This window comes from Nicotiana sylvestris, chromosome 11, assembly GCF_000393655.2.
Source record: "Nicotiana sylvestris chromosome 11, ASM39365v2, whole genome shotgun sequence".
Classification (NCBI taxonomy): Eukaryota; Viridiplantae; Streptophyta; class Magnoliopsida; order Solanales; family Solanaceae; genus Nicotiana; species Nicotiana sylvestris.
The window spans coordinates 7,999,295-8,071,383 of record NC_091067.1 but is presented as its reverse complement, the minus strand read 5'-3'; the positions used below and the strand labels follow the sequence as shown (position 1 = coordinate 8,071,383).

The 72,089-nt window shown below is 39.8% G+C and overlaps 2 protein-coding genes and 1 pseudogene across 2 annotated transcripts; all 3 read right to left on the bottom strand.

Moving 5' to 3' along the window:
* Positions 1-24,261: 24,261 nt before the first annotated feature.
* On the bottom strand, positions 24,262-29,073 carry LOC104229951 (putative late blight resistance protein homolog R1A-10). The gene is made up of 4 exons (XM_009782683.2): positions 28,802-29,073; positions 25,785-28,198; positions 25,228-25,461; positions 24,262-24,584 (listed from the first exon to the last, which is right to left on the bottom strand). The coding sequence occupies exons 2-4, from the start codon at positions 28,139-28,141 to the stop codon at positions 24,530-24,532; spliced, it is 2,646 nt and encodes an 881-aa protein (XP_009780985.1). The 5' UTR covers positions 28,142-28,198; positions 28,802-29,073; the 3' UTR covers positions 24,262-24,529.
* Positions 29,074-38,328: 9,255 nt separating this feature from the next.
* Positions 38,329-39,701, bottom strand: LOC138880708 (uncharacterized; annotated as a pseudogene).
* Positions 39,702-40,466: 765 nt separating this feature from the next.
* Positions 40,467-41,342, bottom strand: LOC138880707 (uncharacterized). The gene has a single exon (XM_070160881.1). The coding sequence runs from the start codon at positions 41,340-41,342 to the stop codon at positions 40,467-40,469; it is 876 nt and encodes a 291-aa protein (XP_070016982.1).
* Between the last annotated feature and the right edge of the window lie 30,747 nt (positions 41,343-72,089).

Sequence of the window (72,089 nt, the reverse complement as noted above, 5' to 3'; positions counted from 1 at the left end):
CAACATACAACAGCAGAAAGCCCAACACAGTAGCTTCAACACCTCAATCCAGAAATCCCAGCAACACGGAGAAAACTAGTAAAAATGGAGAAGAAAAATAGTGCGGAAATCTCTCTTTGTTTTTTCTTTCTAGATTTGAACTCTCTATGGTGTTCTTCCGCTCTCAATATTTCAGAAAATTTGGTTCTATCTTTTTTACTCTCTCCAAAATGAATTCTATCCCTATATATTCTGTGTATCCAGAATGTATATCGGGTGTATACTTCTCACTCCGCCCCCTCTTTTTTTCTTCTCTCTATCTAGTTTTTCCTCTCTTTTTTTCCACCCTTCTTCCTAAATTTTCTCTTCTATTTATAGCAAAATTTTCGAAATTTTCAGATTTGTTTTTTATTATTTTATTATTTTTTTAATTAAAAGAAATCCCACTTACAAATTGCTTTTATTTTTTTAGAAAAAGAAATCCCACCTTTATTTACTTTTATTTTTAAAATTCCAACTTTAATTACTTTATCTTATTTAAAATCCCACTTTTTATTTTTTTAAAAGAGAATCTCACTTTATTTAACTTTTCTTTAAAAAAACAAACCACTATCTTTTCTTTTTCTTTCAAAAATGCTACTTTCAATTAATTTAAATTTTTAAAATTTTTAGATACCTTTATATTTATTTTTTAATTCCAACCTTCTTTTACTTTTTAATTTTTTAAAAATTTCCACAAAACTTTTTATTTTTTTAAATTTTCTACATTCTTTTACTTTAAAAAAAAAAAAAGAGAATTCCACCTATTTTTTATATATTTTTTATTCAATACTTTCCTTTTTCTTATTTTTTTAAATCATTCTCGAAATTATTATTTTTGTTTTAAAAAAAATATTTTCGGATTTTTTTATATAAAAAAAACAAAAAATAATAATAAAAATATTAATAGTGATAATTCAGCTTTTAATTTTTTGGTATTTTTATCCTATAATAAAAAGTGTAATAAAGCTAAAATAATAGTAGGTTAAAACCCCCTAAAATATTTACATAAAAGAAGTGATAAAAAAAATTAAATGTTGTCAAAAATTAGGTGTTCACGCTAAGTGGACAAGGCACTAGCTGAAAGGCTTATTTAAGATAACTGAAAATCTGATTTGAAATCTGGAAAAAATCAGACAGAGATTTTAGAAGAAGAGGCAGACTAAAAAAGAGAGAAAATTGGAAAGAATTTTTCGAAAAAGAGTGACATTAGACTGCATTTCTTAACCTAAAAGACCATTGTATTTTCAAGAGGGATAAGGCTGGGGTTTATTTCAATAGTATCAGTTTGTTTCGTCTGAGTGTTCAAAGAAGGCAACTATTGTTGCTTTGCATCTATTTCTCTTCTGCTTTGACTGTGGCTGCATTTTGGTATTACTGGGATTCGTTTGGCGTTGCTGTTAATTTTGCCTGAAGCTACTATTGGATATTCTTAAGTTTGCTGTTGGTTTTTCAATCTGCTACTGGTTTATCTGTTATTGGTTTTACTGGTTGTATTGCTGGATACTGCTGAACCTACTATTGCTGTTGCTGTTGTTACTGCTGCTTTCTGCACTGATCCTCCTCTTCTTCTCTTTGCTTTTCAAATACCAGGTACACAAATTGATACACTGGTTCTTGTAGGTTAAAACTTGAAGCATGAATATAAAGAAGTGAAGAGTTGAAGTTTTAAGTTCATTATAGTTGTTTATTTACTTATATACGTATTAGAATACCTTTTTCATTAGAATCATGTAAGTGTTTACTTATGTATAACTGGACATTTTTTTTTTGCAATAGTTTAGTAAGAAACTACCCATGTATGTTTAGTTAAAAAGGATTGATATAGTAACTCTTGCTCTGTTAGCTTCAGTATTATTTGTTAAATTGCATATATCAAGAGCATGTTAGGCCATTTAGATTATTATCAAGCATTCAATAGTTATCTCATTGAATAAATGGCCTATTTCGGAAACTAACAGGAACATGGTTTAATTAGATGCAAGTAGTTGATTTAATGCATATAAATAGTTTTTTTTTTTTTAAAAAAAGAAAAAAATTTAATTAGATTTCCAAGTTCTTACATTACAATAGAACACCATTTTAAATTTGAAGGAATTTGTTAATAAGATGATACCATTTTTACAAGCTATGAATGTGTAGAAATCATTAATTAGCCCTATTGGATTAAGGATGGTCCGGGTCCAATTTTACCTCACATACGTTGGACTTGGGTCCAATAAATGGTAAACAGATCGCCCTTATTGCACCATTTTCAGAATTAACAAACCGTACATGGATCTTAACCAATAACCCGCATGCATGTAAATGAATTAGGTACCCTTTCTTATTTTATTTTAGAGACGGACGGAAATAGAAAAACATAGTTACTATAGGATGATTCTTTTAAAATAAAAATGGAGGTGTGCCTCGCCATAGGAAATCATAAATTGCGGGGCCCTCGGTAAATATTTTTTAAAATTACTTAGACTTCGGGATGAGCCGCTTTTAGCAAAACTCCACGGCCTTACCCAAAATAGTAATACGCTAATTGCTGTAGGCGCACATTTTAGTAATCTTACCCTCTTAAACTCGGGTGTGCATTTCATGCGACCCAAATCCAAATCCCAAAACATTGAATAAAATGTGTTCCGGATTGCGGGTGCATTTCATGTGACACAATCCAAAGACATATTTTTATACGATGTTCACATTCTTTTAAAATATAATAATAAAAGGGGTAAAGGGATAAAATTTGCACAGGAACTCATAATTGTATAAAATCAAATAATCAAGACAAATATAACAGTTGAGAGACCGTGCTAGAACCACAGAACTCGGGAATGCCTAACACCTTCTCCCGGGTTAACATAATTCCTTATCCGGATTTTTGATTCGTGGACTGTTAAACAGAGTCATTCTTTTCCTCGGTTCGGGATTCAATCGATGACTTGGGACATTATAAATCTCCCAAGTGGCGACTCTGAATAAATAAATAAATCCCATCTCGATTGTCCTTTAATTGGAAAAAACTCCTTCACCCCTCGCGGGTGTAGTGAAAAAGGAGGTGTGACAGCTATGGCGACTCTGCTGGGGATATCAGACCCAAAACCACTGGTTCAGGGTTAGAAATTCGAGCTTATATAAATTGTTATATTTGGTTTTATCTGATTTTGTTACATGTTTTGGCTCAATGTGCTAATTGGTTGCCTTTTACCGCTTTGATATTACGTGAACTGTATATAAACTGTGCCGAAACCCATCTTCTCTCTGAGTCTTCTGAATCATGAAGAAGGGTGCACTTCGTGTGACTTCTTTTCTGTATAGTGTCTAATTCCCAATTTAGAACGAGGTTGGATAAGTTGCAAAGCCAGTGAAGCTTCTGTATTCCTGGTACGCTGCCTCCCCCTCGGCTCGAGCTGTCCGCTCGGGTAAGCCAGGTCTAGAACAAACATCCAGGTTCTGAACCTAGAATAACTCAGCCTCATGCATGATCCCTAATAGGAACGCTTATTTGCATCATGTGCATTTTGACTTAGGGGACTCAACACAGGGGTTGGGTCCGTCTAGGGCTAGCAACCTGAAATAAAGACCGTCCTGATGCATCTTATTTGTTTTATGTGCATTTATTTGCTCGGTCTTGCATGTTGAACGGCTTCTGAATCTCGGGAATGTTAAAAAAAAGAAGAAGTTAGAATTCAAAAATATTTCTTTAGACGTCTTACTTTTCAAAAAAAAAAAAAAAAATCTTCGTCCTCAAGGGCCGTATTTGAAAGCCGAGTCATTTGGAATATAGATAGTTTTGAGTCAAATAAAAGTTTTTCCTTCTTTAAATAACCATAATAAATGTGCAGGATGAGCACAAGTCAAAATGAACCGTTCTAAGTCTGTAGCGAGGTCCCTTTGCAACTCCACATGTGGTGGAACGATATGGAAAATGATAGTAAAAAGATAGTGGAAAGAGTTTTGGGAGGTTTTGTCGATCTGTTGAATATCAAGCCAAGAACAGATATCATCGAGGCTCTAATACCGTTCTGGGACCCAACCCGCAATGTATTCTGTTTTGTCGACTTTGAACTTTCACCTACGCTAGAAGAAATCGCAGGATACGCGGGAATGAATGGAAAATTAAGGGGGCAATATTTGCTTTCACCAAGACCGGTATCTTCGCATGGGTTTTTGGATTTGCTAAATATTAGTCGGAAGGTGCAAAATGATGACTTGTCGAAAGGGTGTTGTGCTCTCCAATTCTTATATCAACGGTACGGTGTTCCTCAGGGTTTTGAAGAGCCGAATCTCGGGTTAACTCATGCTGGAAACAGGAACAAGTGGGAGGCAAGACGTACTTTGGCATTTATAACAGCATTTCTGGGGGTCGTGGTTTGTCCTCGCAAAGATAAGAAAATAGAGATAGGCCTGGTAGGGATGGCTGATGTTGCAATCAAGAAAACTAACAGTACTGTGGTCCCTTTGGTTTTATCCGAAATCTACCGAGCCTTAACTATATGTCGAGAAGGAGGCAATTTCTTCCAAGGATGCAATCTCTTACTCCAGCTGTGGATGCAAGAACACCTTTGTCACCGAGTAGGATACATGAATCACGGGTTGACCGAACAAAATTATATTAGTGGTTTTGAGAAACGGATGACGGGCGTTGTATTCCCTGAAGGTGTCGAAGCGTGGCTTGCACGATTAAGAACAACAACAGCAGACCAAATTGAATGGGCTTTTGGGTGGTTACCTGATATTGAGGTAATATACATGGCGGCCGAGGAATGTCATATTCTTTTGATGGGAGTTCGCAGTATCCAACCATATGCTCCTCATCGGGGTACTGCGCCAACTAGGAAGATTTCAGGTAATTCCCACTGATGAGGATCTAAGCAAGCATGCCATTGAGTTGAGTCCAGGAGTCGTGTTTCCCGAAGAAAAAATTAGAAAGCTGTGGCACGAATGTAGATTCCTTGAGCCCAAGACTATGGTTCGAGAACTGGCTAAGGGTGAGGTAGACCCAAAGTACGATGTTTGGTTCGGGAAAAGGTTCCAGATTCGTCAGAGACCTGCTAAAAGAGCTCACGTCCAACAATTTACGGATGATTCGCAGGAACAGTGGGGCTGGTTAGTGAGAGAGGAAGGCTACCGGGCTGAAATCGGAAAGCTAAAGCGACAAATTGAAAGGCTTATGTTTGAAAACAACGTGCAAGTAGCCTCGGAGCAGGGTGAAAAGAACAAATTAGCCAAAGAAAACCAGGCACTGAAAGCCTGAATTCGCCAAGTCGGTAAGAGTGATAGCGACCGACAGAAACATCGCTCTGATGAAAGGTTGATAGCAGAATTGAGAAATCAAGTCAGCAAAAGCCGAGAAGACTTGGAGAGATCCAAGGTTTGTATAGCAAGAATGCGGGTCAGGTGGGCCAAAGTTACAGCAGCACGGAGAGAGCACCTATGGCAAGTGAAAAGGGACTACGAAATGAGTGTTACGACATTGAGAGAAATAAACTCCATTCTCAATAATCGGGTCCTTAAACAAGCCCGGTATGTTAGAACAGATAAGGAACGCTGCTATGAGTCAATAGCCCGAATGGAAGAACAAATGGAGAGGTTTCAAGATCAGCTCATTGACAATACTCGAATATTGGGACTAAAGAATCAACGGATAGAACAGCTGTGCATAGAGAGGGATAGAATCAGGGGTAGGATCAATGAGATAGGGCGCTACATCACCACGAAGTGCCTAACATGTGAAGAGATGCCCCGTGATATCCTTTTTTCCTCAGTCATGGATTATGTCCACCGGATCATGGAGGAACTAAAAAGCTTGAAAAGAAGCCTGGCACCAAAGCCTGCGGAAAGGCCGAACGATGCCTCGCGGGCACCAAAATTCAAGGCTTTAATGTATCCCTAGTTCAATCTTGCACTTGTTTGTTTTTCAGCGTCTGTTGTCTACCCTTATGTTCTCTTCAAACATTCTTAAAAAGAAAAAAAGTATGGAGTCTGTATTTTCGTTTTTTTTTCAAATTATGGCTTGTAATAGCATATTTGAATAATAAAAGGTAAAATTGGGTCTTTATTTTACTTATGACACGAACTACGCTTGGTCTGATTCGTGCGGGGTCACGATACGTAGGCAATCTCTATAGGATTCGACCGTAATTATGAAAAAAATGGAAAAAATATATATATCTGTCAGAGAAAGAATAAGCCGGGATGATGCATGCGGTCAGAGCAAAAACATGTTAGAAATGATTAACTGCCTAAGAACATTGCATCCCCAACGTGCAATTACAATATCTGTTAAGACTCTAACACTGACAAGTTTGTTATTTTTCCAATCAATACCAGTTAGTTGTTAGAGCGTACTGGCATCGTACCATTATCAAACAAGATCGAATGGTCCTATACTAGAAAGCATGACTGGATCAGACAACAGTGTTGAGTCGGAAAAAATGGCAAATCAGATGTTGAAGGAAGCCATGGAAAAAATGGAAAAGATGAGGCTGGAAATGAATGAAATGCAGATAGCCTTGGCTAGAGCCCAAAAGGGGCAGGAACTACCTGTTACTCCTACTCTCCAACCAGGACACACGTCAGAATACCCCTCTCCCGGTCCTTCAACAAGTTTCCCAAGCCATCACTATTATCAGGGAAGAGAGGCTTATGATCCCCAAGCTCTACCACCCAGTCAAAACCCTCCTCCACCAAATGTTCCCGTCTTTGTGGCACCTCCCCCAGCCCCATTGCACAGATCATCTAGTGAGCTGCTGTTTCAGGCTCACGACACACAATATTACCCCCCTGAACTCACATTCAAAGCACCTGAGCCACATACCTATAATCCCCACTTTGAGGTCCCGACGGAGATTGAAAAGCCGGCTAAGAGCCCAGAGCAGGATGAGGTGATGCGGAAATTTAAAAGCCTGGAGCAGTCCTTCAGAAACATACACGGGTTAGGCAACCAGGTCAGCGTGGCCTACAAGGATCTATGCCCTTTCCCTGACGTTCAATTACCAGCAGGGTTCAAAATGCCCAAGTTCGATTTGTACGAAGGGCATGGCGATCCTATGGCACATCTACGGGGTTTTTGCAGCAAAATGAGGGGAGCAGGGGGAAAAGATGAGCTACTGATAGCTTACTTTGGCCAGAGTTTGAGCGGGTCGGCACTGGAGTGGTATACAAGACAAGATCCGAGCAGGTGGTACACCTGGGATGACTTGGCACAGGCTTTCGCATGACACTTACGATACAATCTTGAGATAGTCCCAGACCGTCTCACATTGCTAAAGCTTGAGAAGAAACCCGGAGAGAGCTTCAGGGAATTTGGGTTCCGATGGAGAGAACAGGCAGCCAGAGTTGATCCTCCAATGAGAGAGGGAGAAATGGTAGATTACTTTCTGCAAACTCTAGAGCCGACTTACTTCGGTCACTTGGTGACGTCAGTTGGCAAATCCTTCAATGAAGTGGTGAAAATGGGAAGTATGATAGAAGAGGGACTTAAGTCTAATAAGATCCTGAGTTACTCGGCAATTAAGGCAACAACTCAGGCCATTCAGAGCGGCACGGGAGGTGCGCTCGGAAAGGAAAAGAGAGAGGAGGTCACAACAATAGAGACGGGCAATTGGTCCAGATCTAAAGGCCCTTCCCCTTATTGCCAACCCAGACCCCATCATCTAAACTACCCACACAATCCATACAACCCTCTACAACCCTACTACCCACCACAAGAACAATATTTTTCCGTACATCACGCCCAAACTTACACCCAGCCTCCGGCTCGTCCGCAATGGCGTGTACCGGCTCCCCAACATACATATCTACCTCCACAAAACACATATCCACCACCGAGGGCCTACAGGAATCCTTCAGGGCCAAACTTCCGCGGAAATCAGGCTTTCAGGAACGAAAGGATGCAGAAGCCAAGAACATTCACTCCGTTGGGAGAAACCTATACTACTCTGTTTCACAAGTTGAAGCAGATAGGCCTACTAAGTCCTGTTGAAACCAAATTGCCAAATCCCCTTCCCAGAAATCTGGACCATTCAGTAAGCTGCGAATATTCTTCGGGTGCTCCCGGGCACGACACTGAGAAATGTTGGAAGTTGAAGACTGCCATACAAGATCTTATTGACACAAATTGGATCGAGGTTCAGGCACCAGGGGCACCCAACATCAATGAAAATCCGTTACCGGTGCACCATGAAGCCCACATGATCGAATTAGTGCACGAGGGAGGAAACCAAAAACACCCTCACAAACGGTAATGATGATTCGCGCCAGTACTAACGAAGAGTCGACCAGTGGAAAGGCAGTGGTACAGTCGGGAAAGGTATATGACAAGCCCTTTGTGATAGCAGGGAAATGATCATCTATTACTGCGAAGAGGCCAGAGTCAGTCAGAGCAGTGTTGCAGAGAGTAGCAAACAAACCAAGGTTGGTAGTAAAAGGGGTCCACGTGGGACCAGTTGTTATCAAGCCGGTCATACAGTTGCCGATAACAAGTGAGAAAGCTGTGCCATGGAGCTACAGTCAAGTGACAGTGATGCATAAGGGGAAGGAGGTTGTGGAAGACGTATGCGAGGCACAAGGGTTAACTCGATCGGGAAGGTGTTTTGCTCCCGCAGAGTTGAGAAGGGTCAATCCTGAAACAATAAAGAAACCTGTAACAGATGAAGAAGCAGAGGAATTTTTGAAGAAGATGAAGGCGCAAGATTACTCAATTATAAAGCAATTGAGAAAGACCCCAGCCCAGATTTCGTTGCTATCCTTGTTAATCCATTCAAACGATCACTGTCAGGCCTTAATGAAGATTCTGAACGAGGCCTATGTACCGGACAAACTCTCAGTGAACCATTTGGAGAAAGTAGCGCACAAGATCTTTGAAGTAAACCGAGTGACATTCTCTGACGATGAGTTACCGGTAGAGGGTACTGAACACAACAGAGCACTCTATCTGACGGTAAAATGCAAAGAATCGGTGGTCACTCGAGCATTAATTGATAACGGGTCAAGTGCCAATATCTGTCCTTTGGCCACTCTCAACAAGCTAAAGGTTGCTGATGACAGGATCCACCAGAACAGTGTCTGCGTTCGAGGTTTTGATGGGGGCGGCATTAACACAGTAGGTGATATCGTACTGGAACTAACCATTGGCCCAGTCGAGTTCACCATGGAATTTCAAGTAATAGATGTGGCAGTGTCGTACAATCTTTTGTTGGGGCGACCATGGATCCATGCAGCTAAGGCAGTGCCTTCTACACTGCATCAAGTGGTCAAATTTGAATGGGATAGACAAGAGATTGTGATACACGGGGATGACGGCACATACGCTGTCAGTGATGCTATTGCGCCCTTCATAGAAACCGACGATGATAAGGGCCCATGGGTTTATCAGGTTTTTGATACAGTCTTAGTAGACAAAATTCCTGAGGGAGAGGGCCTTCCACTTCCCAGAATCACAGCTGCAACCTTCATGATAGCATCAGAAATGTTGAATAACGGGTTTGTACCAGGGAAAGGTCTGGGGGTTGATCTGCAGGGAATGATCCAGCCAGTTTCTTTGCCCAAGAACCTAGAAACTTTTGGGTTGGGATTCAAGCCTACCGCAGCGGATGTGAAGCGAGCCCGCAAATTGAAGAAAAGAGTTTGGGTCCTTCCTAAACCAGTCCCACGCCTGTCCAGATCATTTGTCAAAGCAGGGTGCAGAAAGTTGCCAGTCCCAGAAGTTCTTGGACTTATGATGGGGTCAAACGGGGATTTGAATGAAATCTTTGGAAGAGTGTTTGCCGAAGTCAACATGATAGAAGCTGGAGAGGGTTCTAGTAAGGCAGACATACAGTTTGTGGGTCCCAAGGTCAAGGTCAACAATTGGATGGCTACTCCTCTTCCTACTTGGAGGGAGTCCTGGTAGTTGGCTCTGATTTTCCTTTTTTGTTTTCTGGATTATTCCAAGGTTGTAATCCAGATTTCTTTTTATTGTATTCAATACAGTGTGAAACCTTGTTAGCCCATAATTCAATAAAACGAAAAGTTTCTTCTTTATTTCTTATTTTATTGTTTTAATTTTATTTCTTTCATTTCTTTTTTTGAACAGTTCTTTTCATACTGGTTCTAATGACATGGCATGCACAACGGATCTTCAACATAGTCTAAAAGATCAATCTGATTCCGAGCTAACCATACAAGAGGTCGATTATGATAATAAATCGGAATACGATGAGGATGAAGCATTCGAGGAGATAAATAGGGAGTTGAGCCAGTTTGAACAAAAATACAAACCCAACTTAAATGACACAGAAGCCATCAATTTAGGGGATGCCGGCGATATCAGAGAAACTAAAATAAACATCCACATTGCACCAAATATCAGGGAGGATTTGATCAAAACACTTATTGAGTTCAAAGATATTTTTGCATGGTCATATGATGACATGCCAGGGTTAAGCACAGATTTAGTGGTTCAGAAATTGCCCACTTACCCGGCATGCCCTCCCGTCAAGCAAAAATTAAGGAAGTTCAAAACGGATATGAGTGTGAAGATTAAAGAAGAAGTAGCCAAGCAGCTGCAAGCAAAGGTTATTCGTGTCACTCGATATCCTGATTGGTTGGATAATGTGGTGCCGGTACCAAAGAAAGATGGAAAGATCAGGGTGTGTGTCGATTACCGCAATCTGAATAGGGCAAGCCCTAAAGACAACTTTCCTTTACCCAACATCCATATCTTGATCGACAATTGTGCCGGATGTGAGATCGGATCTTTTGTGGATTGCTATGCTGGGTATCATCAGATTCTGATGGATGAGGAAGATGCGGAAAAGACAGCCTTCATTACGCCATGGGGAACTTATTGCTACCGGGTAATGCCATTTGGTTTAAAGAATGTTGGGGCAACGTACATGAGATCAATGACCACTATGTTTCATGACATGATCCACAAAGAAATTGAAGTGTACGTAGACGATGTAATCATAAAGTCCAAGCATCAGGAGACCACGTAGCAGACCTAAGGAAGTTCTTTCAAAGACTTCGAAGGTATGATATTAAGCTCAACCCGGCCAAATGCGCATTTGGTGTTCCATCTGGGAAGCTTTTGGGATTCATTGTCAGTCGGCGAGGTATTGAACTGGATCCATCAAAAATCAAATCTATCCAAGAGTTGCCACCGCCGAAGAACAAGACAGAAGTAATGAGTCTGTTGGGAAGGTTGAATTACATCAGCAGATTTATTGCTCAACTCACAGCAACATGTGAACCCATTTTTCGGCTGTTGAAGAAGGATGCTACAATAGGATGGATGACGGAATGCCAGGAGGCACTCGACCAGATCAAAGAATATTTATCAAATCCACCTGTATTGGTTCCCCCTGAGCCGGGAAGACCATTAATTCTTTATCTCATTTTCCGTTTGGATCCGTTAAAGTATATTTTCCAGAAGCCTATGTCCATAGGAAGGTTAGCAAAATGGCAAATATTACTCACGGAGTTTGACATCGTCTATGTGACGAGGACAGCCATGAAGGCCCAAGCGTTGGCAAATCACTTGGCTGAGAATCCTGTTGATGAAGAATACGAGCCGTTGAAGACGTATTTTCCTGACGAGGAAGTAATGCATATAGATGAATTGGACTTACCTGAGGAACCAGGTTGGAAGCTTTTCTTTGATGGAGCCTCGAATGCGAAGGGAGTTGGAATAGGAGCAGTGCTTATTTCTAAAACAAGACATCATTATCCTGTTACAGCTCAATTGTGTTTCTATTGTACCAATAACATGTCTGAGTATGAGGCATGTATTTTGGGTTTGCGATTAGCAGCAGACATGGATGTCCAGGACGTCTTGGTCTTGGGGGACTCGGACCTCCTGGTGCATCAAATTCAGGGTGAATGGGAAACACGGGATTTGAAGCTCATATCATATCAACAATGTTTGCACGATCTGAGCAAGCGATTTCGATCAGTGGAGTTCAGACACATCCCAAGAGTTCACAATGAGGTTGCCGATGCATTGGCCACTTTAGCATCAATGTTGCATCACCCAGACAAAATTCATGTTGACCCGTTGCACATCCAGGTTCGTGATCAGCATGCCTATTGCAACATGATAGAGGAAGAAGTGGATGGCGAGCCATGGTTTTATGACGTCAAAGAGTACCTCAGGATGGGGATATACCCGGAGCAGGCCACCGGAGATCAAAAAAGAGCCATTCGGCGATTGTCAAATGGTTTCTTCCTCAGTGGGGGAGTGTTATACAAAAGAACCTCAGATTTGGGATTGCTGAGATGTATAGATGCCAGTCAAGCCACGACAGTTATGACCGAGATATATGCTGGAGTTTGTGGGCCACATATAAGCGGATATATATTGGCGAAGAAGATTCTTCGAGCAGGGTATTATTGGATCACTATGGAGCATGATTGTATCAATTTCGTACGGTAATGCCATCGGTGTCAGATACACGGCGATCTGATTCATTCTCCACCAACGGAATTGCACACAATGTCAGCACCGTGGCCATTTGTGGCATGGGGGATGGATGTCATTGGGCCTATTGAGCCGGCAACTTCGAACGGTCACAGGTTCATTCTGGTGGCCATTGATTATTTTACTAAGTGGGTTGAAGCCAAAACTTTCAAGTCAGTAACCAAGAAGGCAGTGGTGGATTTTGTCCATTCCCATATCATCTGTAGATTTGGGATCCCGAAAGTGATAATCACGGACAATAGTGCTAATCTTAACAGCAATTTGATGAGAGAAGTATGTGAACAGTTTAAGATTACACACCGTAATTCCACACCATATCGTCCCAAGGCAAATGGAGCTGTTGAAGCAGCCAACAAGAACATCAAGAAGATACTGAGGAAGATGGTAGAAGGATCCAGGCAATGGCATGAAAAATTACCATTTGCATTGTTGGGTTATCGCACTACCGTCAGGACTTCAATAGGTGCAACCCCTTATTTGTTGGTATATGGAACTGAAGCAGTAATACCGGCGGAAGTGGAAATTCCATCCCTTCGAATTGTCGCCGAGGCTGAGATTGATGATGATGAGTGGGTCAAAACCCGTTTGGAACAATTGAGCTTGATTGATAAAAAGAGATTGGCAGCTGTGTGTCATGGCCAGTTATATCAAAGGAGAATGGCAAGAGCCTACAACAAAAGGGTGCGCCCCAGAAAATTTGATGTGGGGCAACAAGTGTTGAAACGAATCCTGCCACACCAAATGGAAGCAACGGGCAAGTTTGCCCCGAATTGGCAAGGACCATTCATTGTAACCAGAGTATTGTCCAATGGCGCTTTATGCTTAACAGATATTGAAGGAAAATGTGTCGACATGGCTATCAATTCCGACGCAGTTAAGAGATATTATGTATGATCTCTTTTGATTGTAATTGACATTTGTTTGTGGTTGGCATTTATCGGAGAATGAAATGACGGAGACAATTCTTTCTTCTATCAAAACACTTTAACCTTTGCTTACCCTTTTGAGCCTTATTTATTCTTTCATATCCCTCTTTTGGAGTTAGTAAGTAAAATAAAAGATAAAAAGAGAGTAAAACAATAATAAAGACAAAAGAAAAGTCACAAGAAAAACAAAGAAAGTGGGAACTACGTTTGACCTGATTCCTCAAAGAAGGATACGTAGGCGCCTCACGGCTCGGTCATATTGTAACCAAAAAATCAAAATCCCCAAGCAAGAAGAACTGGGGCAAGAGTTGTGAAAAGAAAGTTGGATTCCAAGAGTTGTACTGTTTCACCCCTCCAAATTATTTTAAACTTTTGATACCCCTTTTTCTTTTTTTTAGCCATACACAAAAAACCATATTGATGTCCAAAAAAGACCCCCCGATCAGTATCCGAGAAGTGCCAAGTTCATGCACGTGGAAGTCGGGAACAACACTCTGATCCCCAGCAGAGAAGAGGATCATAAACTGGAAATGAACTGATAGCCGAAAGAATCCCCAACAAAAAGCGTCATATCGACAACGCTCCAATCCCCAGCTAAAAAATAAAATAAAATGAGACTCTTTTCGGTGAAAACCTTCACAGGCACCATGAGGCGACGGGAGTTGAGAGAAATGAGAGAGTCTTATTAGTGAAAACCCCTCGAAGGGCACTATGAGGCGACAAGGCGAGATTGGCGGAAAAGGTCCACATTTGGCAAAAGTTGAGTATTTATTTATCCCCAGCGAGATGAGGCCATCTGAAAGATTGTGATACAAATAGACTGGGTTGATCGATCTGGAATGCATGACATGATCGTTGGGATTGGTTATATCATTCAGATAAGTTCTTTTCTTTTCTTTTTCCCCAGCGTTTGTTCAGAAAGACTTCTTTTTCTATCTTTAAAATTATCACTCTTTCATTTCTTGGTTTAAAAGATTTTATTTCCCCAACAGTTTATTTTTGAAAAGGATTTTCAGAGCTTACTACCAGTTGCCAAAATGGTGCAAGGCAAAATGCGAAAAGGACAAGCCAAAGATAAGACGACAAAGCGAAAAGAAGTTTGTCGCAAACCAAATAATGAATGGGTCTAGATCCTAAGAGACCCAAAATTCCAAGGGAAGTTATGGATCAAATTCCAAGAGGATCCCCAGCAGATTTGCAAGATACAGGAACAACTCCGACAGATTTTCTACCAAGCTCCACAATGGTCGGACAACACGGAGCGAGGAAGGAAGAGAAACGAAAACCATCCCCAGCAGGAATACCAGCCCCAACAATCAATATTCTCCCTAACAAGTTTTATAGCAATGCAAGGAAAAGAAAAGGAAAAAGAATCATCCCCAGCAAAAGTGGCACGATCACTCGCCCCATTTTAAACTAACAAATTTTTCTTTGATTTGAAACAGGGAAAGAAATATTATTGACCGTAGGAAGACAGGGTCACAGAGAAGATCATCAAACTGGGGCAGAAAATTTTCTTAAAACCAGATAGTCATTTGGGAAAGAGAGAAGATAACACAATTGTTGAAGGAAGAAAAATCTCCAGCAGTATACGAGAAGGGAGATACAAGTTTTAAGAGAAAAGCAATCTTGGAAGAAGCAAGATAATCATTATCATCCCCACCACTGTTAAAAGGAGAAAGATAATTCCCCAGTGGTGTTATTCCCGGCAGATTGCAGGGAAGTGAAAGCACCAGCTTTAAAGGAAATAGTCTTTGAAGAAGGAAAATGACACATTGATGAAATAAAATATCGGTGTTATCCCCAACAGTTTTCAGAGGGATAAAACACCAATTTTGAAGGAAAGTTGTTGAAGTCAGGAGCCCGCCTGTAGAACGGAGGTTGTTATATTTTAAGTTGAAGAAATCAGGAGGCCACCTGGAGAATGGAGGTGATAAAATTTTGAGGAAGTTGAAGAAGTTGAAGAAGTCAGGAGCCCGCCTGGAGAATAGAGGTGATATAATTTAAGAAGTTGTTAAAGTCAGGAGCCCGCCTGGAGAACGGAGGTGGTTAAATTTTAAGTTGGAGAAGTCAGGAGCCCGCCTGTAGAACGGAGGTTGTTATATTTTAAGTTGAAGAAGTCAGGAGCCCGCCTGGAGAATGAAGGTGATAAAATTTTGAGGAAGTTGAAGAAGTCAGGAGCCCGCCTGGAGAATAGAGGTGATAAAATTTAAGAAGTTGTTAAAGTCAGGAGCCCGCCTGGAGAACGGAGGTGGTTAAATTTTAAGTTGGAGAAGTCAGGAGCCCGCCTGTAGAACGGAGGTTGTTATATTTTAAGTTGAAGAAGTCAGGAGCCCGCCTGGAGAATGGAGGTGATAAAATTTTGAGGAAGTTGAAGAAGTCAGGAGCCCGCCTGGAGAACGGAGGTTGTTAAATTTTAAGTTGGAGAAGTCAGGAGCCCGCCTGTAGAACGGAGGTTATTATATTTTAAGTTAAAGAGGTCAGGAGCCCGCCTGGAGAATAGAGGTGATAAAATTTAAGAAGTTATTGAAGTCAGGAGCCCGCCTGGAGAATGCAGGCTGAATTATTTTGAGCAGTTGTTGAAGTCAGGAGCCCACCTGTAGAACGGAGGTTGTTAAATTTTAAGTTGGAGAAGTCAGGAGCCCGCCTGTAGAATGAAGGTTGTTATATTTTAAGTTGAAGAAGTCAGGAGCCCGCTTGGAGAATGGAGGTGTTAGAATTTAAGAAGTTATTGAAGTCAGGAGCCCGCCTGGAGAATGGAGGCTGGATTATTTTGGGAAGTTGAAGAAATCAGGAGCCCGCCTGGAGAATAGAGGTGTTAAAATTTTGAGGAAGATGTTGAAGTCAGGAGCCCTCCTGCAGAACAGAGGGTACATTTCAAGATCAAACAGAAGTCAGTAATCAGGAGGAGTACAACAAAGACCCCCAGCATAACAAGCTTTAATGTAGGAATCAGTGTCCCCAGCAGACAGAATGGAATAATAAAACTTATGCTCAAAAAGGCAAAAAGGCTAGTGTCATCCCCAACAGTTTTCGAAAGAAAGGCACCAGAGGAAACACAAGTCGATAAAAGCGAGGCAACCAGAGCAAGGGGAAGACAGATAAGATTTTGTAATTCCTAGCTTAGTCTAGCTTCTTATTTTCTTTTGGCACGGTGTAATAAGGAGATCGGGAGGCAGTAGAACCAGCAAGCAACAACAGTAACAACAATCCCATGGTAGTCCCAGCTACCAAAACTTCCCGAACTATATTGACCTGATTCCCTTTTAGCCAGGGATATGTAGGAAACCTTTGAAGCAAGGTTCGGTCAAATCTTTCAAAAATGCTTCACACGGAATAGTCAAACGGGCAAAAATCGCTCGTATCCGCTCACTTTATCTTTGTACGAAAACTCTTCGTATTTTCGGACAAAGAGGGGCAGCTGTGAGCACGTGATTTTTGCCTCACAAGAACTACTCCAAAAGAAATCACAAATAATTTTTCTTTGTATGCAATTTTTGAATTTTTGTGGCATTTTGTCTGTGCTGTTTATTTTATTCTAATTAAGGAAAAATACAAAAAAAATGGTAATGCAGATGCATATGCATTCAGGAATTAATATTGCATTTTTAGAATTAATTAATCATTGGTTTATATAAAAGGATAATATAAAAATAATATATTTAGGAAATTATAAACCATAGTTTGGTTTTAAAAGAAGGAAAATCACAAAAAAATATGTAATTGTTATAATTTTTGTCATTTAAGTATGCCTTTGTGTGATTTTGATTTTTAACTAAATGTTTAATTTGTGTGATATTTATTGTCAAGTGTTAATTGATTTTACAATTTAATTAGGAATTGTGTAAAATTAGGAATAAAAGTAGAAAAGAAAAAGAGTTGTAAAAAATAAAGAAAATCCGGTTTGGGCCAAAAAATTAAAATGAAAGCAAGCCCAAAACGAGCTGGCCCAATGCGTAAACTGGTCCGTCTCCTCAGAGGTGCCCGAATGGTACCGTTTTTGTCACAGTTGAGCGGGGCCGTTGATTTCACCTGATCAACGGTCCAGATCAATCCTCATAACCCGTCCAACAAAACCCGACCAAGGTCCGTCCTAACCCGCCCTGTTACTACCTAAACGACCCCGTTTCGCCTGGGAATTGATCACAGCCGTTGAATTGTTATAATCTAACGGTTCGGATTAATCCCTTCAGATTTAATGTACCAAACCCCTCAAACCATTTCTACCCATCTCATTCACCCCCCGTTCCAAGCTTCGTCTTTAACGACCCCAATCCCTCCCCAAACCCTAGAGCCGCCACACCACCCCTTCGCCTGAAACCCGGCGGAAACAACGCCGCCCGCCACCCAAATAATACCCTGAACCCCCGAGCCTTCCTCAATCCAAATCTATGACCCTTGTTCCTCGACTCGTTATAGAACTCTTCGAATCTAAGATCGAAGAGTCGACCCCAAAACCCTAGGTCATCCAATCCGGACCAAATCTACACCCAATAATCCCCTGACCTCCCTCATGCTTAAACCACCATTAATCCCGTTCGAATCTCATGAGAACTGCTCGAATCCCAAATCGAACAAAGAAGAACCCTAGATTCCAAGAAGTCGCAGTTCGTCGAGATTGGGGGAAAAACATGAGGTCTCGACTGACCTTAGTCGAGTGTTCTCAGTCAGAACATTCGATTAAGGTCCATTCGGCCTCAAAAAGGTCAAAACTGGTTCAAGACTGGGACATTTTTGTTAAAAAATCAGAGGTATTTTTCCTTTCTTTCTTTCGTTTTGTTCATGTATTCTATGTGTATGTTGTTGCCTATTTTATTAATTTGTGTGATTTTTCTACTTTTTTTAGATCAGTTCTGTTTCATCATTAGACCTCTTCATTTTTGTCCAATTCTGTCATTTGTTTGTGTTTGCTGTAATTGTGGTGAGTTATAATGCGTATAATCGATTCAAATAAGTTCGTCGATTAATTGTTTTATTATAAATCCTTGCCTCTGTTAATGCTGATTTAGGCAGCCTGTTTACTATTTTTAGATTGATCGTTAACATTTGTTGTAAGTAATCAGTTACTTAATTCCTGTCGATTAATTCGTTTTGTTTGTTCAATAAGCAGATTAGTCAAATATTGTTATGTGTGTTTGATCCGGGGCCATTAGATCTCAGGGCATTGTCATTGAACTGACAATGAACCTGCCCTCATATTACCTTCATTCATGTGCATATTAATTCAAGTTTCAATTTCAGTTTAAATGATTCTATTAGAATTATTTGTAAATTCAGTTTGTTTGTTTCAACTGAGATTCGACCTCAGTCATTTAGCTGTCAATAAGTGTGTTTATAGCTGTTAGTCAGAGTTAATGTTCACATCTTTGATAGTTGGAACAAGTTACAGAATAAAAGGATGCCAGACAATAATATCAAGAGGTTTGCAGGGTTAGTTTGGGAATTAGCATACCCACTAATTAAACTAGGATCCTATTAGACTAAGTGGAAACATTTCTTAATGGGAATGACACTTTTGCTGATTTTAAGGGGCTGAAAGGGGCACTAATAATCAACACTAGTATAATGGGTTAATTAAGAAATGAAAAGTAGGATACTAAGTGGACAAGGCACTAGCTGAAAGGCTTATTTAAGATAACTGAAAATCTGATTTGAATTTGGAAAAAATCAGACAGAGATTTTAGAAGAAGAGGCAGACTAAAAAAGAGAGAAAACTGGACAGAACTTTTCGAAAAAGAGTGACATTAGACTGTACTTCTTAACCTAAAAGACCATTGTATTTTCAAGAGGGATAAGGCTGAGGTTTATTTCAATAGTATCAGTTTGTTTCGTCTGAGTGTTCAAAGAAGGCAACTATTGTTGCTTTGCATCTATTTCTCTTCTGCTTTGACTGTGGCTGCATTTTGGTATTACTGGGATTCGTTTGGCGTTGCTGTTAATTTTGCCTGAAGCTACTATTGGATATTCTTAAGTTTGCTGTTGGTTTTTCAATCTGCTACTGGTTTATCTGTTATTGGTTTTACTGGTTGTATTGCTGGATACTGCTGAACCTACTATTGCTGTTGCTGTTGTTACTGCTGCTTTCTGCACTGATCCTCCTCTTCTTCTCTTTGCTTTTCAAATACCAGCTACACAAATTGATACACTGGTTCTTGTAGGTTAAAACTTGAAGCATGAATATAAAGAAGTGAAGAGTTGAAGTTTTAAGTTCATTATAGTTGTTTATTTACTTATATACGTATTAGAATACCTTTTTCATTAGAATCATGTAAGTGTTTACTTATGTATAACTGGACATTTTTTTTTTGCAATAGTTTAGTAAGAAACTACCCATGTATGTTTAGTTAAAAAGGATTGATATAGTAACTCTTGCTCTGTTAGCTTCAGTATTATTTGTTAAATTGCATATATCAAGAGCATGTTAGGCCATTTAGATTATTATCAAGCATTCAATAGTTATCTCATTGAATAAATGGCCTATTTCGGAAATTGACAGGAATATGGTTTAATTAGATGCAAGTAGTTGATTTAATGCATATAAATGATTTTTTTTTTAAAAAAAAGAAAATTTAATTAGATTTCCAAGTTCTTACATTACAATAGAACGCCATTTTAAATTTGAAGGAATTTGTTAATAAGATGATACCATTTTTACAAGCTATGAACATGTAGAAACCATTAATTAGCCTTATTGGATTAAGGATGGTCCGGGTCCAATTTTACCTCACATACGTTGGACTTGGGTCCAATAAATGGTAAACAGATCGCCCTTATTGCACCATTTTCAGAATTAACAAACCGTACATGGATCTTAACCAATAACCCGCATGCATGTAAATAAATTAGGTACCCTTTCTTATTTTATTTTAGAGACGGACGGAAATAGAAAAACATAGTTACTATAGGATGATTCTTTTAAAATAAAAATGGAGGTGTGCCTCGCCATAGGAAATCATAAATTGTGGGGCCCTAGGTAAATATTTTTTAAAATTACTTAGACTTCGGGATGAGCCGCTTTTAGCAAAACTCCACGGCCTTACCCAAAATAGTAATACGCTAATTGCTGTAGGCGCGCATTTTAGTAATCTTACCCTCTTAAACTCGGGTGTGCATTTCATGCGACCCAAATCCAAATCCCAAAACATTGAATAAAATGTGTTCCGGATTGCGGGTGCATTTCATGTGACGCAATCCAAAGACATATTTTTATACGATGTTCACATTCTTTTAAAATATAATAATAAAAGCGGTAAAGGGATAAAATTTGCACAGGAACTCATAATTGTATAAAATCAAATAATCAAGCCAAATATAACAGTTGAGCGACCGTGCTAGAACCACGGAACTCGGAAATGCCTAACACCTTCTCCCGGGTTAACAGAATTCCTTATCCGGATTTTTGATTCGCGGACTGTTAAACATAGTCATTTTTTTCCTCGGTTCGGGATTCAATCGGTGACTTGGGACACCATAAATCTCCCAAGTGGCGACTCTGAATAAATAAATAAATCCCGTCTCGATTGTCCTTTAATTGGAAAAAACTCCTTCACCCCTCGCGGGTGTAGTGAAAAAGGAGGTGTGACACCCGTAATAACTGGAAAGTGTTTAGAGTCGCCTCCTACTGTCCTAACCCGAGTCTTAGCTCCAGCATACATGTCTTTAATCACCCTAATATAGTCAACCGGGACCCCTTTATCCTCTAAGCATCTCCATAAGACCTCCCTAGGAACCCTATCGTACGCTTTCTCCAGATCAATAAACACCATGTGGAGATCCTTCTTCCTATCCCTGTACTGTTCCACCATCCTCCTAATAAGGTGGATAGCTTCTGTGGTAGATCGCCCCGGCATGAACCCGAACTGGTTGTCTGAAATAGACACCGTCCTTCGCACTCTCATTTCTACCACTCTCTCCCAAACTTTCATGGTATGACTTAGTAATTTGATGCCCCTATAGTTGTTACAGCTCTGGACATCACCTTTGTTCTTATACAACGGGACCATTGTACTCCACCTCCACTCTTCAGGCATCCTATTAGTCTTGAATATAACACTAAACAATGCAGTAAGCCATTCCAAGCCTGCTCTACCCACACACCTCCACAGTTCAACCGGAATTTCGTCTGGCCCGGTAGCTCTGCCCCTTCTCATCTTACGCATTGCCTCCATGACTTCATCGATCTCAATGTCCCTACAATTACTTACTTCATGGTGACTGTCGGCATTCCTCGATTCCCCAAGTATAATATCCTGATCCCCTTCTTCACTTAGAAGTTTATGAAAGTAGGTCTGCCACCTCCTCTTAATCTGGTCATCTCCCATCAAAACTTTGTCGTCATCATCTTTTATGCACCTCACTTGGTCCAGATCCCGAGTTGTCCTCTCTCTCGCCTTAGCGAGTCGGAATAACTTCTTCTCCCCACCTTTGTTCCTTAGTTCCTCATACAGACGAGCAAAAGCTGTCGTCTTAGCCTCCGTCACTGCCATCTTCGCCTCCTTCCTAGCTACCTTATACCTTTGACTGTTCTCTCTTTTCTCCTCCTCGTCAGTGCTCCCTACTAACCGCAGGTAAGCCGCCTTCTTTGCTTCCACTTTACCTTGGACAACTGCATTCCACCACCAATATCCTTTGTGGCCACCATTGTGGCCCGTAGATATCCCTAACACCTCTCTCGCCGCCTTTCTTATACAGTCCGCCGTCGTCGACCACATTGTGTTTGTGTCCCCACTACTTCTCCAAGCTCCCATTGCCGATAACCTTCCTTCCAACTCCTTAGCTTTATCCTTAGTTAAGGCTCCCCACCTAATCCTGGGGCGTCCTTGTACTGACCTCTTCCTCCTCCTTATCCTAATACAAATGTCAAAAGCCTATGCTGCGTTGAGAGGGTCTCACCTGGGATAACCTTGCAGTCCTCGCACAACCTCCTGTCGCATCTCCTGAGGAGGAGATAGTCAATCTGGGTCTTCGCAACATGATCAAAGAAAGCAATAATTACAAAATACCAAGTAACAATTAATTCATGATGTAAAACAATTTATAATTTTCAGGAAAATTATGCAAACAATTAATTTGACGATGTATAGGCACTCGTCACCCTGCTTATACGTTGTACACATGGAATTCACATAACAAATAATTCAAGGGTTCTATTCCCTCAAGTCAAGATTAACCATGACACTTACCTTACTTTGCAATTTCGATCAATTACTCGACCATAACTTTTCCTTTTGAATTTGTCTCTAAAATCTTCAAATCTATTCACAAACAATTCGAAAGACTCAACACGAATCGTAGGAATTAATTCCAAATGAATTTACTAATTTTTCAGATTAAAATTCGAAATTTAACTCAAAAATTGCCCGTGGGGCCCACGTCTCGGAATCCGACGAAACTCATAAAATCGGACAACCCATTCCAATACAAGTTCAACCGTACAAAAATTATCGAATTTCGACATCGGATTGGCTTTCAAATCTTAAATTTTTGTTTTTTGGAAGATATTACAAAAAACCAAATTTCTTCCATCTAAATCTGAAAATAAATGATGAATATTGACATGGATTTATGAAATATAATCACTTGCGGATAGAGAACACTTACCCAAGTCGAATTCGTGAAAAATCCCTTTGGAATCGCCCAAATCCGAGACTCAAAACTCAAAAATGAGTAAAAATAGCTAACTCTCGTTTTCAAGTATTCTGCCTGGGCAAGTCGCATGTGTCAAATGCGACTCCGTCTCATATTTCCAGGCAAACAAAAGCTGCTACTAGCGTTCAGTCAATCAACCATAACTTTCTGTACAAATGTCCTAATGATGAATGATTTAACTTTATGGAAAATAGAATTAAAAAGCTACAACTTTAATGTTTTGCACATTTTCAGATTCCTTATAGATTTTGAGATATAAGCTTCCAAAGTAACCTCCTCGCATCAGAAATTTCTGGAAAATTTTCAAAACAGCTTTACCGACCTTTATTTAATCGATCATAACTTTCTGTACAAATGTCCAAATGATTAACGGTTTAGCTTTCTGGAAACTAGAATGCAAGGCTACAACTTTAATGTTTTGCCAATTTTCAGATTCCTTATAGATTTTGAAATATAAGCTTCCAAAATAGGCTCCACGATTGCACCATTGTTGTCCAAAACAACAATTGTAGCAGAAAAAAAACAGCAGTTTCTTTTGTCCGAAATCCATTCCGTTAACCTTCCGAAATTCACCCGAGACTCTCGAGACCTTAACCAATTATACCAACATGTTCCAAAATACAATACAAACTTAATTGAGGCTTCAAACCACGTCAAACAACGCCGAAATTACGAATCGCGCATCGAATCGAATTATGAGTTTTCAAATCTTCCAACTTCTATATTTTGCACCGAAACATATCAAATCAATCTGTAATAACTTCAAATTTTGCACACAAGTCATAAATGACATAATGGAGCTGTTCCAATTTTCAAAATCGGATTCCGACCCCGATATCAAAAAGTCAACTCTCGATCAAACTTTCAGAAAATCTTCTATTTTCCAACTTTCGCCAAAATGCCGAATTGTCCTACAGACTTCCAAATTCAAATCCGAACATGCGCCTAAGTCCGAAATCACAATACGAAACTATTGGAATTATCAAAATTCCATTCAAATCCGAGGTTGTTTGCTCAAAATGTTGACCGAAGTAAACTCAGTTGAATTTTAAAGCTCTAATTCACATTTTAATCCATTTTTCACATAAAAACCTTTCTGGAAAATTATACGGACTGCACACGCAAGTCGAGGAATGATTAATAGCATTTTTTAAGGTCTTAAAATATCGAGATGATTATTTAATTTAAAGATGACATTTTGGGTCATCACAACTAGTATGGTTGGTAAGGAATTACTTGTTCACTTCACAAGTTGAAATTTTTGTACAATCTAACACAATTTCTAGACACGAATGCAAGATTCTACAACTTTACGATTTTGACAAATAAACTTAAGAACTGTACATAGTCAAGACAATCAAACAATGGTTCTGATTGCTCTGGCTTTATAATTATTCTTTATTTTCTCCTCTGCTCTTCTTCTTCTTCTTGCTCATCCTCTTTCTCTTCTGCTTTAATTTGCTTCGTCTTCCTTCTCTTCTTGTTTTTATTCCTCTTCCTTTTCTCCTTCCTCATCCCCGCCCTCTTCTTCGGCACTTTTCCTTTTTTTAACAAAAATAACATAATATAACAACATTAAATATTTTGAAGTTATGACAACAATAACACGATATAACGAAAATGAAAAAGTCAATGTCTTTGGGAAGTGTCATAGACATCCCAATTTTAGTTAAATAAACTAAAATTGACAAAGTGACATACATTTATCGAATGGACTTGGTGTCATTTAAAAATTTAGAGTAAGAGTGTATAGCAGTAGAAGGCAACTCAAAGGAACAATTTCTCCAAAAATTCAAAAACTTTCTATACAAAATCAAGTTTTGTAAAAACACAAACAAACACCATATAGTGCATTCCCTCGAGTTTGCGAAGTATTTGCATCAAGTAATGAACCATAGGAATATAGATGCTTTCAAAACAATGAAGATTTTCAAATCAGAAAATCAGTCAGAGGTTCAAAATATCGAATTGAAGAAGAAAAAAACAGGAATTAACTGACAATGACAAGAAGAGCAGACAAGCATATACTGACGAGTAGCACTACAGAAGAAAGCTAATTACTAATGTCAAAGAACATATCGTAAACCAAGTATAGAAATCTCATCGAATTAATCATGCCCCATTTCCATCTTCTTCTCTTTTTTAGTTCTACAAATTAATTAAGTTGGGTTGATCAGTTCTTACATGGCCATCATGTAGTTGACGAACTCCTCATAGCTGATCCGTCCATCACCATCCACGTCAGCTTCACGAATTAACTCATCAACCTCTTCATCTGTAGGTGGTGCCTTGTCTCTGTTTGCCATGAAATGGCGAAGATCAGCTGCAATAATAAATCCATCCTGATCCAGGTCAAATCGGCTGAATATTTCCTTGAACTCAGACGCCTGATCATCTGTAATTCTTTTGGTTTCATTTCTGTTTTATATCAATTGAAACTTGGATGAGCAACCACAACAATTTCTCAAACATTAAGTGCATGAAAAGTCATTCCGAATGAGTGCACTTGTTTTTTGAACGAGAAATTAAAGAAAAGAAGATACACTAAATATTGAAAAAGAAAGGAAGAAACAAAAAATATATATAAACCAATTAAATTAAGAGAAAATTCAAAACCAATAGAAAGTTCTTTAAAGGAAGAAAGATTACATTTTTTTGACATGCTACTTTAAGAAAACTCATAATTTTAAATAGTTTATCAAGAAAATAAAAAAGACTATGTAAAAGGATAAAAGACATACCGAGAGTAAGGAGGAAAAATATAGACGTCCAGGTTGTCACACCCTGTAGTTGCTTCTACTTCTTCCTTAATCTCCAAAGCTGAAACCTTGAGGGAGTTTTGATTACAATGGATCACCTTGATTGATGTAAGCGTTCCAATATCCACAAAACTGTCAGGAATCTTCTCAAGCAATTCAACAGATTTTAGCACTAAACTTTCAAGCATGGGAAATGATGATGATTCTAAGACGTGCCATTCCCTAATATGAACGCCTCGAAATTTTAAGATTTTGAGTACCGGGAACTCCATATCTCTCACGTCCCACTCCTCTTGCTCGAATCTACACCCTTGAAATACCAGTCTTTGAAGGTTGGGTAACCCAGCAATTGTGGAAGTTGCACTTGCTAGTATATTAATTTGGCGGAGGATCAGCTCTTTGAGACTTGAAGGTAAATAATACTTGGTGATATTATACATCGAACCAAACACGAGAGATTGAAGCTGTGTAAGAACATCCAATTTCAGAACGAGAGAGTTAGCTTCACCAAAATTATTAACTTCAGCTTCATCAAAATCATTAACTTCAGCTTCATCTAAATAATTAACAATTATTACGAGGAGAAGCTTTTGAAGATTGGGAAACATCTCAATTAACTCTATATCCTCACGAAATAAACACATGCCTTTAAATGCCCTCAAATTCTCCAACTTAGACGGACCTTCTTCAGAAACTGCAAATATCTCATGAGGTAAGCGTGTTGATACGTCTACATGCTTTAATTTTGTCATCTTCCAAATATGAGGTGTCCCTTCTACTGATATCTCAGTATCCACCAGTAAAGTTTCCAGATCGCACATGTGTGATACCCACTCGAAAAAAAACTTTTCGAAACACATTCCCAGGTATCTCAGGTAAACTAGTGATTGCAATATATCTTCTATATTCGTATAATCCCCTGGAATGCAGTTCTTGATATCCAGCACTCTAAGAAGTCTTAAGTCTCCAACTGATGAGAAATGATAGGAACGAGATAAATACTCTTCAGAAATAGTACCGTGAAAACTAGACTCACTATTCCAAAAATCTCTATAAGCAAGAAAATCATCCGCGTTATTAGTAACAAAGAACGATTTAAGATCTTGTCCAAAAGATGTTCCTTTTTTTGAGCCGCTTGTGAGGAATCTATCTACTTCGTTGTCGAATCTCTGCAAATCATGACGAAGCTTATGGTCGAGGTGAATGCACACTCGATGTTCTTCATCATATGAAGGTTGATATTGGTTATGTGTCCCTATAACTTGCATGAATTTTTCTTCTTTAGCTTTGTTTAAGACAAAGTCACGCACTAGATCATGAATTTGCAAGTACTTCACCTTGCCATCAAAGGTCGTCTTTGAAACCATTAGTAGGCTACTTGAAATTATATCGGTCAAGTAAACTTCAGCTACCTCCTCCAATCCTCTCTCATCACTACATTGAACGAGGCCTTCGGCCATCCAGAGTAACATCAATTTAGATGGGCCAATTTTTTCATCCTCCCTAAATACTCCCATAGTTAGAAGGCAATGTCTCAAATGATCCGGTAAATAGCAGTAACTTAATTGTATTGCCAAGTTGCTCTCACTTTCAACTGCTCCAAGATGAGACTTTAAATTGTTTGCAACTTCACACCACTCCGAGACATTCCTTTCTTTCTTTGCCAGAATTCCACCAACCAAAACAACTGTAAGAGGCAGCCCTTTACAATATTCTGCAATTTGTACCCCAACATCCTTGAATTCAGGAGGGCAAGTTTCCTTTTGAAATGCTTTTTTCTCCAACAATTTCCAGCTTGCTTCCCTGGTTAGGAATCGAGGGGAATAAGGATCGGCACAGTGCTCGACTTCCATTGCCACATGTTCAAGTCGAGTTGTTAACATGATTCTGCTTCCTTGTTTACCGATTGGAAAACATAATCTTAACTCATCCCATGCCTTTACTTCCCATACATCATCCAAAACAATGAGATATCTTTTCCCTATTAAACACTTGCGCAACATATCGGCTATGTCACTCTCCTTATCTCCACTGCACTTAACACCTGTCACTTGCTTATAGATGTCCCTCAACAGCTCTCTCACATCATATGATTGCGAAATGATAACCCATGCTCGAACATCAAAGTGAGAAACAATAGAAGAATCTTTGAATATCTTTTTTGCCAAAGTGGTCTTTCCGAGACCAGGCATGCCAAAAATAGAGACAATATCCCGTTCCCTTATTCCTCTGGTCAGTAGCTTAATTATCTTCTCAGCATCATCCTCAAGCCCCAGCGGTTCCTCTTCAGTTACTTGAGTACTTGGTGTAGCACTCTCATCAATGTTGACATCCTCCATCCTAATTAGCTTGATCTATTTTCGGGTTGAAATGCTTGATGTCAGAGAGCAGTATGCCTAACATGAGTAATAGCAATGACATGGTCAATCTCCAGTGAGCAATATAAAGATCAGGAAAAAAAATGGGTGCTAAATTGCCATTAGGAACTCTTAATTCTCTGACATAGATTCTAAATTGCCTGTAATTACAAACAAAGAACTCATGGATTCTTTTCTTCAAATATTCTTTGTTTCTCAAATTAGCAGTCCAGCTCGTGAAAACCTAATGTAAAATCCCCCTAATGTCGAATTACATCAACACATTCCCATTTTCAGATTCAGATTCCTTTTATAAATTTCCACTTCAATTAAACATTTACAATTATTCTTTTATTTCATTTACTACTAATCCAACTTAGAATTCCCTGTTGTATGACTTATATTTAAAATCCCATATATTTCAAAATAGATGAAATACATAGTAATAATAAATATACAATCAATAACAACAAGTCAACACTGTATAAGTACAAATCCATGTTGTGTTAATTAAATTTTGAAACAAAAAATAGTAAAAAAGAACTCATTGAAGTTTAAAAGCTGCCACCATGGGGTAACGTCAACCTCCAATCTGAGAACAAGGAAATATGATTTCTATTCTTAAGCAAGAAAAACACTGACCTACAACTGTTAAGCAATGAACCTTCCGTCTTTCAGTAGCGAAGAGTTTCTACTCTGTAGTGATGGAAATTTTGTCAATTATTAGACAAAAGGAAAAGGGCTTTCACCTTGAAGAATTATTCTTATTATCTACTGTGAGTCAATGCATGAGGCCTATTAACAACTGGGAATTATTGAGAAATATACATATAATATTGTCCATATTCTGATTTAGGAATTTTTAATTATCAATGCGGGCTAGCTGTATATGTACAGTTCTGAGTTTCTAATTTAGTAATCACAGGAAAGGTATCTTAAAACACTTGATCATAATACATTATTCAATGATATAGCTGGTGAATTCGAGGAAGTCTTTTAATTTGACGTTATTGCCCCTACCATCCAAACTCAAAAGTTTAGAAAGCCACCGGTAATAGAAATAGTGTAACTACTATATTCTTGTTATAAATAGAATTTTATTTATGATGAATGTCTATATTTAGAGAGATTCTAGGGTTCATACTTGGTGGCTAAGTCAGTCTCTCCCTATAAATAGAGGGTTCTATTCTATTGTAATTCATCCCAAAATCAATAAGAGTTCCCTCTCCCTACTTTTCTCTGCAATACTTTTCTTCTTCTTTTATTGTTTCATAACACGTTATCAGCACGAGACTCTAACCTATTGAGTAAAAGCTTTGGGATTGAGCATAATAATTATCAATTGTTCCATAAACTTCCTTCATGATTAAATTCAGGATTTAAGGTAAGTATTTTACTTTTCTCTTTCAAATTCTTGATATTCTATAATTTGATTTTAAATACAAGCAAAGACGATAAATTGTGATTGTAACTCTAATGGAGTTTGAAAGAAATTATAACCACCCAAAATGGTAAAATTTCTATGCCTTGCCATGATCAAATTCATGTATGATTGTTGGCAAAGAATTGAAAACCCGTCCCATTGAATTTACTCCATTCTCATTCCCTTTAGAGAATGTGATAGCAGTATGTGATAAGTCTGAAAGAAGATAAAATTATTACTATGAATGTATCAATGGATGTGGACGTGGCAATAGACGAAATTATAATCGTCATCATTGTGGTAATGAGAACAATAAGGATTCTCAAAATAATCCTTCACTCTATGAAAGTAATATTTGTCATCGATTTGACATGAGATTTTATAAAGCACATATAGATGATTATTGTCCATTCATGATGTGAATGTGACAACATCTAATTTATGAATATATATTCATTCTTGGAAGAATATGAACGTGCTAGTGGTAGTGAATATGCCACACTCACCTCTAGAGGGAGGTTTAAGAGGAAATAAGAAAATAATGTCATTATTATGGCATAAATGGTCATTAATCACATACTTATTGTACGCCAAAATATTTTGGCAATGTAATTATTAAAAGACAACAGTAATGCAAGGAACAGATCTTGCATATAATTTTGACCATAACCATAATGGTATAACTTTCTCTTTAAAAGAGATATTCACCATATGGATGTTGATGAATATGTGGAAGTACCAAATTAATCGAGAGCTCTGGAAGAGCCAATTATTACTATTTTGGAGAAACACAATTGATTACCAATAAGGTATTGTGTTGTAGTAAATCTCAAAGAAACTTATTCAGTTTCCAAAGTACACGCGAAAGCGGTTGATTATATTGAGACTATAAATAAAGGAAAGATTTAATATCTTCTATTACTACAACTTGTAGCGGGATAATATGTATGTGAAAAGCTACCTGCTTTATTCTCCAATTTGTACTATATAAATAAAAGAATGCCATAATAAAGTGGCTGTTTATTGATATAAAAACTCATATCATAATAAACTTGGAGTTTATTGATAATGCACATGTCATGTGTAAATTTGAAGTTTATCAATATTGATAATTTATTCAGTTGGCATAATTGGTTTAGCCATATTAATTTAGGTATCATGTGCAAAAATAAAAGAGAATCTACATGGGTAAATATTAAAGAACTAGAAAGTTCTTTACGAATTCTCTTATATTGTTTGTTCTCATTAATTAATAGGCCAACTAAAACTGGGATTGAATCCCATGAATGCTGGAAATATAAAAGGTGAATATGGACCCATTCACCTGCCATGTATACCACATAAGATGCATCTATGAGATGGTTACATGTGCGATTATTATTAACCCGCAACATGGTATTTTTTGCGAGGTAACTTGCTCAATAATTTGATTTAGATCATAATTTTCAGATTTTTTATTCAAGATAGTTCATCTTGATAAGTTGGTTTACATCAAAGTTGGTTTAGAAAAATAATTTATTGAGTGCCTCCACGTAATAGCTAAACTATTGCTTATGAGAACAAAGTTATCTATATCAGTTTGATATACGTTATATACGAAAGTATATTATTTTCTCCCCTCACAAGTGGTTCAGGGTCAGGAACCAAATAATTCCATCTTATTATTATTGATGTGCGGTGTATATTTTGATTAACACCATGACACACAAAGATGGGCTTTCAAAGTTGAGGAAGCAAGTTAGTTTTTCTAACATGAGGGGGAGACATGATAAACAGTTGAGAAAAAGTTACGTGGAATGAATTATCATTTGTATATCTAGATCCTCGAATACGATAATATGAACTTGAAGTTCATAAAAAGATAATCCATCTGCAATATATTGCAAAGTATGCTAGACGCATTTGTTGACCCAAAGAAAGTAACTATATTCTCATTACAAATGCTCATATTAAGTCCTAGAAGGACAAAGTCTATGGTACGCTTAAAGCGTATAGACAAATCGGTTTCAAATAAACTTCTTGATAAAGAAGATGAGCAAATGATCAAAATGATCATAATAAAGGAGGCAAGTGATCTAGAAGATCACATGACATAACACTTCATAAAATCTCATGAGAGATTCAGGTACCTGAATATATGAATGAAGAGATTTCTATGTTATGTCTTTATGAAAAAAATATTGGAACCGATATAAAATATTTGTCGACGACATCTATCATAGCGCTAAGTATAGATGAGGATCTTAAGTTTATCGAATATAGACACAAAAGTATTAGCCAAATGGAAGAGACACAATTCAAGTAGAATTGATTCCATATGAAAGACACATAATTTTGGACATGTAGTTCAAACACTTGAAAGTATAAACTATAAAGTCAATGATGTATGCAATTACTTTTATCAATCTTATATGTCTAGCATGACATGAAAACTTGATATGCATCTAAAGTCTATTTATATGGCTTATATGACAATCCTTGAAGGATTTTAATCGCTTAAAGCATATACAATTCTTGGTCCTGAAGTACCATATCCTAAGTGCAATTTGTGCACAAAAGTATCTTGCTATAACTATAAGCATGATAATATGATAACAAGAGTCTTTACCCCTATGTGAAGATATTGAAATGACGATTCCAACAAGATCAGACGAAGACAATACATCCATCAGGGATGATGATTTCAAGGTGAAACAAATTCGTTGAAGTTAATATGGCTGATTTGTTTATCAAATCTCTACCAACGATATTTTGAAGATGGTGCACAAGATTGGGATGCGAAGGCTCAGGGATGTGAATTGATGCTCTCATCAGGGGGAGTTAATGCGCGTTATACCCTTTTTTCCTTACAAGGTTTTGTCCCACTGAGAATTTTTTTCTCGCTGGATTTTATTTAGTTAAGGTTTTAACGAGGCACATTATCTGTTGAATAGACATTCAAGGGGGAGTGTTATAAATAGAATTTTATTTATGGTGAATATCTATATTTAGAGAGATTCTAGGGTTCATACTTGGTGGCTAAATCAGCCTCTCCCTATAAATAGAGGGTTCTATTCTATTGTAATTCATCCCAAAATCAATAAGAGTTCCCTCTCCCAATCTTTCTCTGCAATACTCTTCTTCTTCTTTTATTGTTTCATAACAAATCTAGTAATTACACAATATTTGTTTGTTTGTCGTAACGAAATTACAAATGTAATTACATAATTAGATTAAATTTTAAATAAAGTAATTCTCAAAATTTAAAAGTTAATATAATTAATGAATGAGACATATTAATAACTGTGAATTATTGAGAAATATAATATTGTCCATATTCTGACGATGAATTTTAAATTATCAATGCCAGCTAGCTTTATATATATGTACAATCTAGTTTAGAATTTAGTAATCAGAAATGTTTCTTGTGAGGACACATAATTTGTGAGTGGGAGACAACTTAATTATGTAGGAAGACTAAAGTGAGGAAATCTTGATAAAAAAAATAAAGTATGTGTGTGTGGGGGGGGGGGGGTGGTGCAAAACGAAGAAGACGAAGCAGGTTGGGACAAGGAATCAAGCTGCTCGAGAGTTGACATCTTAGCTTTTGTGGCATTTTGATTGTTGTGAACCAGCCCAGGAGTCATTACTCAGTAGTTTAATCTGAGATGATTAATGTCACTATTGCTCATGCAGTCAATTTTGGAACCATTCACATGCTTAAAAATAACCAATGTATTTGACCAGAAAGTATGAGACTTTTTATTAAACTAATTAAATAATAAGATAAAGGGTAAATCCTAGTTAAACATAATAGCTTTTAGATCTGAAGAATATTTATACGGATAATGTGGGAGTGCATTAAAACCGATGTAATACGATGTGTAATAAATGATACTACTATTAATGAGTGGAGAATAATGATAAGCAATAAATATGCTAAATGACAATGAATGTAAATAGAGAAAATAATTTACCTAATGTTGAATGAGGTGGATGATTCTTCTCTCTGACAATGATGTAAGACAAGAATATGAGAGAATATAAGAGGTTTTCTCGGATCTGATGCGAGAAATGTGGAGTAAACACCAAATCGAATCTCTTTATAAAGGTAATGTTTGTATTTTTCTTGAGAGTCAACTTTTCAAGAGAGTTCTTATCATATAGAATATTACATACCTTTTTTTTCTTTCTACCTTTCTATTTATACGAGATATGCCTCCAACCTACCCTAAAGTACAAGTACAGAGAATATCCAATGAAATATTCTCCTAAATATCTTATTACAGAACTAGCCGTTATTTGCAGACTTGAACATTCGACCTCGGCCCTGATTAACAGCTCGCCAGTAAGTTCCTTTAATCTTGTGTACGACCTCGGCTTAATCGCCCCTTAGTAACTTATCCTCTTGCCAGGTTCCTTTAGTTAGTTTCTGACCCATACAGTTAGTCCATCCGCCCACCGAGGTTATTTTTGGACGAGCTTGGTGGGCGGACTTTGCTAGTTGCAATTTGAGAAATTTGGGCCTGTAGGTCGAGTAGTAACATTTTTGCGGTGTAGTGACGACGTGGCGCTTTGAGAGCCACATCCGCACGTTATGTAAGTTCGAAATGACGTCATAACCTCATGCGTCATTATGGCGAATGTTCCCGGTGCCTTGCATCATTTCCCGCACCCCTTTCATTTCGAAATTAATATGGCAAAGCTTTGCATCCTCAATTAGGGTGCCTGTATACTTATTAGAACTCTCCATTTTGGTTTTGTTACATTTCTAAGCATTTGAATCTTCAAGTTTCTTCTTCTTTTCTTTAGAGCTCTTGCATATTTATTTCCCCTTCTTCTAATCTCCCCTCCTGTATCAGCAATTCCTTTCCATATACGTGATAAAGAATGGCTAGTACATCTTCTGACTTTGAGGGAACCTCTGATCCTATTCCATTGACGGTGGTCATGCCCCCTCATGACGAAGGAGAAGCCATCGCTGCAGAAGACAAGGGTTTCCCCACCGTGGATGAAATAATTCCACGCTTAGATAGGGCCAAGTCGGACTTCTCGAAGCGACCCGAAGAAGAACCTGAGCCTGTTAGTTCTGAGATGGATATGACGGCCTTGTTGAACTTAAGGCTAAGTTTTGCATCCCAAACCATATCGACCTCATCCCGGCTGGTGACGATGTGGCACAATTTCATCGCCTTAGATACTGCGCATTATACGCGTATCCATTCGTTGTGGCTTAGTTTCTTCCTCTTCCTTCATTGGCGGAGGACTTCTATCGCTATTATGGCGTCTGCCCGGCCCAGCTCTCCCCGTATATCTATAAACTGTTCCTTATGCTGACAAAGTAAGTAGAGCTGGCCAACTGCGGGATCTCCCTTCGCCATCTGCTACACCTATTCGCCCCAAGTTTTCACAGGGGTACGATGATACACCTCCATCACCATGGGAGCAAGTGATTGGTGGTAAAGATGGAGAATAATACAAATCGTCAGTTTTGGGTTAATTTCTTCTACGTGAGGACGGAGCACGTGGTGGCGAACCCTAACGATTCTCCCGAGGAGTAGAACTTCGCTTGTAAATGTTTTTGCTAACTAATTTTGTTGTCTCATTATCGAGAAGGAACCAGCCGAAAAAGATCCTTCCAAGTTGGTCGCTGACATTCGCGACTGGGTGAGCCAAATTCTACCGCACATGGTGGGATCCGTGAGTGGTCACTGGTCGCATTTTAATAAGAAGTTTGGATGTAAACATTCTCCGACCGGTGAGTCAACTGATTTCGACATTAGTTGTTTCGCCTTTCATATACCGTTTCCTTTTTTACTTCACCCAGTCTTTCTTTGTTGATAGGTAGGAGGGCTCCGAGAAGGACGATGGCTCCTACTCCCGCTTTTCATCAGTTGGGTGCCTCGACCGGACCTCGGCCCGCTGCGATTATAGGCGAGTCCATTCAGATTGTTGTTTCTTCTCGAACACTGGCTCTGCGAAGGCCTAGCCGTCGGGTAGTTTCCCCATCAGTGGAGTCTCTGACTTCTTCAATTTTGCATTTAGTGGATGAGTCATCTCAGGGTGAGGAGGAAGCGGTTCCGCTAAAAAGGCGGAGAATTGTGATTGACGGCGATGTGATAGAGAACAAAGAGCCAACGGGAGGCGACCCCGAGCGGGTCGCGGCCGTACCGGAGAGCGGCATGGCTTTAGACGCAGAGACTGCACCCCTTAAAATGTGGAGATTGCTTCCGTGGAAGGAGGGGGCGATCAAAGGCAGCTGAGGTCATTCCGAGGAGTGATCCGTCAACGTCAGGGCGGGTTGACATTCCTTCCTCCGCTGAGGAGAGGGAGAAAGGAGTGGCTGTAAATGATTATGAATACGGCTCCAACGTCGACCCCGAGGAGGAGAAGATGTTCGATGAGGGGTTTACCAGAGTCGAGGTAAGAACAGATGGATCTTCTCGTTCAATAGTCATCCTTTTGGATGACAACATATTGACTAACACAGAGAGTGTGGTCCTCTCTTTGGTCCCTCTTTGCTCTGGCACCGAGAACAGGACTCTACAGTCATTTAAGGATGCCGATCTGTCATTAAGCATATCTAGAATGGCTCTGAGGGTGTGTTTTCCTTTGTTGTTTTTGTACTTTGAGTCCTTCCCCTTTTTATTTTAACTGACTCTTTTTAGCTCTTCATTTTTTCCCTTAGACTCTCATTTTGGAGATCGAGAGCGCCCTCCTAGAGGATAAATGGAAGATTGTGTTCAAGAAAATGGTTTTAAAGTATCGTAGGTACCGTGAAAAGTACCGTAAGATGCGTGCCCGGTTCAGAACAGACGACAATTTCCAATCCCTTAGATATGAGTTGGGGCAGAAAAATGATGAGCTAGTGAGGGTTATTGGTAGGTGCAGCGAGCTCGAGGGGGCGCTTATTGCTAAGGAGGAAGAGCTCGAGGTGGTCAAGGGGGTTGTGGCTGAGTGTATCGACCTTCAAGCTCAAGTGGCATCCCTGCGAGCCGAGCTTGAGTAGAGTTCAATCAGAGCCAATGGCTTAAGTGATGAGTTGATCGAGAAAGTGGCAGAGTTGGAAAGGCTCAGGGATGCCAGGACGACGGCTTTGGCGAGTATGGCGGCTTGGAGGAGGTCATCCGCATTCTTAGATCTGAACGGGTGAGTGAAGCGGAAACGACCGTGCTCAGGGAGGCACAGCTTGATAAGTGAATTGGTGGGCTCGAGAGAGAGTTTTTGAGCCTTAGTGATCAAGTCGCTGATCTTGAGGCCGAGAAGGTGCAGCTGTTGCCCCAGCCACCCTCTCATACTTCTACTTTTCTTGATGTTTCGCGGCACTTATACGAGATGTGGATCTATGCTGAGGCTTAGCTAGACATTCTCAAGAATTTGATGACGGCGGGGAAGGTTCCTGAGGCCGATTTTGAAGATGCTCATGTCAAGGTGTGTGCGGCTAGGATTGCTTGTAGTTATGACCCAGCTACTCCGGGGGCCGACGACGGTGAGGAGGGGGAAGAATTGGACGATCTTGAGCAGGATGCCTAGTACGAGGATGAATATCCTCAAGGTGATGGCGGAAACGGTGCTGTTGGGCCGAGTGGTGGAGGCGACGACGATGAAATGATCTTAAGGAAATTAAATATACAATACTACTTGAATAATAATTGGCAGTACGAAAAAAGGGAAAGACTCCAAGGGACTGCGACGACCAAGCAGCTCTACCTTGAATCCTTGCGATCACACTCTAACTCTGTCGAGTCTGATATCTCCAATACCTGGTTCTGTACAAAAAAATGTACAGAAATGTAGTATGAGTACACCACAACGGTACGCAGTAAGTATCAAGACTAACCTCAGTAGAGTAGTGACGAGGTACAGTCAAGACACTCAGTAGTCTAATAACCTGTGCAATATAGCATACAAAATAATAGGACACAAATCGTAATAACAACAACAATAATCAACCAATAATATGAGAAGCAGGGACAGCGAGAACACCATAAATATTGCTCAACAAATAATGAATACAAGTACAACCAATTAATCAAGTCCTTCAAATATAAATCTTTTGTCTATAATTCTTTCAACTAATAATCTTTAGGATATAATACCTTCCCCATGAATATGTTTCGAATATACTTCCTTCAAATAGCCATCTTTCAAATATAATTCTTCCAAATAAATATCTTTCGAAGGATCGATACTGGAGTAGCTATGAATCCCTCCGGATCCTAAACTGGTCCAACAGGTGCTAACTGAGCTGGAACCTCCGCTTTTAAATCCACCTGAGGCTCTACAATATGTACTAATGTTCGAGTTCTAGACTGAGATCTGCCTCTACCCCTGCCCCTGGTCATAACTGTCACTGGGGGCTCCATTTCTTGTCATGTTGTAGACGCATTGTGTGTTGTCGAGATTGGCGAGAGAACAAGAATAGAGGAGTTCAATCATCAGTGATAGAATAAATTCGAACGACAGAGTAGAATAGAAGTGAAATTGTTCCTAAAATCCATAGCCTCTACAAGATACGTACAGACGTCTCCGTACCGATCCTTCAAACTCTATTAAGCTTGCTCGTGACTCATGAGACCTATGTAACCTAGTGCTATGATACCAACTTGTCACGACCCAAAATTCCCACCTTTAGAACCGTGATGACGCCTAACATTTTACTTGCTAGGCAAGCCAACGTTAGAATAATATTAACCGTTTTTAACAATTTTAAAATTTAAGTTAATATCAAAGAAACAATGCGGAAGTAAATTCTGATATAACACAATTAATCCATAATACTAGCGATGTCTAAAAGCCATTCCAGAACTGGTGTCACAAGTGTACGAGCTACAACAACAACAACAACAACAACAACCCAGTAAAATCCCATAGGTGGGGGTCTGGGGAGGGTAATGTGTACGCAGACCTTACCCCTACCCCGAAGGGGTAGAGAGACTGTTTCCGAAAGACCCTCGGCTCAAGATAAAAAAGAAAAAAGGAGAGAATATTAGATTCACCACGGAGATCATAGGAAACATAGGAACATAAAATGCAGAAAAGTGCAAAGCAAAAACGATGGCTAGTAAATGGATCATGCGTCAAAAAATAGAAAATAGTAAGACACGACATTGCCCCTAGCTATCTTAGACAAAACCCTACCATACCAGGCTCACAAAGGTACAAAGTAACGCAAGACTCAACTGCCTTCTAGCCTACAACCGTAATACTCGACCTCCACAACTTCCTATCAAGTGTCATGTCCTCGGAAATCTGAAGCCTCGCCATATCCTGCATGCTCACCTCTCCCCAATACTTCTTAGGCCGCCCTCTACCTCTTCTCATGACTTCCACAACCAGCCACTCGCACCTCCTTATTGGAGCATCTGGGCTTCTCCTCTGTACTTGCCTGAACCATCTAAGCCTTGCTTCCCGCATCTTGTCATCAATGGGGGCCACGTACACTTTCTCTCGAATATCATCATTCCTAATCTTCTCCATCCTGGTGTGCCCGCACATCTACCTCAACATCCTCATTTCTGCTACTTTCATCTTTTGGATATGCGAGTTCTTAACAGGCCAACATTCAGCCCCATACAACATGGCCGGTCTAACCACCGTTTTATAGAACTTACCTTTAAGTAGCGTTGGCACTCTCTTGTCACACAAGAATCCAGATGCTAACCTCCACTTCATCCATCCTACCCCAATACGGTGTGTGACATCCTCGTCGATCTCCCCTCCCCCGTGGATAATCGAACCAAGGTACTTGAAGCTGCCTCTACTTGGGATAACCTGTGACTCAAGCCTCACATCTACGTCCACTTCCCCCGGCTCAGCGCTGAACTTACACTCGAGGTATTCCGTCTTCGTTCTACTTAGATTGAAACCCTTAAACTCAAAAGTCTGTCTCCAGACTTCCAATCTCTCGTTAACATCGGCTCATGACTCATCAATCAGAACTATGTCATCGGCGAATAGCATGCACCATGGCACCTCCCCTTGTATATGGTTTGTTATCGCATCCATCACCAGGGCGAATAAGAACGGACTGAGGGCAGAGCCTTGGTGTAACCCCATTATAACCGGAAAATGCTCAGAGTCACCTCTTACTGTCCTAACCCGAGCCTTAGCCCCATCATACATGTCCTTAATTGCCATAATATAAGGAACCGACACATCTTTTGCCTCCAAGCATCTCTAGAGAACTTCTCTAAGAACCTTGTCATACGCTTTCTCTAGGTCAATAAACACCATATGCAGATCATTCTTTCTATTTCTGTATAGTTCCACCAACCTCCTAACAAGGTGTATAGCTTCTATGGTAGAGCGACCCGGCATGAACCCGAACTGGTTGTCGGATACAGACACTATCATCCTCACCCTCGCTTCAACCACCCTCTCCCATACTTTCATGGTATGACTCAATAATTTTATACCCCTATAGTTGTTACAACTCTGGATATCACCTTTGTTCTTATACAATGGAACCTCCGTACTCCACCTCGACTCACCCAACATCCTCTTCGCCTTAAAAATAACATTAAAAAACCCAGTTAACCACTCCACACCTGCTCTCCCTACACACTTCCAAAATTCCACCGGAATCTCGTCTGGACCGGTCGCTCTGTCCCTACTCATCTTATGCATAGCTCCCACGACCTCCTCGACCTCAATAAACCTGTAGAGCCCGAACTCACGATAACTCTCGGAATGCTCCAATTCGCCTAGCACAATATCACGATCCCCTTTTTCATTTAGAAGTTTATGAAAGTAAGTCTTCCATCTCCACTTAATCTGGGCATCCTCCACCAGTACTCTACCATCTTCGTCTTTAATGCATCTCACTTGGTCCAAATCTCGAGCCTTCCTCTCTCTCAACTTGGCCAGCCAGAATAACTTCTTCTTCCCGCCTTTTCCCCCCAGTTACTCGTACATACGACTATAAGCCGCATTCTTAGCCTCCGTGACCACCAATTTAGCTTCCTTCCTAGCTACCTTATATCTCTCCATGCACACTCGCCTCTCCTCCTCACTTATGCTCCCCACTAACTTCAGGTATGCTGCCTTCTTCGCTTCCACTTTACCTTGGACCACTTTATTCCACCACCAGTCTCCTTTGTGCCCACCAAAGACACCAGTCGAAACCCCTAACACCTCTCTTGCAGACTCCCTTATGCAGTCTGCTGTCACTGACCACATAGTGTTCGCGTCCCCACTGCACCTCCAATCTCCCATAGCCGATAACGGGCACTCCAACTCTTGGGCTTTATCCTTAGTCAAGTCTCCCCACCTGATTCTTGGTTTTCTCCGAGCTATCCTTTTCCTTCTCTCTATCCTAATACCAATGTCTAACACCAAGAGTCTATGCTGCGTCGTGAGTGTCTCACTCGAAATCACCTTGTAGTCCTTGCACAACTCGCTGTCACACTTCCTGAGGAGGAGATAGTCAATCTGAGTCATTGCTACCGCATTTTGAAAAGTAACCAAATGCTCTTTCCTCTTCGGAAAGCAAGAGTTCGCAATCACCAACCCAAAAGCGTTAGCAAAGTCCAAGAGCGAGGTACCTCCTCCGTTCCTCTCCCCAAAACCAAAGCCTCCATGCACCTCACCATAGCCACCTGCGGACGCCCCAATATGACCATTGAAATCCCCTCCTATGAATAGCTTCTCAGCAGGCGGAACTTGGCGCACAATCTCATCTAACCCCTCCCAGAAATGTTGTTTAACCTCCTCATCTAGGCCCGCGTAGGCGCTAACGACGTTTTGGGTATACTCTCCAACCACCAACTTAATAACCATCAATCTATCATTCACTCGTCTAACCTCAACCACAAACTCTCTAAGTTCCCTATCCACCAAGATACCCACTCTATTCTTACCTATCTAGGCTCCTGAGTACCAAAGTTTATACCCATCTGCATCCTTCACCCTCAACCCTACCCACCTAGTCTCCTGGACACACGCTATATTGAACCTTCTCTTCTGGAGAATCTTTGCCAACTCTATAGACTTACCCGTCAATGAACATACATTCTATGACCCGATTCTTAACCATAGACACCCTTATTTCTTTTACCTCCCTTGCCTCCCGACCCACCTCGTAACCCATGCCCTGCCTCCTGCCCCACTCCCCACTCCCCCCGAGGCATGACCTCACTCGACCATCCCAGACCACAACCACTACACCTACAGTAAACTACGGTAAAACCACTAACACACACAAGGCAATAAACCATGCTAGACAAAGATAGGCTACGACTATAAGCGCACTAATAGTGTGAAAAAACTAATAGGAACTAAGATTGCAACAATTTATCTAACACAATAAAGGGGAAAAGAAAAACAGGAGGTACCAACTCCCGCAAGTGGAATCTGGGAATTGTCTTGGTATATACAACGATGTTGCGTCCACCTAGCACGTTCGCGTCCAACTTCCACTGCTCCTCGTTGACCCTTGCCGGGGTTGTTCCTTATGTTTGCACACGCACGTCCCGCTCACCGCTAATAGCCAGAGTCCCTAACCTGAAATACGCACAAAACACCACGAATAGAAACAAAGGAGGGGTTGTCACCGCTACTATTGGTGAGGCCCCACCCTTAGCAAAGGAGCGCAAGAAGGTTGTAATAAAACCTTAAATTGATTTTGATTTTTTTTATTAAATTAAATAATAAATAAATAAATAAACCTGTCAAAAGAAGAACCCTAAACAGAACATAATAAAGTCAAAAAAATAAATTAACACAACGTATATAACATATACAAGAATAAGCTTGAGATTCAACTGAGGGAAATGAAGATGACGGATGAGGCTGTTGCAGTGCCGGCGCCGATGGTGATGATGGAGGATTGTAGGATTGTAAGTGAGAATCCGGAGAGCAAGTGAATTTAGGGGGGAGAACAACAACAAGAAGAAAACATGAGAGAGAAAAAGAGTAAAAGAAGACAAAGGTGGGGTAGGGGAGGGGGAGGGGAGGGGAGAGCTTACCTGGTCTGGTGGAGGGGAGAGGGGAGGGAGCTTACCTGGTCTGGTGGTTGCCGCCGGTGAAATGGAAAGAGGCATTAGGAGCAGATAGCAGAGAGATGTTAGGGAGGAGAGAGAGAACCTAGCTAATACAATATACAAATTGTGTGGGCTGTGGGTGTGTTTCATTATTGACGGCTTAGTGGAATTTGTGTACGAGCTACCAGAATAATACAAATAAAGGTCTGAATGAAAATAAAGCTGGTTGAAAGAAATACACAACTATGATAAAATGGAAGGAGACTTCAGAACTACGAATGCCATGCAGCTATACCTCAATTCTCCTCTGAATAGCTGAATCCGAACAAGTCTAATATGCACCCAACTCCAGTATCTGCACAATAAAGTGCAGTGTGTAGTATCAGTACAACCGACCCCATGTACTGGTAAGTATCGAGCCTAACCTCAACGAAGTAGTGACGAGGCTAAGCCGAGTCACTTACAATAACCTTTACACGATAATAATAATAACAATAATAGGAAAACAAGAATAGAATTTAAACAGAGGCACCATTTCAACAGTAGAGGCCAACTCCACAGTCATAACCATTTATTATTTCAAATAATTTTCGTTGCGGCGTGTAATCCGATCCCATAATATATTCATTTTTATTTTCGTTGCGGCGTGCAGCCCGCTCCCATAATATATTCATTTTCATTTTCGTTGCTGTTTAACCAAAAATCTGAGTCTTTGGTCAAAGCTAGAAAGAAATTTGGGTTACTAATAATCAGGAGACAAAATTAAAATATTTTTGAGAATGACGGTAAAGCAGTAAATAGTTTTGTATTTCAGTAAGATCTCAATCGTATTTTGTGTCCTTACAGATGTTGAGTCTTTCCCCTCTCATAGTTGATTCTAGGAGAAGATATAATGCCTTTGTCTTAACGAGGTAATTATGAGCAATAAATGATATTTAAAAGAAACGTTACACAATCATTTCTATTTAATTCAGATTCTCTAACGTATTTGACATTTAATACTGTATTTAAACTCTTTTATGTCATCAGATTCGTATCTTCAACTTCTTCTGATCTTTGATCTTTAAACGACTCGAATAGGTACGAGACTCGTACCTACTTTAGTAACGATCCACACCTATGTTGCTTTCTTTTCCCCCTATCTGTTGTCGCCCGTGCCTCTTGGCTATTTATTGCGTTTTGACCAGTCCACGTGTCATGACACGTCATCTTCAATATTCAGACTCAGTTTTTTCCCAATACAGATAGTCCCCCCACTTTCCATTTATTTATCCATTAAATATTTGGGAAGTGGACCTTCACAAAAAGGGAATTTTTTGCTGTAATCAATGCTATGACAGTACTAATGCCCTAGTTGTCTTTTCTATTTAATGCTCTGCACACGTGTTACCTTCCAATTGGTTTTGTAATTCTGCAGCCTTTTTCCAAGGTTTATTCATCGCTTATATTCACGAAGCGATAGTTGCCTTTATTATAGGCTTTCCATCATTACACTTCTTTGTTTGACGGTTGCTATTATATACATATATATCCTTTTTCCCTTTGTCCTTTTGTTCATAAACCCTTAATAGATCCTTTACTCTTTATTTCTACTCCTTTCTCCTTGAGTTCATTCTTTTCTCTGCAATGGCATCTCCGAATCCTTACCCTAAAAGAATCCCAATTCTTGATAGCTTCCCCAATGCCCCTGTAAGACATAGAAGAGGAAGAGGTGGCAGGCTTCGTAGCCTAGGATCCGTTCGTGGTGGTGCCTCTGGTTCTGTCATGCCTTCTCTAGCTCCGGTACTATTTCTAGAGGTTCTATCACTAAGAAATCTTCCTCTAAAGGTAAAGAACTTCCTGAGCCTCTTCAAGAGCCTTTAGTTGAGGAAATAGTACCCAACGACCTATCTTTTGAGAATGATAGGAAATCTCTTCGTGAGCAAGTTGTCAATTTAGAGAAAGCTGACACTTTCCCTTCTTTAATCACTGAACCTTTGGTTTCTATTGTTCGAAAAGATTGCAACTGGAGAAGTGATTTTCGTAAAGTAATCCCTAATCCAAATCAAAGAATATCTTATTTTAGGATTGGATTTTCTTTTGTTTATACTTACCCCTTCACTTTGCGATTTATTCTTGCTATTGACCCAGTCATACTTGATTTCTGTCGTTTTTTCAAAATTTGTTTGGGACAAATTGGTCCCCTTGTATGGAGAACAGTGGCTTGTTTGAGGTATTTATTTGTTAAAGCCGATGTTGATTTTTCCTTTCCCCACCTTATTCATCTTTACCACCCCAAGTTATTTCGCAATGGAGTTTTTACTCTAACTGTAAGAAGTAAAAGGGTCTTAGTAAGCCCTAAAGATGACAAGGACCGCGGGTGGTACACTCGTTATGTTGCGGTATGCACAGTTGATTTGGTGGGTGAAACAAATATCCCCTTCCCTGAGAAGTGGAACTTTGCGCGTAAGTTTTTTTTTACTTACCGTTCTTACCTCTTAAGAATTTCAACTTCTTTTCTAATTTCATCCTTTTTTGCTTTTCTATAGAAACCATGGGAGATGTGGAACCCGTTCCTAATTTCCGTGGTTGGGTAGATTTAATCATGAAAGTCGTGCCTATGGAGGCGAGAACGTGGAAATCCATTTCCAATTTACATGGTTGGAAAGTGAAAACTCACGGTATGCATCTCTTTATCATTTTTCGTATGACAAGTCCTTTATTTTTACTTCTTTTTTTAAAATCCTTCTTTTTGTCAGGATTTGCTATTCGAGGAATGACAACCGAAGTGGCTACTGCCCTTCGAGCCTCTTCTGGTACTTCTCTTTCTGTGGAGAGAACTCAAGCTAGGCTGTCAAAGAGGAAAGTTGTAGAAGAAGATTCTGAGGACGATGAAGACGAAAACACCTCTTTGATAGCTAGACCAAGAGCCAGGAGACGCATAGTTTCTGAGAATGAAGTTGAAGTTACCCCTGTCTGTGCCTCTCTTACTGAACCTGTTCACATTCCCTCTGAAGATGAAACCATTCCGAGGGACACCAACGAATCTATTCATCGTCTCTTCGTTGGTGGTTTTGAAAGTGGAGAACTAGGTCCAGTTTTAGATGAAGTTCCTCTTTCTTCCTCTGTTCCCATTCCTTCTTCTCCTGCTTCTTTACCTACTTCTGCTCCCTTACCTGCTTCGAGTCCTATGACTCCTGTTATTTTCACTTCTTCTACCACTCTTCCTTCTATAACTCCCCCTTCCTCTGTTCAATATGCAGAGGAGGGTTCTAGTAGCAGAAGCTTGGCTATGAGGAGCGTTACGCTTGAAGTTTTTGCTAACAACAGCCTTTTAAGGAAGTCTGGTGGAGCAGATGACTGGCTTAGGCCTTTGATTGGAGATATTGAGAAGAAGAAGAAGATGGACAACCATAGCTGCTTAACTTTGATGAATGACATTGTTCATTCTACTTTGAAGGTATTCTTCCTTCACTTACTAACAAGTTTCTTTTTTTAAAAAAAATTCTTATTTCTATGAATTGTCACTACAGGCTAACATCATTGGTACAGAATTGATGGGAAGAATTTCCCTTCTAGAAAAGAAAGCCCGTGAGTCTGAAAAGTCTATCCACGAGGCTGAGGAAATAGCCAGGGGAGCACAGTTAGAAGCAGCCAATTGGAAAGAGCAGTTTGAGAATGCTCAGGGAACTATAGAAGAATTGCTAGAGAGTAGAAATCTCCTAGAGCAACAAAAGCGAGGTCTGACTTCTGAGCTAGCAGTTGCCAAGGCTTCTTCAAGCCAATTTGAGAAAGATAAGGAGCGCCTTGAGTGTTCATTTTCAGAACAACTATCAAATTGTAGTGAAGAGATCAGAGAACTTAAGGTACTCTTGGCCAAGAAAGAAGAGTATGCAGGGGAGTTAGTGCAAAGCTTGACTCAAGCTCAAGCTGATTTAAAAATCTCTTCTGATAAGGTACGTACCTTAGAGAGTTCTCATGCCTCCCTTGAAGCATCCTTTGAATCCTCTTTAGCTGAAAATCAAGTGTTAAAGAATGATCTTGCTATGTGGGAAAGGGAGTATGAACTTCTTGAGGAGAATTTTAACATAGAGGTGAGTTGGGCTTTTCTAAACTCTCGTCGTGATGCTTTAATAGAGGCCAGTCAAGAAAACTTTGATTTAAACTTAGAGTTGGCCAAAGTTTTAGAGACCATTGATAGAACCCAACAACCACTTGACTTTCCCTCTCCGTCAATTGAAGCTCCCGTGGCTGAAGAACCTTTAAATGAAGAAGCCGTTGCTATGGCAGTTGAAGTTGAAAGTGTTGCAATTCCAGCTTCAGAGGGTGAAACTTCTATGACTCAGTCTGTGGAAGTTGAAGCTTCCATGACTCTTGCTTCCCTCGTTGATCCTAACATTTCAAGCTCAGCTGAAACCGTTCCTGTTGCTGCTTCTTCAGAAGTTGCCACCGTGCCTGTGGCTGAAAGTAAAATTAATATTGCAACTTCTGATGTGCTAACCCCTTCAATTGGATGATGGTTTTATCCCTTAGTTTTTAAGGGATTTTTGGTGAAAGTCCCAGTTATCATAATAGGGCACTTGTATAAACTTTTATTGACTAAGTTTCTACTTAGTCTTTTTAATTATATTAAGAAGTTTTGTTAGTACTTCAATGTGTTCTATTGTTGCCTTTTCCTTACTTATTTAGGACTTATAGAATAGTTTAGCATTTTTATCCTTTGAAAATGCTTTATGATTCTTCTCATGACTTATTAACATGAGGTTTATAAAAGAGGGCCCTTTTATTTTATCGACACTTAATGAAGAAGACGTCTCAACTTCACAATGGTGTTATAATACGATGAAAGAAATAGGAATACACATGTTTTGTATGAAACAACTTTGACAAGTTTTTATTCATGAACTTTAACAAGTTTTTTGACTATTACATGTATTAAAATACATCTATAACTTCCTCGTAACTGTTTTTCTTGTAACAGATTTTTACATAATATAAAATAAACAAGGTTTTTCTTCATAACCTGTTTCAGTACATAGTCATGACCCTATCTTTATATGAAGAGTTTGAGAGGTGACTTCGTTTATGAGTTTGAGAGATGACTCTGTTGTTCTCATAGGAAAAACATTATGATGAATGTCTTGTGTTTGTTGAACACGATGATAAATGCTGAAGACTTCGTAACTTTTTCTCAACACTTGCCTCTTTGTGGCTGACTTTTGTTAGATATTCGTATCTGTTTTTCTACACATATCTGTGTATAATATGTAGTCCCCCAAGTGTTTGAGCGGTGAAGTATGAAGCCTCGAGCACTTGTTTATTTCTTTCAATTTGGTCCTTTTCCTGAAATTGAAAAATATACGAGACTCGGAGGTGCGATTATAGATGAAGACTGCCTAACTCATGTGTATTTCCATTAGATTAATTGTAATCCAGGGCTAGGAATTTTAGAATACTCCATTTTGCCTTGCAGGTCGTGACTCATCATTTGGCACGAGTTAGGGTTTTTGCCTAGCATCTAAAATCGTTAGTAAAACATTAATAATTCAAAAGAAATTTTTTAACATGGCGATACCTGACCGTGGGTTCTTTCTCAGAAGTAATATCTCTTTTAATGGACGGCATTCCAATGTGAGGGTAAAACTTTGCCGTCCATTGTCTCCAACTCGTATGCTCCTTTTCCCGCAATGTCACGAACTCTGTATGGTCCTTTCCACGTTGGACTTAGCTTTCCTGAATTAGCAGCCTTTGCAGATTGGAACACCTTTTTAATCACGAAGTCCCCAATTTTGAAAAATCTGAGGCGTGCTTTCCTATTGTAATATCGTTCAATTACTTGCTTTTGTGCTGCCATTCTTATCAATACAGCTTCTCTTCTTCCTTCAAGCAAATCAAGGTTGACCCGCATCTCTTCATCGTTAGATTCCTCCGTTGCCCGAACGTACCGTGTGCTTGGTTCACCTATTTCAACTGGAATTAAGGCTTCTACACCATAAACCATTGAAAATGGTGTTTCTCCAGTGCTTGTTTTTGTCGTTGTACGATAAGCCCATAATACTCCAGGTAATACCTCAGGCCAATTACCTTTTGAATCTTGTAACCTCTTCTTCAAGTTGTTGATAATGACTTTGTTAGTGGATTCCGCTTGTCCATTACCCACTGGATGGTATGGCGTAGACGTTATCCTTTTAATTTGCCAACTTTGAAGAAATTCTGTGATTTGAGCTCCTATGAATTGTGGTCCATTGTCACACACGATCTCCTTTGGTGCTCCAAAACGGCATATTATATTTCGCCATATAAAGTCTTTAACTTCCTTCTCTCGTACCTGTTTAAATGCTCCTGCTTCTACCCATTTAGTGAAATAATCTGTGAGTACAAGTAGAAACTTTACCTGACTTTTTGCTTGTGGAAGTGGACCTACGATATCCATTCCCCATTTCATAAAGGGCCACGGGGTTATAACAGGGTGTAGTAACTCAGCTGGTCTGTGCATATTATTGCCGTATCTTTGACATTTATCACATTTGGACACGAAACTGTTTGCCTCGTCTTCCATCTTAGGCCAATAATATCCTGCTCGAATCAATGTTCTTACCAGCGACCTTCCCCCTGCGTGATTTCCACAATGTCCTTCGTGCACTTCCCTCATCATATATTTTGTTTGAGAGGGTCCGAGACACCGTGCTAGTGGTCCACTGAACATCTTTCGATAAAGATTTCCTTAATACAAACAATATTGGGCGGCTTTTTTGCGAAGCGCGTGAGCCTTCCCTTTGTCAATAGGCACGGTTTCGTACTGTAAAAAAGCAATAATTTCGTTTCTCCAATCCCATGTTAGATGATTAAAATTTACCTCATTCTTATTAGGTTCGAGAACGGAATGAAATAAATGTATGACTGAAGCATTTGCGTCGTTTGCTACGTCAGCCGCAGATGCGAGATTAGCTAAAGCATCTGCCTCCATATTCTCATCTCTTGGGATCTGCATTACCTTCCAAGTTTGGAATTGCTTAATTAGTTCCCGTACCTTTTCGAGATATTCTTGCATTCGAGTTTCCCTGGCTGTATAAGTCCCCAACATTTGATTGACCACGAGTTGAGAATCACTCTTGATTATAATTTGTGTTATGCCGAGTTCTCTTGCCAATTCCAAACCTGCAATTACAGCTTCGTACTCTGCTTCATTGTTAGTTATAGAATGACATTTTATTGCTTGCCTAATAATTTCACCCGTAGGTGGTATGAGAACTATACCCAGACCTGCTCCTTTTATATTAGATGAACCATCAGTGAATAAAACCCAAGTCCCCGGGTTTGCACCATTAAAAACTTGTAATTCTTTTTCCACTTCTAAATGCATCCCCTGACTAAAATCAGCCACGAAATCAGCTAGTACTTGAGATTTTATAGCGGTCATGGGTTGATAAATGATTTTGTATTCACTTAGTTCTATATCCCATTTTGCTAATCTTCCTGACAGTTCGTGTTTATGCAAAATATTTCGAAGCGGAAAAGCAGTAACTATAATAATGGGATGACATTGAAAATAAAGTCTTAATTTTCTAGATGCCATGATCAAAGCTACTGCTAACTTTTCTAGCTGTGGGTATCGTGTCTCAGCATCTAATAAGGACTTACTTACATAATAAATAGGAGATTGTTTACCTTGGTCCTCACGGACTAAAACAATACTTACCGCAACTTCAGATACAACCAGATAGATGAGAAGCTTTTCTCCCACCTTTGGTTTTGCCAATAACGGTGGTTTTGACAAATAAGTTTTCAAATTTCTAAAGGCTTGTTGACAATCTTCATTCCATTCAAAATGATCTTGCTTTTTGAGTGCAGAGAAAAACGTAAAACACTTTTCTGAGGATTTGGAAATAAATCTCCCCAAAGCTTCAATTCTTTCCGTTAATCTTTGAACTTCCTTTTTATTAGTAAGGATATCAGGGATTTCTTCTATTGCTTTGATCTGAGAAGGATTTACCTCAATACCATGGTTAGAAACAAGAAAACCCAAAAACTTACCTGATGCAACTCCAAATGCACATTTTTCTGGGTTGAGTTTCATAATAAATTTTCGCAAAATTTCAAATATAACAGATAGATGAGAAATATGTTCATGAGACTGCTGGGTTTTGACGAGCATATCGTCTATATATACCTCCATTGTCTTCCCTAAATTTTCTTGGAACATTTTGGTGACCAACCTTTGATAGGTTGCCCCAACATTTTTGAGACCAAAGGGCATTACTTTATAACAGTAAGTCCCATTGTCTGTGATGAAAGAAGTTTTTTCTTCATCACTAGGGTCCATTTTAATTTGGTTGTACCCTGAATATGCATCTAAAAAACTTAAAATTTCATGTCCTGCAGTTGCATCAATTAATTGATCTATATGTGGTAAAGGAAAAGAATCTTTTGGACATGCTTTATTAAGATCTGTATAATCTACACAGACTCGCCACTTACCATTTTTCTTAGGTACAACAACTATGTTGGCTAACCAATTAGGGTACTTTACCTTGCGGATTGACCCAATTTTTAATAGCTTTTGGACCTCATCTTGAATTACCTGGTTTTTGAAAGCTCCTTGCTTTCTTTTCTTTTGCTTTATTGGTGTAAAGGATGGGTCTTCGTTTAATTTGTGAGTCAACACATCCAGTGGTATCCCTATCATGTCAGCATGGGACCAAGCAAAACAGTCCACGTTAGATTTTAGAAATTCAATTAACATACCTCGCATGTTTGAGTTTATATTAGCTCCAACATAAACTTTCCGTTCAGGCCAATGCTCAAATAATATCACAACCTCGAGTTCTTCGATGGTTGTTTGATATTTTCATTCTCCTTAGGTTCTTGAATTGTATTAGGTCTCGAGTCTAAATCTGTTTTCTCTTGCTCAGTTGAGGTTTGATTGCTAGCACCTTCAATTGTTTCCTGTAATTGCTATTTTTCTTTGTTTACGGTGCTCGTATCTGTTACAGCGTTGATACTCCTGGCTATTTGCTGATCCCCTCGAATTTGACAAATCCCCCACGGTGATGGAGATTTAATAACTTGATGTAGAGTTGATGGAACAACATCCATATCATGGATCCAAGGCCTCCCCATAATCATATTGTAGGCCATTTCCATATCAACTACCTGAAATTTAGTTTCTTTAACAACACCTGCAGCAAAAGTTGTTAGAATTACCTCTACTTTTGTTACCACACTTGAATTGTCGAAGCCTGACAAGGTATGCGCCTTGGGTATCATTTTGTCTTCAGCTTGCATTTCACGTAATACCCTTAGTAGTATAATATTTACGGAACTCCCTGGATCAATCAAAACTCGTTTTACATTAGTATCATGTACAAGTAAAGATATTACCAGTGCGTCATTATGTGGGGTTATCACTCCTTCGGTATCTGCATCATCGAATTAAATACTTTCATTTTCTAAAACCTGTCGTACCCGTTTCCCGTGTGTAATTGTTACTTTAGAAACCTTGTTGGAAGCTGTGTAGGTTATGCCGTGAATATCTTCTCCCCCACTTATCACATTCACTGTTCTCTTGGGTGAAGGAGGCTTTGGTGGCTCTTGCCTATTTTTCATATAGGCTTGTTTACCTTTTTCACTAAATAACTCAGTGAGGTACCCTTGCTTTAATAGATGATCCACTTCACTCTGCAAGAATCTACATTCTGAAGTTTTGTGCCCGTGATCATTGTGGAATTCACACCAATGATCTGGATTGCGTCTATTTGGATTTGACCGCATCTCTTTTGGCCACCGTACCTTATCTCCCATGCTTCTCAAAACAGCCACGAACTCGGAGGTAGTGACATTAAAGTTATATCCGCCGAACCTAGCCTTTAAACTTCTGTCATCATCTCGTGACTCTTGTCTGTTCCGATCATTTCTTAATCTTGATGAAGAACCAGATTCCCTGTTCCTCGATTTTTGATCATATTGCTAGCTATCTTGTTTTGACCGTGAGTCTTTTCCTGCAGGTCCCATATATGGATCGTTCCTGTTTTTACCTGATCTTTTTTCGGTTTCGGATCTTCTGGAACCGCCCCTTTCTTCATGATGAAACTTAGGTATGGTATCTTCTTCAATTCGCAGCTTCGTACTGTACCTATTTTAAACATCATTCCACGTGGTTGCAGGGAATTCTCGAAGGCTTTCTTTGAGTCTTCTCGTGGCTTCAGAACTTTTGTCATTTAAATTACTTGCAAAAGCTATTGCAGCCCAGTTGTCAGGCACACGGGGTAGAGTCATTCTTTCATGCTAGAATCTATCAACAAAGTCTCTGAGCAACTCTGAATCTCCTTGTTTGATTTTGAAAATATCTTCCATTCTTTTCTCAACCTTTTGTGCTCCCGAATGTGCTTTAATAAAAGAATCTGCAAGCTCAGCAAAAGAATTTATAGAATTTTCAGATAAAAGAGAATACCAGGTTAATGCACCCTTGGTGAGTGTTTCTCCAAATTTCTTGACCAGTACTGATTCAATTTCTTGTTTGGTCAAGTCGTTGCCTTTTACGCTTGTTGTAAATGCAGTCACGTGGTCACGTGGATCTATAGTACCATCATATTTCGGGATGTCAGGCATTTTGAACTTTTTCGGAATTGGAAGGGGAGCAACACTTGGCTTCCAAGGTTGTTGTGTGTATTTGTCCATGTCAACTCCTTTTATTACAGGCGGAACTCCAGGGATTTGCTCAATACATTCATTTTGTTCCTTAATCTGTTTCTGCAAGGTTAGTACTAAATTTTGCAAATAGGAATTATTTGAATTACCTGGTTCCCCTTCCTGTGGTTCACTGGTGGTTCCTCCATTTCCAGAATTAACAAGACCAGAACGGGGATTCTCCAATGTATTATTATTAGGAGTTGGTGTGGGTGGTGTAACAGGTAATCGACTAACTAGTGCCTGAAGAGCTTTGCCGACCTGTGCATCAATTAGCTTTTGTAAAACTTCATTTGTACCACTTTCAAAGTGTTCAGATTGTTCTTGTTGATCAGCACGAGATTTAGGAGTGCCTTCCCGAGATTGACGTGGTGAATTTTGAGGGGAGGAAACCACTTCAATGTTATGTAAATCTCCTTGATTTTGATGGATTTGATTTTCAGGGTTTCCCAATATGTTTTCATTGTTATTATTGGTGTTGTTGTTTGACATGGTGATAACAATGGACAAGATGTAGCTTAAAAGAAAAGATTATCAGATTCCCGGTAACGGAACCAATTTGTTTAACAAAAAATCTGAGTATTTGGTCAAAGCTAGAAAGAAATTTGGGTTACTGATAATCAGGAGACGAAAATAAAATATTTTTGAGAATGACGGTAAAGCAGTAAATAGTTTTGTATTTCAGTAAGATCTCAATCGTATTTCGTGTCCTTACAGATGTTGAGTTTTTCCTCTTTTATAGTTGATTCTAGGAGAAGATATAATGCCTTTGTCTTAATGAGGCAATTATGAGCAATAAATGATATTTAAAAGAAATGTTACACAATCATTTCTATTTAATTCAGATTCTCTAACGTATTTGACATTTAATGCTGTATTTAAACTCTTTTACGTCATCAAATTCGTATCTTCAACTTCTTCTAATCTTTGATCTTTAAACGACTCGAATAGGTACGAGACTCTTACCTACTTTAGTAACGGTCCACACCTATGTTGCTTTCTTTTACCCCTATCTGTTGTCGCCCGTGCCTCTTGGCTATTTATTGCGTTTTGACCTTTTGACCAGTCCACGTGTCATGACACGTCATCTTCAATATTCAGACTCAATTTTTTCCCAATACAGTTGCGGCGTGCAACCCGCTCCCCAAACAATATAAATTAACAGTTTTTCCAATTGAATTTACTCCAACAAATGCAACAATTAATAAAAATTCATAAGACAACAAAGTACACAATAATTATAATTCATTTAGGAAACAAATAATGACAAGTAGCAATTATTTGTGGAAACTAAGGAGGAAATAGGCAATTTAATATTTAGTATACTAAATGTCAAGTAGCAATTAAGTCACATAAATCACATAAGCATGTAGCAATTATAGCATAAATTCAAGGCATAATATTGAGCAAGGATGCCTTGATCCAATAATAACAAGTAACATAGTAATGGAAAATGCACGACATCACCCTTCATGCTTTTACTCTCAACCTCACCATATAATTAATAAGAAATGGCACGACATCACCCTTCGTGCTTTACACTCTTCCTCACATGATAATGAGTATAAAATGACACGGCATCGCCATTCGTGCATTAACTCTCATAATGGCACGACATCACCCTTCGTGCATTAACTCTCACAATATGGCACGACATCACCCTTCGTGCATTAACACTCACTCGCAAAAACATTACACGGCATCACCCTTCATGCTTTACACTCCGCCAAAACATTGCACGGCATCACCCTTCGTGCTTTACACTCACTCACCAAAATATTGTACGACATCACCTTTTGTGCTTTACGCTCTTTCTCTCCTAGCTACTCCGGGAGCCGACGATGGTAAGGAGGAGGAAGAATTGGACGATCTTGAGCAGGATGCCTGGTATGAGGATGAATATCCTCAAGGTGATGGCGGAGACGGTGCTGTTGGGCCGAGTGGTGGAGGCGACAACGATGAAGGTGGGAACGACGTGAAGTAGTACTTTGTACTTAGTTTTTGTCTTCTTTTTTTGGGTGTCTTTCTGGCCCTTTGTAAGATACTTTTTGGAATGGAATGATTGTATCCTTTGATGTGTGTTATTGGGTCTCTTATTTTTTTCCTATGTTTTTCTTCAAATAGTTGCTTTAGAAGAATTGTGTCAGTATGTGCTATCTCAAACATGGTCGAGTACATCTTTGATTGAATCTGGGTGAAGTCCCATGTCTTCGTACTTAACTAAAATGAAGTTGACTTGTAAATCGAACTCAAGTCAGGTTGAGTATGGGTTGAATTCGAGTGTGGTCGAATATAATTCTTTACTAATTCGAACAAGGTTGGGCATATTAATTCGAACGAGGTTGTTGTAAGTTTTTTCGAACGAGGTCGAATGTTACTAATTAATTCGAACAAGGCCAAATGTGAGTTAATTCGAGTGAGGTCGAATATCACTTTAATTAATTCGAACAAGGTCGAATGTGAGTTAATCGAGCAAGGTCGAATGTAAGTTAATTCGAATGAGGTCGAATGTCACTAATTAATTCGAACAAGGTCGAATGTGAGTTTATTCGAGCGAGGTCGAATATAACTTTAATTAATCCGAACAAGGTCAAATGTGAGTTAATTCAAGCGAGGTCAAATGTTACTTTAGTTAATTCGAACAAGGTCGAATGTGAGTTAATTTGAGCGAGGTAGAATGTCACTTTAGTTAATTTGAACAAGGTCGAATGTGAGTTGATTCGAGCGAGGTTGAATATCACTTTAGTTAATTTGAACAAGGTCGAATATGAGTTAATTCGAGCAAGGTCGAATATCACTTTAATTAATTCGAACAAGGTCGAATGTGAGTTAATTCGAGCAAGGTCGAATATTACTTTAATTAATTCGAACAAGGTCGAATTTGAGTGCAGAAACTTGGTGGATACAGGCGAACATCACGTGCTTGTATGCTTTGTTTACATATATACATTGGAGAAGTTTACATGTTTTTCGGGCTAGTATTTCAATCCCAGTCTATCTAGTCCCTTTATTGTTCGGCCCGGAGAAGTATTCGAGGGGTCGAGCAATGAACTTGTCAACTTGTAATCTAACCTGCTTGAGCCTTAAACTTCGAGATGTTCTCCTTGTCGCCTCGTTAAAAACCTTCCCGAGAAAACCCAATTGGGATAAAACTCAGGTGAGGAAAAAAGAGTACGGCTCAGAGAACATCTTTCCTTAGAAGTTGAAGTACTTGAGGTGTCGATGTTCCAGTTGTTTGGTAATAGATTCCCCTCCATTGTTTCTAGTTGGAATGACCCTTTGCTTTCTACCGCCATGATTTTATATGGGTTGTCTTAATTAGTTCCTAGCTTTTCTTCCCATGAGTCCTTGCTTGCCTGTGTTTTGGCTTTGAGTACGTAGTCTCCGACTTTAAGCGGTCTGACCTTGGCCTTTTTGTTGTAGTATCACTTTGCTTGTTGCTTTTGAGCGACCATTCTTATGTACGCCATATCTCTTCGTTCTTCATCCTCGTCGAGGTCTTACCTCCTGCTTTCATTGTTTCTCAGCCCGCTCTCGTGTGAGTACCTTAAACTTGGTTCTCTGACCTCAACCGGTATCACGGCATCAGTCCCATAGACCAGCGAGTACGGTGTTTCTCCTTTGATTGTTTTCGGCGTCGTGCGGTATGCCCATAGCACTTCCACCAGCAACTCTGGCCATAGTCCATTGGCGTTTTCGAGCTTCTTTTTCATGATATTCAATATTGACTAATTGGAGGATTCCACTTGCCCATTGCCTGCGGGGTGATATGGCGTGGAGAGTATTCTTTTGAAATGCCATTTCTTGAAGAACTCAGCAATATTTTTTCCAGTGAATTGAGGTCCGTTGTCACAACTGATTTCTTTGGTGAGGCCGAAACGACACACAATATTCCTCCATATGAAGGTGATCAATTTTTGCTCACGTATTTGGGTGAATGTTGTCACGCCCCTGTCACGACCCCAAACCAGCCCGGTCATGATGGTGCCTCTCGTGAAAGACAAGACCAGCCGACACAACACTCACCTTAACCCTTTAAGCATTAAGAGTCATTTTTAAGTCTTTAAATTAAACAATGTTTCATAATAAAATCCTAGAATAACAGTGGGGAATAAAATACCAGCCCGACATCGGGGTGTCACTAGTCATGAGCAACTATCAAGGTCTGAATACAACAAAAGTCTAAGAATGTATTAAATACAATAACAACAATGAAGGGAAGGAAGCGGTGCTGTGAACGTCATGCAGACACCTTGCTAACTCTGATGACTCTGCGGCTGAGCTATCAACACCCTCTACCGGGTTCCGATATACCTGAATCTGCACACAAGGTGCAGGGAGTAATGTGAGTACTCCAATCCAGTAAGTAATAAGAGTAAATAAAGGCTGAGCAGTAGGAAACAATGAATCCACATTTACGCTGGGTTCAATAAACACAACAGGCTTTCAAATCATAATACGAGTCAATCTTCCCTTTTAAAATCCAGCTTTTAGTAAAAATCATCTTTGAAATACCTTGCAACAGTTTCAGTAGGGGTTCAATACCATTTAAAATAATAATAGAGATTAAAGTCATAATCAGCCCCTCAGGCAAAGCATAGTTCGTAAAATAGCCCCTCGGGCAAAACAGTAATCACAAACACTTCATAACTTGAAAATATCAGTGGAAATAACCAATGTCAAATCAGTGATTAATTTCTAAACATCTCATAAACCCAGTTTAAATAAAAGTTGTTTTAAAACATTTGTGCAACTTTCCGACAGAGGCTCAATATAAAGATGAGTGAAAACTGTCAATAAATCAACATATTCGATAGAAACTCATTTTAAGAGGAGTGAAATCAATAAGTCCATAAACAGGCCTCTCAGGAAAAACACCACTCATATGCATGTATATATCTATCACCCCTCGGGATAGCCTCTCTGTCACTCGTGACTCAACTCTTACCAATCAGTACTCGCACTCAGCATTCACGCTCAATCGGTACCATATAGTAACTGCTGCGGCGTGCAGCCCGATCTGCATATCTCTCACAATAACTGAAATCAAAGTAACCGTTGCGGCGTGCAGTCCGATCCATATAAATAGTCGACTGCGCTCACTGGGGGTGTGCAGACTCCGGAGGGGTTCCTACAGCCCAAGCGCTATATTGCTGCGGCGCGCAACATCCATATAAGTATTGCTGCGGCGTGCAGCCCGATCCATATACATACATATATATATATATATATATATATATATATATATATATATATATATATATATATATATACATTGCTGCGGCGTGCAGCCCGATCCATATTATATATAATCCTCGCAACTAGGCCCTCGGCTTCTCTCAGTCATTAACCTCACCATCAGACTCTCAGTCTATCTCAGTCATCAATCTCACAATCAGACCCTCGGTCTATCTCAATAAAACAAGGAACTCAGCCCGAAACAATTTCCACTTGTTAAGAATATAGTGATAAAGCCAGATTTGAGCAATAAACAGGTAAAACATGACCGAGAATATGCTTTCAAACAAATAGAGTGAGGAAAGGTAGTAAAAATGCCCCTAAGGGTCTCAACAAGTCAGCACAAGGCCCCAAACATGGCATACAACCCAAAAATATAATAATGTCAAACAACTAACAATCAAATACGCATTAAAATATTCGTTCGGGATGGACTAGGTCACAATCCCCAGCGGTGCTCTACCCCACGCTCGTCATCCAGCGTGCAAGTCACCTCAAAGTAATACAACGACGTATAATCCGGGGTTTCAGACCCTCAGGACAGTATTTACAATCATTACTTACCTCGAACCGGCTAATCCTCTAGCTCGCGATGCCTTTGTCTCTCAAATCGACCTCAGAATGCCTCGAATCTAGCTACAATAATTCGATTCAGTTAATAAAAATTATAGGAATTATTTCTATATGAAATTCTACATTTCCATTAAAAATCCGAAATTGCACTCAAAATCTGCTCGTGGGGCCCACATCTCGTAACCCGACAAAAATTATGGAATATGAAACCTCATCCAACCACGAATCCAACCATACCAATTTTACTAAAATCCGACATCAACTCGACCCTCAAATCTTCAAATTAAACCAAGAGGGTTTTCAAGATTTTCCCAACTAAAATCACCAATTAAATGCCAAAACTAGTAATAGATTCGGGTAATCTAACCAAAATTAAGTTAAGAACACTTACCCCGTTGTTTTCTCTGAAAATCTCCCAAAAATCGCCTCTCCCCGAGCTCCAATTTGGTAAAAATGGAAAATGGGATTTGTCCCATTTTCCGGAACTTAACATTCTGTCAGGTACTGTTCACACTGTTTGTCACACCTCTTTTTTCCTCCCCGCGAGGGGCGTAGGAGTTTTTTCCAGTTAAAGGACAATCGAAACGGGATTTGTTTATTTATTTCAGAGTCGCCACTTGGGAGATTTAGGGTGTCCCAAGTCACCAATTTTAATCCCGAATCGAGGAAAAGAATGACTCCATATTACAGTCTGCGTACCAGAAATTCGGATAAGGAATTCTGTTAACCCGGGAGAAGGTGTTAGGCATTCCCGAGTTCCGTGGTTCTAGCACGGTCGCTCAACTGTTATATTCGGCTTGATTATCTGATTTTATACAAGTGTGAACTTATGTGCAAAATTTAACTTTTAAACCGCTTTTGTCATTTACTGTTATTTTATCAAGAATTGCAACGTCGTGAAAACATATCTCGAACCACGTTACAATCAATGTACCCGCAGTTAGAGCTACATTTCAACTCTGTTGAGATTGGGATTTGGGTCACATAAATGTGCACCCGAGTTTAGGAAGTTAACATTATTAAATACGCGGCTAAAGTGACTAGCGTATCATTTACTTTGGGTAGGGCCGTGGAATTTTGCTAAACGGTCCATCCCGAAGTCTAAGCAATTTTTAAGCCAATATTTACTGAGGGCCCCGCAATTTTGTATTTTTATTCGGCGAGGCTCATCTCATTCTTATTTTTTAAAGGAATTTGCAACGTCATGGACACGCATCTCGAACCACGTCACAATCAATGTACCCGTGATTAGAGACACATTTCAACTCCGTTGAGATTTGGATTTGGGTCACATAAATGTACACCCGAGTTTAGGAAAAGTAATTGAATTAAATCGCGTCTAAAGAGGCTAACGCGTTATTAACTTTGGGGAAGGCAGTGAAATTCACTAAACAGTCCATCCCAAATTCTAAGTATTTATTATGACCCATTATTGAGGGCCCCACAATTTGTATTTTTATTTGGGCAAGGCTCGTCTCATTATTTTTTTTAAGGATAATCTAAAGCAGCTATATGTATATTTTTCGTCCGTCTCTAAATGGAAGAAGAAAAAGTCCTACTTTATTTACATGCTTGACAAGACCATCATTTATTTCTCGGATTCAAACAAACGCAGCTAGAAAATTGCAATCAAACTTTGCGCGAAAGGAAGTTGTTTCATGCCTCATTCTATAAGCTGATACTACTGAAGCTGAAATTATAACCAAATACGTAATTGACAGGCAATACGCATTCAAAAGGGCCGAAGTATCTTATAACTAATTTTTGAACCCACATTGTTAGAGGAAATGAACCGTTAGGACTAATTGTTTTCAACTACTTGAAGCTAAGCCAACCTTGATTACTAATGATTACAAAAGTTACTTAACTTGCTTATCAACTTGAATAACCTATTGGGTTAAGGTTCTTATCCTTTCTACATTTCTTGAATCGCGCCACAAGTATGTCAAGCCTACGGATTCTACAAATTTAAGGGCGTGAATTCATACTATGTTCCTATCTGATTATATGACACTCGAAACAAACTGTTAATGACTTTGTCAAATAACTATTCCAACACTAAAGCTATGGAAACATACTTTCAACTTGAAACTGAAATCAATATGAGATCTACATTATTTCGGATTTTTTCCTTTTAGAGTAAATGCTGAGTCAAACAAACTCTAATTATATTGAAAGCTATGGCCAGACAATTACCCATTGAAACAAAACCCAAACAAACCCAGACACGATTCTAATGGAATACATGAACTATTATACACAGCTTAACATTCAATATACAATTAAAGCAAATTCGAAAGAGGCACTTCAACTCTTCGTTTCTATACTCAGGTTTCAATTTTTCAGCCTACATTGACAGTGTATCAGTTGTGTACCTGAGATTGGAAATAAGAACAAGAAGAGGAAGAAGATCAGCAACAGCAGCTGGGTAGCAGTAAGGCCGTAGTAACAACAACAACAAGCAAACGGACAACAGTATTCACAGCAGTAACAAAACAACAAACAAGAGTTCCACAATAACAATAGCTCAACGAACAACCAATAACAACTTTAATAGTAATAAAAACCAGAAGCAGTCCAGCAGCCACATAAATCCAGAATACAGTAGCAACCCAGCAGGGAAACCAGAATACCCCACTGAAATAGTAACAACCCAACTAAACAACAGACTTGACAGAAAATAGCTTGACAATCAAATAATCGGACTTAGCAAAACAGCTTGAACAAAAACCAACTGTATCAAACCAAAACCTGACCAGCCCCCCCTTTTTGCCTTTTAGGATTATTAGATTTTTTTCTCTCAATTGCCAACCCCTTATTAGTAAAAAATGAGCTCATTTATAGGCCCAAAGGACCTTCATAGGACTGCCTCGTATCCAGACTTCCTCCCCATACCCTTCAACTTCCCACGCCTAAGTATCTTCTTGATGCAAGTCATTTGGTTCCCCACTATAGCATGCTTGTCATATTGATTTATTCAAGAGTCATGGGCTTTTATTAGATTATTTATTTTGACCCATGTTCCTGTGTTGTGCATCCCACTAATACTAGATTAATAGTATTTTTCATTAACCAATTGACAGCCCATTAATCCTAAGCATTTGTCAGTCTTTGACACCCCAAATTATCCCTCAAGCCACTGATTATTACTGCCTTACCCCACCCCCTTCACATCGGTGAGTCTGTCAACTATAACCATTTTAATCCTAATTCGAACCTCACCAACTAACAAACTACAACCTATAATTAGTTTACCACTGGATTTAGACAACCATTTAATCAGAATCAGACAGTATGAATCAAGTCGTTGCCTTCCAAGACTGTAAAACACAAACGACAATATGTATCGAATCAACTTTGCGAGTTACAACGTATACTAATCAGTCGACAACAAAAGTAGGCTAAAACAGAGCACACAGGTGATTCATGTGTTTTTGGACGAAACATGGAACTTATGAAACTTAATTATTCGACGGTGTTACTCAAATCGACTATACAAACTATTACATGTAACAAACAATCGACAAACAACCTAGACTAAACAGGCCACCAAATTATTTCAATATTCGGGACATTTAGCAGGGAGTTTACGAAACTTAACTATTCGACGACATTAGTCAAAGCGAATAGATATCTCATAACATACACTTAACACTGAATAGAAGAGAAATCGACCACATAAAAGGGTCTTTGAAGATGGAGAGGATTGACAGAAAAATAATCAAAAATCAAAAACAAATCTACTGACATACGAATAACACATTAATAGAAGGAAAGAAAAGACAATTACCTCGGAAGCTTACATAAAAAACGAACCAGGCCTGAACCGAACTCGACTTCTTTGAGGTCGAATGGACTTTAATCGAAGTGTTCCCGAATGTGAACACCTCGATTAAGGTCTATTAGACCCCAATCTGTTGTTGATTTGGACGGACCCTTATGGATTTGATTGTTAGGGTTCTTGAGCTCAGATTTGGGGTTCGAAGAATTCTACCTAGATTCGAACCAAACCAACGTTGGTTAGGGTATAAGGGATGTCAGGGGAGTGGCTGGTGTGAATTTGGGACTCATTAGGTGATTTAGGGTTTTGACTCGAATCTTTGATCGAAGATTCGAGAACCTTGGAGATGATTCGAAATTATGTGACCAGGGATTCGTGTTCAGGGTGGTTTGTCGGTTCAGTGGTGTAACTATGGTGACCGGTGGCGTTGTTGCCGCCGGGTTTACGTTGAAGGGGAGTTATGGCAGCTGCTAGGGTTTGGGGGTGTTTGGGATCGTCTCTAAGAGACGATGAAACCAGGGGGGTGTTTGGATAGGGGGCGGGGTAACAGGGTTGAGCTTATATACGACTTAGGGGTTTAGATCCTAGCCGTTGGATCAGGTGAGATCGATGGCCAGGATCTATTCACTGAAGGGGGACGACGTCGTTTGGGCGTAGTGGTAGGTGAGACCGGATATGGGAATAGGTCGGGTCAGGCTTTTGGATATGGGTATTAATTGCATCCGTTGGATGAGGGCTAGATGGACGGCTGGGATCAACTGTCATCGAAGCAACGTAGTTCTGGTATCAGACTACGTCATTTGATGGCGTGGGAGACGGGTCTTCTGGGCTGACTGACTTGGGCCAATTTTTGGTGCTATTTGGGCCTGATTTTCAGCTCAATTTTGGCTCAAATCCGGGTATTCTTTACTATTTCAACTCTTTTCTTTTTTCTACTTTAATTAACAATCAACAAAATTCTAAAATAATTTTGTAAAACCAAAATTAGCCTACAACAATGTTACACCTTAACAACAATTAACACACAAGGTCAAACATTTAATTAAAATAAAATTACACCACGACGCACATAAATGACAAAACACAACAAAAATGCATATTTTTGTGATTTTCTTTCTTTTAAAATAAAATATGGTTTAATCGACTCTACAAGGCACAATTAAATCTTGAATGTGCATGCAACATATATCAATCACAACAACGGCAAGCATTTACGGACCAAATAATTACCAAAATGTCACGTAAATTCTAAAAATCGTACACAGATGGATTTTGTTTTTATTTTTTGATTTCTTTTGGAGTAATTTCCGTGAAGCAAAAATCACGTGCTCACAGCTGCCTCTCTTTGCCCGAAAGCACAAAGAGCTTTCGCGCAAAGATAAAGTGAGCGGATACGAGTGATTTTGCCCTGTTGGAGTACTCCGTGTGAAGCATTGTTTGAAAAAAAGATTTAACCAAACCTTTGCTTCAAAGGTCTCTTACATATCCCCGGCTAAAAGGGAATCAGGTTAATGTAGTTCGGTAAGTTTTGGTAGCTGGGACTACCATGTGACTGTAATTTTTGCTACTGTTGCTGTTGTATGCTGTTACTGCTGCTCTACTGGTCTCCTTATTACACCGTGCTAAAAAGAAAATAAGGTGATAGACTAGACTACGGATCACAAGATCCGATCTATCTTCAAACTTGTTCTTGTTGTCTTGCTTTCTTGTCGACTGGTGTTTCTTCTGGTGCTTCTCTTTTCTGACAATTGCTGGTGATGACACTGGTCTTTTGCTTTTCCGAATACCAGTATTCATCATTTTGTTCTATCCGCTGAGGATGCGGTCATCTTCATTCTGCTGGGGATTTTTGTTGTAACCTTCTGCCTTCCGGTGGGTTACTGCTTGATCTTGTATGATATTCCTCTGTTCTGCAGGCGGACTCCTGACTTCATCAATCTTCAACAAATAACAACCTCCGTTCTACAGGCGGGCTCCTGACTTCAACAACTTGAATTTAACAACCTCCGTTCTACAGGCGGGCTCCTGACTCTAACAACTTTCTCAAAATAATTCAGCCTCCATTCTCCAGGCGGGCTCCTGACTTCTTCAATTTCTTAAACTAAATCACCTCCATTCTCCAAGCGGGCTCCTAACTTCTTCAATTTTCTTAAAATAGTTCACCTCCATTCTCCAGACGGGCTCCTGACTTCTTCAACTTCTTAAAATAAAACACCTCCATTCTCCAGGCAGGCTCCTGACTTCTACGCCTTCTTAAATAAAACAGCCTCCATTCTCCAGGCGGGCTCCTGACTTCTTCAACTTCTTAAAAAAAAAACACCTCCATTCTCCAGGCGGGATCCTGACTTCTTCAACTTCTTAAAATAAAATAGCCTCCATTCTCCAGGCGGGCTCCTGACTTCTACAACTTCTTAAAATAAAACAGCCTCCATTCTCCAGGCGGGCTCCTGACTTCTACAACTTCTTAAAATAAAACAGCCTCCATTCTCCAGGCGGGCTCCTGACTTCTACAACTTCTCAAAATAAATCAGCCTCTATTCTCCAGGCGGGCTCCTGACTTCTACAACTTCTTAAAATAAAACAGCCTCCATTCTCCAGGCGGGCTCCTGACTTCTTCAACTTCTTAAAATAAACACCTCCATTCTCCAGCCTCCTGACTTCTACAACTTCTTAAAATAAATCAGCCTCCATTCTCCAGGCAGGCTCCTGATTTCTACAACTTCTTAAAATAAAACAGCCTACATTCTCCAGGCGGGCTCCTGACTTCTTCAACTTCTTAAAAAAAACCTCCATTCTCCAGGCGGGCTCCTGACTTCTTCAATTTCTTAAAATAAAACAGCCTCCATTCTCCAGGCGGACTCCTAACTTCTACAACTTCTTAAAATTAAACAGCCTCCATTCTCCAGGCGGGCTCCTGACTTCTACAACTTCTTAAAATAAAACAGCCTCCATTCTCCAGGCGGGCTCCTGACTTCTACAACTCCTTATTGAGAGAAACTTTTCGTAATGAGAGAAAATTTTCCTACCCCAGTTTGATAATCTGCTTTGTGATTCTGTCTTCCTGCGGTCAATAATATTTCTTCTCCCTGTTTCAAATCAAAGAAAAATTTGTTAGTTTAACATGGGGCGAGTGGTCGTGCCACTTCTGCTGAGGATGGTTTTTCCCTTTTCTTTTCCTTGCATTGCTATAAAACTTGCTGGGGCTGATATTCCCTCTGGGGATGGTTGTCGGAGTTGTCCCTGTATCTTACAAATCTGCTGCGGATCATCTTGGAATTTGATCCATAACTTCCCTTGGAGATGTGGGCCTCTTAGGATCTAGACCCCTTCATCTTTTGGTCTTGCGACAAATTTCTTTTCGTTTTGTCGTCTTATCTTTGGCTTGCCCTTTTCGCATTTCGCCTTGCACCATTTTGGCAATTGGTAGTAGATTCTGAAAATCCTTTTTCAAAAATGACCTGTTGGGGGGGGGGGATAAAATCCAAAAATGAAAGAGTGATAATTTTAAAGATAGAAAACGGAGTCTTTCTGAACAAAACGCTGGGAAAAGAAAAGAAAAGAACTTATCTGAATGATATAACCAATCCCAATGATCATGTCGTGCATTACAGATCGATCAACCCAGTCTTTTGTATCAATCGACTTTTCGGATGGTCTCATCTCGCTGGGGATAAATGAATATTCGACTTTTGCCAAAGGCGGACCCTTTCCGTCAATCTTGCCTTGTCGCCTCATAGTGCCCTTCGAGGGGTTTTCACTAATAAGACTCTCTCATTTCTCTCAATTCTCGTTGCCTTATGGTGCCCGTGGAGGTTTTCACCAGTGAGACTCTCTCATTTTATTTTATTTTTCAGCTGGGGATTGGAGCGTGTCGATACGACGCTCTTTGGTGGGGATTCTTTCGGCTATCAATTTGTTTCCAGTTTTTGATCCTTTTCTCTGCTGGGGATCAGAGTGTTGCTCCTGACTTCCACGTGCATGAACTTGGCACTTCTCGAATACTGATCGGGAGGTCTTTTTTTGACATCAATATGGTTTTTTGTGTATGGCTAAAAAAGGAAAAGGGGTATCAAAAGGCTCAAAATAATTTTGACGGGTAAAACATTACAACTCTTGAAATCAAATTTTCTTTCCCAAAATTATAAACACAACTTCTGCCCCAGTTTCTTGCTTGGGGATTCTTATTTTTTGTTACACTATGACCGAGCCGTGAGGCGCCTACGTATCCTTCTTTGAGGAATCAGGTCAAACATAGTTCCCATTTCTTTGTTTTTTCTTTTGATTTTTCTTTTGTCTTTATTATCGTTTTTCTCTCTTTTTATCTTTTGTTTTGATTACTGATTCCAAAAGAGGGATATGAAAGAATAAATAAGGCTCAAAAGGGTAAGCAAAGGTTAAAGTGTTTTGATAGAAGAAAGAATTGCCTCCGTCATCTCATTCTCCGATAAATGCCAACCCCAAACAAATGTCAATTACAATCAAAAGAGATTATACATAATATCTCTTAACTGCGTCGGAATTGATAGCCATGTCGATGCATTTTCCTTCAATATCTGTTAAACATAAAGCGCCATTGGACAATACTCTGGTTACAATGAATGGTCCTTGCCAATTCGGGGCGAACTTGCCCTTTGCTTCCGCTTGGTGTGGCAGGATTCGTTTCAACACTTGTTGCCCCACTTCAAATTTTCTGGGGCGCACCATCTTGTTGTAAGCTCTCGCCATTCTCCTTTGATATAACTGGTCATGACACACGGCTGCCAATCTCTTTTCATCAATCAAGCTCAACTGTTCCAAATGGGTTTTGACCCACTCATCATCATCAGTCTCAGCCTCGGCGACAATCCGAAGGGATGGAATTTCCACTTCCGCTGGTATCACTGCTTCAGTTCCATACACCAACAAATAAGGGGTTGCACCTACTGAAGTCCGGACGGTAGTGCGATAACCCAACAATGCAAATGGTAATTTTTCATGCCATTGTCTGGATCCTTCTACCATCTTCCTCAGTATCTTCTTGATGTTCTTGTTGGCTGCTTCAACAGCTCCATTTGCCTTGGGACGATATGGTGTGGAATTACGATGTGTAATCTTAACTGTTCGCATACTTCTCTCATCAAATTGCTGTTAAGATTAGAACCATTTCCGTGATTATCACTTTCGGGATCCCAAATCTACAGATGATATGGGAATGGACAAAATCCACCACTGCCTTCTTGGTTACTGACTTGAAAGTTTTGGCTTCAACCCACTTAGTAAAATAATCGATGGTCACCAGAATGAACCTGTGACCATTCGAAGCTGCCGGCTCAATAGGCCCAATGACGTCCATCCCCCATACCACAAATGGCCATGGTGCTGACATTGTGTGCAATTTCGTTGGTGGAGAATGAATCTGATCGCCGTGTATCTGACACTGATGGCATTTCCGCACGAATTTGATACAATCATGCTCCATGGTGAGCCAATAATACCCTGCTCGAAGAATCTTCTTCGCCAATACATATCCTCTCATATGGGGCCCACAAACTCCAGCATGTACCTCTATCATAACCGTTATGGCTTGACTGACGTCTATACATCTCAGCAATCCCAAATCTGGGGTTCTCTTGTATAACACTCCTCCACTGAGGAAGAAACCACTAGACAATCGCTGAATGGCTCTTTTTTGGTCTCCGGTGGCCTGCTCCGGGTATATCCCCATCCTGAGATACTCTTTGATGTCATAAAACCATGGCTCGCCATCCACTTCTTCCTCTATCATGTTGCATTAGGCATGCTGATCGTGAACCTGGATGTGCAATGGGTCAACATGAATTTTGTCTGGGTGGTGCAACATTGATGCTAAAGTGGCCAATACATCGACAACCTCATTGTGAACTCTAGGGATGTGTCTGAACTCTACTGATCAAAATCGCTTGCTCAGATCGTGCAAACATTGTCGATATGGTATGAGCTTCAAATCCCATGTTTCCCATTCACCCTGAATTTGATGCACCAGGAGGTCCGAGTCTCCCAAGACCAAAACGTCCTGGACATCCATGTCTGCCGCTAATTGCAAACCCAAAATGCGTGCCTCATACTCAGCCATGTTGTTGGTACAATAGAAACGCAGTTGAGCTGTAATAGGGTAATGATGTCCTGTTTTAGAAATAAGCACTACTCCTATTCCAACTCCCTTCGCATTTGCGGCTCCATCAAAGAAAAGCTTCCAACCGGGTTCCTCAGGTAATTCCAACTCATCTATCTGCATTACTTCCTCGTCGGGAAAATACGTCCTCAACGACTCGTATTCCTCGTCAATAGGATTCTCAGCCAAGTGATCTGCCAACGCTTGGGCGTTCATGGATATCCTCGTCACATAGATGATATCGAACTCCGTGAGTAATATTTGCCATTTTGCTAACCTTCCTGTGGGCATAGGTTTTTGGAAAATATACTTTAACGGATCCAAACGGGAAATGAGATAAGTAGTATATGAGGATAAATAATGTTTCAACTTTTGGGCCACCCAGGTTAGGGCACAACATGTCTTCTCGAGTTGAGTGTACTTAACCTCATATACTGTAAACTTCTTGCTGAGATAATATATGGCTTGCTCTTTTCTTCCCGTAATGTCATGTTGCCCCAACACGCAACCAAATGAATTCTCCAAGACCGTCAGATAAAGAATTAACGGTCTTCCCGGCTAAGGGGGAACCAATACAGGTGGATTTGATAAATATTCTTTGATCTGGTCGAATGCCACCTGGCATTCCGCCGTCCATCCTATTGCAGCATCCTTCTTCAACAGCTGAAAAATGGGTTCACAGGTTGCTGTGAGTTGAGCAATAAATATGCTGATGTAATTTAACCTTTCCAACAGACTCATTACTTCTGTCTTGTTCTTCGGCGGTGGCAACTCTTGGATAGATTTGATTTTTGATGGATCTAGTTCAATACCTCGCCGACTGACAATGAATCCCAAAAGCTTCCCAGATGGAACACTAAATGCGCATTTGGCCGGGTTGAGCTTAATATCATACCTTTGAAGTCTTTGAAAGAACTTTCTTAGGTCTGCTACGTGGTCTTCCCGATGCTTGGACTTTATGATTACATCGTCTACGTACACTTCAATTTCTTTGTGTATCATGTCATGAAACACAGTGGTCATTGCCCTCATGTACGTTGCCCCGACATTCTTCAAACCAAATGGCATTACCCGGTAGCAATAAGTTCCCCACGGCGTAATGAAGGCTGTCTTTTCCGCATCTTCCTCATCCATCAGAATCTGATGATACCCAACATAGCAATCCATAAAAGATCCGATCTCACATCCAGCACAATTGTCGATTAAGATATGGATGTTGGGTAAAGGAAAGTTGTCTTTTGGGCTTGCCCTGTTCAGATTGCGGTAATCGACACATACCCTGATCCTTCCATCTTTCTTTGGTACCGGCACCACATTAGCCAACCAATCAGGATATCGAGTGACACGAATAACCTTTGCTTGCAGCTGCTTGGTTACTTCTTCTTTAATCTTCACACCCATATCCGTTTTGAATTTCCTCAATTTTTGCTTAACGGGAGGGCATGCCGGGTTAGTGGGCAATTTGTGAACCACTAAATCTGTGCTTAACCCCGGCATGTCATCATACGACCATGCAAAAACATCTTTGAACTCAATAAGTGTTTTGACTAATTCCTCCCTGATATTTGGTGCAATGTGGATGCTTACTTTAGTTTCTCTGATATCGCCGGCATCCCCTAAATTGATGGCTTCTGTGTCATTTAAGTTGGGTTTGTATTTTTCTTCAAACTGGCTCAACTCCCTGTTTATCTCCTCGAATGCTTCATCCTCATTGTATTCCGATTCATTATCATAATCGACCTCTTGTATGTTTAGCTTGGAATCAGATTGATCTTTTAGACTAGGTTGAAGATCCGTTGTGCATGCCATGTCATTAGAATCAGTATGAAAAGAACTGTTCAGAGAAAGAAATGAAAGAAGCAAAATTAAAATAAATAATAATAATAAAAAAAATAAGAAATAAAGAAGAAACTCTTCGTTTTATTGAATTACGGGATAACAAGGTTTCACACTGTATTCGACATAATAAAAAGAAGTCTGGATTACAACCCTGGAATAATCCAGAAAACAGAAAAGGAAAATCAGAGTCAACTACCAAGACTCCCTCCAAGTAGGAAGATGAGTAACCATCTAATTGTTGACCTTGACCCTGGGACCCACAAACTGTATGTCTGCCTTACTGGAACCCTCTCCAGCTTCTATCATGTTGACGTCGGCAAACACTCTTCCAAAGCTTTCATTCAAATCCCCGTTTGGCCCCATCAGAGGTCCAAGAACTTCCGGGACTGACAACTTTCTGCACCCTTCTTTGACAAATGACCTGGACAGGCGTGGGACTGGTTTAGGAAGGACCCAAACTCTTTTCTTCAATTTGTGGTCTCGCTTCACATTCGCTGCGGTGGGCTTGAATCCCAACCCAAAAGTTTCCAGGTTCTTGGGCAAAGAAACTGGCTGGATCATTCCCTGCAGATCAACCCCCAGACCTTTCCCTGGTACAAATCCGTTATTCAACGTTTCTGATGCTATCATGATGATTGAGGCTGCGATTCTGGGAAGTGGAAGGCCCTCGCCCTCAGGAATTTTGTCCACCGAGACTGCATCAAAAACCTGATACACCCATGGGACCTTATCATCGTCGGTTTCTATGAAGGGCACAATAGTATCACTGGCAGCGTGTGTGCCGTCATCCCCGTGTACCACAATCTCTTGTCTATCCCATTCAAATTTGACCACTTGATGTAACGTAGAAGGCACTGCCTTAACTGCATGGATCCATGGTCGCCCCAACAAAATATTGTACGACACTGCCACATCTATTACTTGAAATTCCATGGTGAACTCGACTGGGCCAATGGTTAGTTCTAGTACGATATCACCTACTGTGTTAATGCCGCCCCCATCAAAACCTCGGACACAGACACTGTTCTGGTGGATCCTGTCATCAGCAACCTTTAGCTTGTTGAGAGTGGCCAAGGGACAGATATTGGCACTTGACCCGTTATCAATTAATGTTCGAGTGACCACCGATTTTTTGCACTTTACCGTCAGATAGAGTGCTCTGTTGTGTTCAGTACCCTCTACCGGTAACTCATCGTCCGAGAATGTCACTCGGTTTGCTTCAAAGATCTTGTGCGCTACTTTCTCCAAATGGTTCACTGAGAGCTTGTCCGGGATATAGGCCTCGTTCAGAATCTTCATTAAGGCCTGACAGTGATCGT

What these genes read in the sequence shown, in the direction of transcription:
- LOC104229951 (XM_009782683.2), bottom strand. Translation starts at nt 28,141, where the DNA reads ATGGAGGATGTCAACATTGATGAGAGTGCTACACCAAGTACTCAAGTA. An exon ending in ATTTTTCCTCCTTACTCTCG is followed by an intron (nt 25,462 to 25,784) that starts GTATGTCTTTTA and finishes GATATAAAACAG; the next exon opens with AAATGAAACCAAAAGAATTA. An exon ending in GTCAACTACATGATGGCCAT is followed by an intron (nt 24,585 to 25,227) that starts GTAAGAACTGAT and finishes TGTTAAAAAAAG; the next exon opens with GAAAAGTGCCGAAGAAGAGG.
- LOC138880707 (XM_070160881.1), bottom strand. Translation starts at nt 41,342, where the DNA reads ATGGTTATTAAGTTGGTGGTTGGAGAGTATACCCAAAACGTCGTTAGC.